The 72,089-nt window shown below is 37.5% G+C and overlaps 2 protein-coding genes and 1 pseudogene across 2 annotated transcripts; all 3 read left to right on the forward strand.

Moving 5' to 3' along the window:
• Positions 1-32,225: 32,225 nt before the first annotated feature.
• LOC145157689 (G-type lectin S-receptor-like serine/threonine-protein kinase LECRK3) lies at positions 32,226-34,853 on the forward strand. The gene has a single exon (XM_079076693.1). The coding sequence runs from the start codon at positions 32,329-32,331 to the stop codon at positions 34,717-34,719; it is 2,391 nt and encodes a 796-aa protein (XP_078932819.1). The 5' UTR covers positions 32,226-32,328; the 3' UTR covers positions 34,720-34,853.
• Positions 34,854-37,142: 2,289 nt separating this feature from the next.
• On the forward strand, positions 37,143-38,422 carry LOC145120041 (uncharacterized). Its single transcript, XM_079055829.1, has 3 exons — positions 37,143-37,539; positions 37,798-37,952; positions 38,051-38,422. Exons 1-3 carry the CDS (start codon positions 37,143-37,145, stop codon positions 38,420-38,422), a joined length of 924 nt encoding a protein of 307 aa, XP_078911955.1.
• Positions 38,423-45,810: 7,388 nt separating this feature from the next.
• On the forward strand, positions 45,811-48,652 carry LOC145120049 (G-type lectin S-receptor-like serine/threonine-protein kinase LECRK3; annotated as a pseudogene).
• The last annotated feature ends 23,437 nt before the right edge of the window (positions 48,653-72,089 follow it).

Raw genomic sequence — 72,089 nt, forward strand, 5'->3', positions numbered from 1 at the left:
CTTCTTCTACTATTAACGTAGGCGTTATTTAACATGATCAGAGCTTCTTGCTTCCTTTCAATGCCTTCGGCCATCAACATCATTCCCAAGACGAAGATTACATCCAACTGCCCCTGATCGGCTGCATTTTGAAGCAACTGTTTCCCTGCTATTTCTTTCCCTAACGTAAAATACTTCGCCTGACATACAAATAAGTAATCATACAATTTTAAAAATACAAATATAGAAAACTAATTGAATTCGCAATAATCCGATTGGTTAAAAAAAGATTATCATTCCATCGTTGAAGAGTACGTGTGGGTTGTTCAACATTCTGCATTTGCTTATGACTTCATACTGTCGAATACTTAAGGGATGAAACCTTACTCGATTTGTGTCTATGATTTTATATAATGCGTCTGATGTACAGAATCCCTAAATAGTTTGCAACTATAATTCACACAAATCAACAAAGTTAATCTATTAACCACTCAATTAAATATGTATATAAGTATAATATAAGTAATACACATCATACTGTAACCTCCCAAAATTCAAGACCAAAAATTTCGTTTTGATTAACTAAAAACCTCTAAATAAATTTTTCTCAATCATTTAATAACATTCTCAATAAGACATTTATCAGAGTTTTAAATCCCAAAGATCATTTAGTGCGGAAAACATGGTGTGATGCGCTGCAATCGCCCTGAGCTCCTTCCTTGGAAAAACATTAATACCTGAAACAAATAACTGAAAACCGTAAGCACGAAGCTTAGTGAGTTCCCCAGATACCACATACCATACATATCAACTGATCCATACATGTCATACGTAACCATGAGCCATACATAACAAACATATCCATCATCAAGTAAAGTGCTATGTGGCAAAGATAGTCTTGCTGTTATGCCACGGGCCGCACGTGGTCTTCCTTGTCAAGCCTGTGGCCACTCCCTGGGTCTTACAGACAAGTGCCAAGGGCCACCCCCTGGTCTTCCATGCAAGCATCACAAAGACAACTATACATACTACTCTACTAGGCTACTCAGCATACGGTGTGCCAGGAGCCACCTCCTGGTCTTTCAAACATAACAGCATACAGTGTGCCAGGAGCCACCTCCTGGTCTTTCATACATATTGCCTAGGGCTAACCCCCGGGTCTTCCTACCATACATAATAACATACTGTATGCCAAGAGCCTCCTCCTGGTCTTTCATGCATAATGCCTAGGGCAAACCCCCGGGTCTTCCTACCATACATAAACTAAATGGGCCGACATTGTGGCCGTAGACCCATACAATCAGTGAGGAGACTCACCTCACACTGCTGAAGATTCGTTGAACATTTCTGACTGCTAACTGACACTTCTGAACTGCTGACCCTTCGGCCTCCCGTACTATCAATACCCAAAACAACATTTAGACAATGATAATCCAAAAGTCAACCCTGGTCAAACTTGGTCAAAGTCAACCTCCAGTTGACTTGACTCGCCAAGTTGATCTACCAACTGGTCGAGTCCATACTCCTCCAACCCCATACAACCCCGAATCCACTCGTCGAGTCTAGAAATAACTCGACAGGTTCTCCTTCAACCATACAATCGGGACCAACTTCATCCGACTCGCCGAGTTCAACCTTGAACTAGTCGAGTTCATCATCCACATATGAATGTGTCTAGGCTGTGACTCGTTGAGTTGTATGGACAACTCGTCGAGTCCATCTTCATAACTAAGGAGATTGCCTTAGACTCGCCGAGTTATTCCTTGAACTCGTCGAGTACGATGAACTTCATGACCATTATGGACTCGGGCCGACTGAGTCCCTTTCCAAGCTCACTCATACCCTTAACAAAAGGGTTTTGGGGTAAGAAGTGGCCTGACTCCCCGAGTCCCACAACTGACTCGCCAAATCTCTCTATGTCCAACACTATTCAGACGATTTCAGACAAGCTTAAGGCATCCAAGGCCCAGATCTGGTCTCCTAGGGTCGGGATATCACACAAAGCTGCTACCTTTGCACCCTTGCATGGCCCTTTTTGCTCAAAAGGCGATAATAACCACTTAAACTTTGCATGGGGAGTTCTATTGGCATAAAGCTTCCACCTTTATGCCTTTACTACTCTAAATACTCCCAGATCTGAAAGGATCTATCTTGGGGACGTCCAAATCCCACCAATAAATCATTCTTGGTCCATAAGCTTCATAAATGGGGCTATAAAGAGATCTATCAAACTAGATGTCAAGGAAGGACCTTGATTACCAAAATGAGCAGCAAATGGAGTGAATCTTATGGATCTACTCCTTCCTCCTTGACCCTCCAACCTTCTTCTTGTTCTTCCAAGCTTCAAAATGCTTCAAGACTCACAAAATGGTTCACAAACTCAAGGGAGACTCTAGGGTTTCGTTCTGAACTTGAGAGAGTATCAAGGGGGCTGAAGAAGGATTGTAATGTTCTTTAAATAGGGCACCAATCCCGCATTTAGGGTTTCCCAAAACCTGGCCAACTCGTCGAGTCAGTCTTCTGACTCGTCGAGTAGGTCACTAAACCCGCGACCAAATCGCGCTCCTACTCGTCGAGTCACCCATCTACTCGACGAGTCACTTCCTCATTTGAGGTTTTCTTCTCTTTTCCGGCCTTCTAGATTTAGGGTGTTACACATACTTATACTAACTGGCACTTAAAAGCATCGATTGGTGAATTTCCTCTAACCGTAGTTACTATTTTTTCGATCAAGTACGATGGCAAAGCAGTAATTCTTGTTCCTTGTTGTCTTGTTTGCATTCTTTCTGATGAACAACTCGCTTTCATTATGTTGAACTGTGTCGAATGTATTCAAATTATATAACAACAACGAGTTTAGGGTTTATTGATCAACGTGCTGGAATTTTGACTGTTGGGGATGGAATGTAGATGATCAATCGCCAATAAACTGAATCGACAGCATGACTCTGACTACAAATTATGGCGCATAAATATGTAGACTGTGAATTGACATAATTGCCCTTTAAGTAACAAAGATTACTATGTAAATGGTTAGGGTATTTTTGAAAATACCTACGGGCATTTTTGTAAATAAATTAACAGTTTAAATTTAAAAAGATGAAGATAAATAAAATTATTGATTAAAGTTATAGAGACAAATTTAAATAAAATTAATGACGTAAGTAGGATTCGAACCTCTGACTTCGGGTGGAAAGTAAGACGTGTTTGCCAGCTAAACTAAATTAACTTCAGTTTCTTCTAATTGAATGGACACCATAACCCACTACCATGTTGACCAATTGCCCATATCCATATGTCATCCATGGACACCATAAGCCATTACCATGTGGACCAATCAACCATATGTCATCCATGGACACCATAAGCCATTACCATGTCGACCAATGGCCCATATGTCATCCATGCACACCATAAGCCACTACCATGTCGACCAATGGCCCATATGTCATCCATGGACACCATAAGCCACTACCATTTTGACGAATGGACCATATGTCATCCATATGTCAACCATGGACACCATAAGCCATTACCATGTGGACCAATCAACCATATGTCATCCATGGACACCATAAGCCAATACCATGTGGACCAATGGCCCATATGTCATCCATGCACACCATAAGCCACTACCATGTCGACCAATGTCCCATATGTCATCCATGGACACCATAAGCCACTACCATGTTGACCAATGGCACATAAGTCATCCATATGTCAACCATGGACACCATAAGCCATTACCATGTGGACCAATCAACCATATGTCATCCATGGACACCATAAGCCATTACTATGTGGACCAATGGCCTATATGTCATCCATGCACACCATAAGCCACTACCATGTCGACCAATGGCCCACATGTCATCCATGGACACCATAAGCCACTACCATGTTGACCAATGGCCCATATGTCATCCATATGTCAACCATGGACACCATAAGCCATTACCATGTAGACCAATCAACCATATGTCATCCATGGACACCATAAGCCATTACCATGTGGACCAATGGCCTATATGTCATCCATGCACACCATAAGCCACTACCATGTTGACCAATTACCCATATGTCAAACATGGACACCATAAGCCATTACCATGTGGACCAATCAACCATATGTCATCCATGGACACCATAAGCCATTACCATATGGACCAATCAACCATATGTCATCCATGGACACAATAAGCCACTACCATGTCGACCAATGGCCCATATGTCATCCATGGACACCATAAGCCACTACCATATATATTGACATGACCCGTACGTCTTTTGTATATAAATTTCGGTCTAAACAGAAAATCATAAAGATGTGTTGTTTATTAATGTTTAGTCCTCGTATATAATTTTAAGTTAAAATTATACTATGAACACATCGTTAGTCTATGTTCTTTCTTGACTTTATTTATATGTATATACCCTATTGATCAATCTGTAACTACTTTAAATAAATTTGAATTACTAAATATTTAGCGGTAATTAGCACAGTTCGAATTTGTTATTAGCGGAGGTTCAAAGTATTTCACAATTCGTTTCCCTCCAACCTACACATGTTTATGCTGCATATTAGGGTAATTAAGTTTACCGATTAGAAATAGGGTTTACATTTTCTGTAATCATCATCTCCGGCGGCTTATTGATCGAAATCTTTGTTCGTTATACGTTTGTGCACTGACTTTGGCGATATAGGTTGTCACTCATCTAAAATTTATATTTATTTAATTTAGTGTTGTCGTGATGATCGATTGTTTTTTGTTCTCTGATCATCTTCATGTATAATTCATTTTTATTGTTTGTGTCAGAAAGATGTCGACCTCGAAAGCAAAAGGAGCATCCGGTGTGAAGCCAACTAAATTCATTGCACCACAAGTTATGAAACGCAACAGGATTTTTGCTGCAAAATTCGTAAACAGACAGTTACAAGATGAAGAAATCGACTTCCTAACACCAACAACCACATCCAAACTGATTGAGAAGTAGTGGTCAGAGTTCACCTTCTTCTGGGTTTCTAGATCAGTTAGCACATGTTCGTATCAAATTTCTTGCAAGTATTAGTTCTACTTTGCGTTTTTTTTGCTCAATTGATTTATTTTCTCTATTGAAATTCTTTTTCATATGTTTTGCTTGCTGTTTTACAGGTTGTATTTTTTTGCTGCCCTATTTTGCATTTTTCATGTACGTCATGTTTCTATTGCTCGATTGGAATACATCTAATTACGCGGGTTCATTGAAGGTACTACTTTCATATGTACCTTGTGGAACAATGATATGCATACAACCTGTTTGTTTAAATGCCTAAGCGAGGGTACAGTGGCCATGACATCTTTATTAGTATTGTTATGATTTATCTGTATTAATATTGTTATGATTTATCTGTATTAATATTGTTATGATTTATCTGTATTAATGTATTACATCTTTCATGTCATGTTTGTGTTAGTGTGTGTAGAGAAAGGGAGTGATGGAATGAGTAAATTATTTAACTTTCTTTAGACATGAATGTTAATGAGATAATTATGAAGTTTATATAGTTATTTTTCTTAATGCAGGTGCTTGCTGCTTTTTTTAGTTTCAAATGTTGGTGGAGTCAACAATTTACAATACCATTGAAAGGGTCAATGGTATTGTATATTAGCATGTAGGGATATCATTCTTAATTGGTTTCATTGGAGATGTTTGGATATGTTTTTGCTCAGGTGGTTTCATCAAAATTTGTGGGTTTTGATTGGATCATATATTAAATTTGTTTGTTGTTCTATGCAGGTCATTGCTTTATCGGTTTGATGCTTTTTTGGTGAAGCCCGAAAAGTTAATGTCGTTTTGCTATATGTCCCCAACATGGAGTACGTTTGGTTGCTGTTAAATTTAGAAGTGTCAATTGATTTTTAGGTGGTTGCTATTAGTTTGATTCCGTTTACATTCCTGCTACATGCTAATTGTATTTTATTTGTATTTGGCTAATTTGTAAAGGTGATTCCAATGATTAACGATACAATGGAACTATGTTATATTTCGGAAAAAAATGATGAATTAGAAGAATTGAGAGAGTTTCCAAGTAAACAAAAAGAGGAAAACGAAGAACTTATGGAAATAATGAAAGCCAAAGATCAACAACACAACACAAAACGCAAGCAGCTTGAATGACAACTACAATCGGCAAAGAAAATTGTTAAGACTTTTAAAGAACTGCAAAAATAGTAGATAATAGAGTGTTGATTTGTTTATCGCAAATTATTAATTTTAGATTAACTGCTTTTCATTTTCTATGTAATACATATTTATTGTTTTATTTTATGATATAAATGTTATTTGATTTTTTTTATTTTTGTTTATATATATGATTACAAAATAATTAGGATTTAATTTGTAAATTAATTATCCATTCGTAGCTATCCAGCTTTGCAACGAAAATATTTCTACGTTACTTTCTATGGAATCTGCTATGGAATATAAACCATGAATTTTGTTAGGGATTCATTACAATGGGTTTAACTAGAGATTTATCACTACCGATTTTGCTAAGGATTCATCACAACGTATTTAGCTAGGGATTCATCACAACGGATTTAGCTAGGGATTCATCACCACGGATTTAGCTAGGGATTCATCACCACGGATTTAGCTAGGGATTCATCCCCATGGATTTTGCTAGGGATTCATCACCACGGATTTTGCTAGGGATTAACTACAACAGAATTTTTGACGGAAGAACTACCACGAAATTTGTGATGGAAACCTATTACGGAATACCATCTACCACGGATTTCATTCCGTTGTCACAATTGCGAAGGAATTATCGTTTCCGTTGCAAACCCCTCGCTACGGCGTTTTTAGGGACGAAAATAGGTCGTCACAAATTCCATCGCTATTCGTCTTTTGCAACGGAATTTCAGCTTTTCGCAACAGATTCCTTCCGTAGCAAAATCGCGTTTTTCTTGTAGTGAAAAGAGATGGCAGACATCACCACAATGACGATGGTGGAGTACAAAAGGCGGATACGTGATGACAACTGGTCGGGTCTTGTTCCACCAGAAATCCCAGCCGCAAAAAACTTTGGGATCAAGGGACATATCTTCTCGATGCTCAAAGATATTTCATTTCCCGGGAAGGACGATGAAGACGCCTTTAGGCACATTGATGAGGTGTTGTTGCAAACTACTTACATGTTCCAAATGTTTCAAAATATGCGGTCTTACTAATGAAATTTGAATATTTATGTGTGTTTTTATGAATGTTTTTTTTAAATATATATGCATATTTGAATATAATCTAAAAAGTTAAATATGCATATATGTACTATAACGTCTTAATTTTCAAAAAAAAAATTCAAAACATAGTAAACCATACCATTAAAGCATAAAGAGAATTATTCGGTTATTTGATAACATAAATCAGAGTCATAACAGCAGAAGTGATGTAATCATGATGTGCTTGTAACGCCCATAAATTATTGCTAGATGTTTAAGATATTTTAGTTATAATTATTAACTTTATTGAATGATTGAAATCCTCGAATAATATAATTATTCATTATATATATATATATATATATATATATATATATATATATATATATGCACGTTATGTGAACAAATATTATAAGTACATAATATTTCTAGAAAATCTTATTATAAAATTTATCATTGAAGAGATAAAATAAATTGTAAAATAAAAGATTATTTAGGATAAATAATCTTAACAAAAGTTATAGTAGTCGTGATGACGATCTCGTGGATATAAAGAACGCTCAAATCTGACTACGTATGAAGAAGTTATAATTTTTCGAAATTTTGCATTCAGCCCTACACAACAATGTGTGTCATAAAAATTGAAGTGGAGATTGGTCGCTTTTTAGCCACAACAATGTAAAGAATCGAAGTACTCGTAAATACGAATCCGTCGATATATATAATGTTGAGAACGGAGTTCATATGAAGATCTCATGGATCTTCATATGCTTTTTGCAAGAGTTTAACAATATAAGCCTTTATAAAATAAAAAGTAAAAATAAAATGAGAATTAATTGTTAAGACCTAAAGAAAAGTTGTAGTACTTGTCAATACGAACACCGTGATATAAAGAACGTCAAAATCAGATCTTGTATGAAAGATATATGAATTTTTGAAGATATGAGGTTTTACCCAAGTTCGGTGCCACGTGTCAGCACCAAGAATCGTTGCTTGCTGCCTACGCTTGATCACGATGTGGCAAGAAATGTACCACGATGTGGCAGCCTCCTGGACAACCTATAAATGGAAACTAAACCTTGCTCATTTCTCACACGAGTTGGCTCCAATTCCTCCATTCTCTCTAGGAGAACCTCCCCTATTCTGAGCCCGATTTCCCTAAGTTTCTAGCTACTTTAGCAAGATTATGAAGCATCAGAGAGCCTGAAGAAAAGAACTTCTCAGAGTCGAAGTTTTGCCTACAAACTTTTCGTACTTTTTTTCAGAAAACTCTATAAGTTAAGTTGCACTTACTATGCTTTAAGTGTAACTTATATTTATATTCATAGTCATTATTATGAATTTATAAATAAGATTTATTAGTCATTCCAAGTTATAATATTGATTGATCTAGTTACGAGAGTGATGTCTAGGCTAGATCTAGTGAGGTGTTTAAAGTGGATTTTCCTAATAGTATACTTTGTATACCAAACAGATCCTACCTTCGATATTATATTACTTGGTTATTCCTTATCAACTAGAACTTGAAGTATTCATTGGGATTATTGAGGAATCTGGGAATTAGTTATAAAAACACGTATAAATACGAACGAATACTAAGACGTAGTTATACGATTGATAATGCAGAAATCCACAAGAGATATTATTGTTAGATTATGTTTTTTTTTCAAATATATTTCTCGCAAATAAATAATAGTGGCAGAGCTCAATGACTTGGAAGAAGATATGCGTGTCACATTGTGCTTGGTAGAGAAACACTTTCCTTCATCTTTTTTTTGATATTATGGTTCACTCAGTCGTTCACCTTACTAAGGAAGTAAGAATATGTGGTCCAATATTCTTCCGATGGATGTATCCATTTGAAAGATACATGAAGCTAATAAAAGGTCATGTCCAGAACAAAAACAAACCGGAAGGATGCATTGCTGAAGAGAATGTTGCAGAGGAGACAATTGAGTTCTTAAGTGAATATGTAACGCCGTAATTTTTCAAACAAAAATTTTATTTTAAAATCGCATACTTTTCGTAACATATTGTATAGAAATCTCGTTTATTCAAATTACAAAACACAACTCCATTAATAAGCCAGGATCCTCAAAACATGACTCTTTCTCTGGTGTGTACAATCAAGCCGGTGCCTTCCCGCGATCCTCTGAGATACCTGAAACACATAACACATAACACGGTAAGCACGAAGCTTAGTGAGTTCCCCAAAATACCACATATAACATATATTAGCCACTCGAGGCTATAACTCTGTGGGCCCACTGGCCCTAACTCTGTGGACCCTCTGGTCCTAACTCTGTGGACCTTCCGGTCCTAACTCTGTAACCTCTGGAATACACACAACATAAATCACATAGAAATAATGCAGTGCAACACATCACATACATAGCATACAAGATACTCTGTCACATAACTCTACTTACCACTCAAGGTAAAGTATAGTGAGAAAACTTACCTGACCAGCAGCAAGTAAAGACCCCGCTCCCGAATCTCGAACTAGCCTCCATCTAACACAAGGGATGAATATCTCTAAGTGATACTCTAATCACAACTCTAATGACCGAAGGCTATTCTTCCTCTCTTTAACTCTTTGAAGTGGATAAAAGACCATTTTACCCCTCCATGGTCTCTACTACTTATGTTGATCAAAGCCCCAAAGTCAACAGAAGTCAAACTCGAGTCAATAGTCCATGTTTGACCCGACTCGCCGAGTGCACCCTTGCGACTCGTCGAGTCCACTTACTTTCCTCAGAAATCTCGTGACAGTCCAGCTCAGCTCGTCGAGTTGACCCCCAACTCGTCGAGCTATCGCCTGATTCGGTTCCTCGGGACAAACCCTAACCAACTCGTCGAGTCGGCTCATCGACTCGGCGAGTTCATTCAGACCAAATGTTCATTCAGATGATTTAAGGCAGATCCATCACCCCAAACACTAGATCTACCATCCTGAGGGTCGATTGTCACGTAAAGCTGCAAGCTTTACGTTTAAACATGGCATATAAGGCTCATAATGCCAATATAACTCTAACAAGGATGATTAACCATAATAACTCTTCTATGGTTAACTAAAGCTATAATCTTTGGACTCTCTGGACCTCACAAGGTCCAGATCTGAAGTCTAGGCCTCATGAGAGACCTTATGCATACAAAGTCCCAACAATGGTGGAAGAAACCCTAATATTCCATATCTACAAGATCTAAGCAAAATAACAAGAAAGGTGCAAGCTTTTACCTCTTACTCAAGCCCTTGCACGAAGTTACACCAGATCCACTGATTCTCTAGCTCCCTTGATGGGTGATCTCCTCTTCTCCTCAAGAGATGCACTAGTTTACTCCAAGTTTTAGCTTCTAAGACTCTCATGGCTCTCCATACACGTTTATGGTTTGCTCTCAAGGAAGGGTAGCCGCAAATGAGGCTATAAGTTCCTTTAAATAGGTCTCAAACCCTGGAAATTAGGGTTTCTCTACCCAGGACCTACTCGGCGAGTCCCTCCTCTGACTCGTCGAGTCCATTCATTAAATTCACGCGATCAACTCGACTCAACTCGGCGAGTTGGTCCCTCAACTCGTCAAGTCCCTCCTTAAATCTCAAGATTAACATACACGATAATATCCCTGAAAATCCGGATGTTACAGAATACCACAAAAACATACTGACTGTTGGTATTCCACAAGATAAGCATAACATAACTGATAATGACGGAGTAGCACTATCACCTGCATATCAGTATGAACTTTGTCTAGAACTCTTCAGCAAAGCACATTTCTTTGTACTGCAAGATACACCTAAAGAGTATCAGTATATCGAGTAAGTATATTAGTAATTGTATATTCATTATTTATATGATTAGTTGTCCATTTATTTATACAATCCAGATTAAGAGCTTAATTCATTAAAACATTATGAAGTTTGTCACTTAATATGGATACATGTAAAAGTATGTTCATTAATTAAACACTTAGACTAGAAAACTTTATAATACATTAAGCCTATATATAATATATGGATAGCTGTATATCATACATTAACATAATGATGTATATATATATATATATATATATATATATATATATATATATATATACATGCATAAAGTATGTTGGGGTCTTAATACATTAAGCCAGGACTCTGGCTGAACACATTTACTCATTTTGACCATATTAGATAAGAAAAGAAACATATTCTAACTTTACTGTTAATCAATGTATGCATAGGTGAGACAAGATACATTTAAAAAATTAACATCCCATAAAAAGACTAGCATTGCTGAAGAAAGAGCACATTGAAGCTTTCGGTCAATGGTTAAAATAGGAGATAAAATAATGATCCAAGTTTTTTTTTTGATAAATTTGCATATTTTCCTCTTCATTCATCAATTGCTTGAACAAAACAGCAACTGATCAATCTTCCCCCTGATGCTTGTCATTTTAATGATATTTAGGTAGCGCAAGAGATGGTAATCTATATACATAGTTTTCCAGAGGACTTAGGGTGGGTTTCTCATGGCCCACAACACGTCGTAATGAAATATGTTGTATATCACATCAATGGCTACCTATTTCGTACATAATCCCATGAAGGTATAGTTAACCAAAATAGTGGGGTTTGCATAGAGTCGACTGACACACTCATATCTAGAAAAGAAGAAGTATCCTATGAAAACACCTTTTATTCTGGTGCTCTACAAGATATATGGATTCTAGATTAAGCTCTTAATAGCTTGAGACCAAACACCCAACACTCAAATCTAACTCTTATGGCCGTATTAAGTCATAAAGTTCTTGACTTTAGGACTTTGCATGTCTTAATTGTCACACCCTCGAACCAGACGGCGGAAACGTCCGAGGGCTCGTGTGACTTAAATTGAAATATCATCACAATGATTATACATGAAACATAACATAAACATCACCATGCATTAACATATTACAACTGACATTGTTCACATCAAGTACATTGTTTTACATTACATATTCCAAAACATAAATTGTACGATGATTTACATTGCATAAAAGAAATTCCAAAATACTCTTGATGATTCTTCAGCTTAACGATTACCTGAGAATACAAGTTATTTTGAAAATGGTCAACATAGATAATGTTGGTGAGTTCATAAGCATGTTTGATTAAAAAATTTTGTATTGTTCGTATAACCCAAAAAATCTGATATTTACTGTAAATTCTCTGAAAAAGATGTAATGATCGATCGAGTATAAATGTATGTGTGATTTCCATTGTAAAATCATGTATAAATAAGCGATCCAAAATTTCCTTGTATTATATCTATTGTATGTAGAAGGTAATGAATAATAGTATTTCCCCAGAAAAAACCGATATTTTCTGATTCATAAAAGTGTTGTAGTCCTTGCATTATCGTATCAATTGTTTTGTATCAATATGATTGAAGAATTTTGATTCCTGTAATGTTATGATGGTAATGGATCTCTATGTGAGTCGTTATAACCATGCATGATAGTGACTAATTCGCCTGTCTTGGCATTTTTCCAAACGCCGGTTTTGATCAAGGTTTTGTCACCCTAGACTGGCCTAGTCTAACTGTAGCGAACATCTTAGGTGTGGGGGACTCACCCCCGTATAGATCTATACACAAACTCTCGCTCTCCCTCCAAGAGACTCTGATTATAACTACAGGCTATGGCCATACACTCAATGGTGTCAACCGCCAAGTCTCACTAGATCCCAATTATTACCACATGAATATGTATAACGTTATATGTATTTAGATTTACAAACACCAGATGATACATGAATGTGAAAGGATAAAGCCCAACAAACATGAGAAATGACAATTGTGGCCCATTAGACATGTAAGTTATTTCCAGGCTTGTTAGGTATGCAAATGGACACGTTAAAGCCCATTAAGCATATGATGAATATTTCAGGCCAAATTAGCATGTAAATGGGCCACTAAGGCCCAATAACATGTGAAGGCTAATTTAGGCCCATTAAGCATGTAATTGGATCGCTAAGGCCCAATAGACATGAAATGAATATATTGGGCCCAATAAACATGCAAATGGATCACGAAGGCCAAATAAGCATGTATAGTGAGTACTAGGCCCAATAGTCGTACTGTTGTTGTATTTCGTTTGTTTGTTATAGTATAGTTCTTTTAGTCGAAACATTTACCCATAATGTTATAAAAAATCCAATGCTTTATTGTAATGATATTTTTAGTTCATTACGTCACAATTCTATAATTTGAACTCATTTTCAATAAAACTTACACTTTAGGTCCCTAAGAACTAAATTAAACATTTAAAGACTTATTTCATATAAAATGACACTTTTGGTCTATTTTAATTAAAAATAACATTTTAGCCCACTAATTTATAAAAATTGATATTTTTGGCCCAATTATTTAATAATTGACGGATTTGGCCCAAAAATACATATATTGACATTTTCAGCCCATCTTTGCAGAAAATTACATTTTCAGCCCTTATGTGAATAAATTGACATTTTCGGCCCAATTTTTATAAAATTAACATTTTGGCCCAATTTTGAAATAAGTGTCATTTTCAGCCCTTAATTTCGTTTGTTTTCATTTTTGGCTCAAGTTTTGATTAAATAACATTTTAATCCCTAAAAATTTGTCATTTTTGCAATTTGGGCCCAAAAGCCGTAAGGCCCAAATTGAGGCCCATAATGCAAAATTTTACACTTTTGGCCCTTTGGAAAGTATGATTGTTATAAAAACTCATGTTTATACAAATGTGACCCTTTTGATCCTTATAAAACCGTAAATGTCACATTTGTCCCAATCTTTTGTTTATTTGTCAAAAATAATCCTTATACAAGATTTTTGATTTGTTTCTCACATCTTAGGCATGTATAACACTTTTATCTTTGTAGTATGATGACTAGAGTGTTTTAGTTTATGAATCTCACCTATTTTTGTTAAAGGTTTCAAGATCCATCAAGTTTTATCACACAATCACAACATAAACCAAGAAAATCAAACATAACATGCATAAATACATAGATCTACACATAAACACTTGTATTCTCCCCCAAAAAACATGTAAAAACCGAAAACAAGGGGGTAAGAACTCACCTTTGCTGTGATGTTTCGGTTTTGTGGAAGAAATGGAGAGATCTCGACCTTTAGCAAGCTTTCTTGAGTGGTTTTCAAACTTAGGAGGTTCTAGGAAGCAAAATCACGAGAATAGGTGTTGATAATGAGTGATTTAGCTAAATATGAAGTAAACCAACTTAAGTTTACAAGATATTACCACAAGAGTGTAACTTGAAGTGATTTTGGATGAAAAACCTTCTTGGAAAAGCTCACAATTTCGAAAATTTTGAGAGGAATGGGGAAGATGTTCTTAAGAGTATGTTTGAAAGAGTTTGAAAGTATGTGTGTGTTTGGGTATGCTCTCGGCCGAGAGTGTTATGAAGAGAGGGGGAGGAGAAAAATTTTGCATGGAGGGTAATAATCTTTATGGATGTATGTGATTTTATGGATATATGTTAAACAATTATGTGTTGTCAATAGCCTAATCCATCCTTCTTCCATTTCTTTTCTCTTTTTTTTTTGTATCTTGGGCCGAGAATGGGCCAAATGGAGTGAATAAAAAAAATGGTTTTGGGCTCAAATCCTTGGCTTTGATCGAGTTTCATAGGCCCACTAATATTTTTCGGCCCATTAGGCCTTTAGGATGGCCCACGGCCCAATAAAAGTCCATTAGGTGGTTTAAGTCCTGTTAGGGTAAAGGGAATCGTTTATGTCCCAACAAGGCCCATTAGAGGTAAACTAATCCATTTTAGGCCCACATGGCCAAAAATGTTAAGTTTTATGAATGTGGGTCCATTTAGAGCCCATATAAGGGTTCTAAGCTCAAGATAGTCAAATTGAGTGTTTATTGGTCCATTAGGCCTAATAAGAAAATCCTAGTGCATAATGAACTTGAACCGGGATTCTTAGTGTTTCCAACCCTTAGTTGACTATTTGATGTGTTTTGTATAGAGTTTTGATCTTTACTTGGTGTTCCTGAACTGAATTTGTTGTTATAGAATGAACATAGTGTATAATATCAAGTTAGAGTTACAAGTTTCATGATAATTGATGTTTACAAGAGCACAGAATTTCCTAGCTAAATTGCTAGTTGTGACATTCTTAATGGAGTCCAAAACCAAACCCTAGATCCTTAACATCCTTTAATGACTCCAAACCCTTTCCTAGGTGAAAAACATCCATCAAGATCCCATTTTTATGACTTCGAATCCTCAGAAATGACAATATATGACAATCACAAACTCTAGAGTATCTTTTACTCACAAGAACCAAAACCATGGGACCAAAAACATATAAAACTCTAAGCTAGTCTAGATCTAAACAAAGGAATCATAAAGGTTTAAGATTTATACCTTCTGAGGCGTGAAATTGGATGGAAGTTCTGGATCTTCAACCTCCAAGCTCACTAATGATTCTTTAGTCGATTTCTTCTTCACAAAACACACAATAACTCACTCAAAATGCTCAAGCTCTTCATAAAGTAGCTAGGGTTTCAAAATGATTGCTTTGGGGAGAGTGGAGGATGAACATGAAGAGGCCTCAAAGGACTTAAGGTGTTTAAAGAGGGTCTCAACCCTAAATTATAGGGTTTTAGAATTAGCATGAGTACGCCTTGTGTACTCCTTATGTACGCCCAACGTACTCAATGATGCCCCCATCATCTTTAATGAGTTGCGCCCAACATACGCTTAGTATACGTCCTATGTAAATTCAAAATCCCCATTTTCCACTTTAACTTCAAACAACCATAACTTTTTTGTTTCAACTCCATTTTTAGCATTCTTTATATGCACAGAAAGGTATTGAAGAGCCCCATTGTCATATCTCATTACTTTTGACTTAAAACATACCGAACTAAAATTCTTAATTCATGCAAGAAGCTTGATCTATAACTTTTCCCCTTTCTTCCCTTTGGGTCCAGTATACGAATCAAGGTCTTAGACCTCACAACCAATATTATCAACCTTTAGTAAGGCCCAAATTTACTTCCTCAAAGCAAAAAAGACTTTCCATGATCGAATTCTAGTCCACAACCCTGAATTTAGAGATGACCTGAAACAGGGTGTTACATTATAATATAAGAAAAATTCCTATGTTCAAGTGTGTTTGGGTTTGTCACACCCCAAAACCGGAACGACGGAAACGTTCGGGGGTGGAGGACGTCATGTTTAGTATCACAAGTCATGCATCATAGTAATCAAAGAAATAAACAACCATTTCATTAGAAGGAAAGTGTTTACAAAGTATGTGATTCATATAACATAGACTACAAAGTAAATAACAAAACAAGACATGAAGCTATACTTCTCCATCTTCTGAATCCCAGTGCGCGTACCTGTCTACTGGTCTCCTGAGAATACAAGTTATTTTGAAAGAGTAGATCAGCATTTAAGCTGGTGAGTTCATAAGATATTAGTGATGTAAGTAAGTTGTAAGTTTTTTTAAAAAAGTTCGCCTGTTCCTTCAGAAAATCCTATATTTCCTGCTTTGATGAAAGATAAGTAAAAATGACTCTACAATCCTTTCTATGAGTACTAAATGGATACGAGTTATATAAAACCCAGAGTAAACAAACAATCGGTTGTGTGTATCTGCCCTAAGCCCACAACCAAACAAGGAACAGGAAATGAGGTGGAAGGCACACATCCCATTGTTTGTTAGATCCTCGTTGTATATAACCCTTGCGTATTCGCTTGGTACTCACGAAGTTAACTGTAATAGTTCCTTTATATTTGATGAAAAGATTCTTTAAGAAAACCCTTATTTCTTTTAGTAAAAATGGTAACCACAGTGGTTCCTTCTATAATCACTTAGTTTATACTAGCTATATATAATCTAATATCGAACAGATAGTTAATTGTGTGAATCTGTCCTAAGTCCACAACCAAACAAGGAACAGGAAATGAGGCAGAAAGCACACATCCAACTACCTATCAGGTATTAATTATATATAACCCTGATGTATAAACTAAGGTATTATAGAATTAACCACCTAAGGTGCTTTAAGTTATACTGGTTTAATAAAATGGATTAAACCCTTTACTGGTAAGTTTCTAGTTTTGAATACCAAATGTTCTATTTGAAAAGTATGTTTTGTACTAGAAAATTGTGCATTGAATTAGTGTCCTATGCCCTGACCTATACCTGGTACCCCTTATGAATACTGAATGTATACAGAACATATATATAGCTAAGATCGAATAGATAGTAGGATGGGTGAATCTGCTCTAAGCCCACAACCAAACAAGGAACATGAAATGAAGCGGAAAAGCACACATCCTACTACCTGTCGGATCCGATTAATATATATATCTGATGTATACACTAAGGATTCATAAAGTTAGCATTATAGGCCCCTTCCACTGAATGTACTAGACTTGACTGTTCTGTTTGTCGTTTGAAAAGATGTAAGTTTTCCTTAGTTTATAACTATTTTAACTCGAAAATAGTTTGCATTAACTTTCAAGTGGAACTGTCACAATATGAAAGTAATGTGAAAATGTAAGTACACAGTTGTCTTTTAAATTGACATCCTGACGTACTGATTACCTTAAACCATGATTCTTTTATTAAGGTCATAATGTGATGGATAGTACCCATACTATACGCTCTCCCTGCAAGAGATTATGGGGACCAAACGCGACTTCCGCAAACAAATTGCTAGGCCGTGTAAATTCACATTAAAGTTATATGATCATATATACCCAATTTACTATCAACTTTTGTTTAGAACAATGAGTTAGTGATTATTGGTATAATTAGATCCTGTATTGTTCCCCTGTTATAGCATCTTAGTATGTTCTTGTTGTTATAGTATCTTAGTATGTTCTTTCTGTTATAGTATCTTAGTATGTTCCTTCTGTTATCGTGTATTGTATCTTCCTCCCTGTTTCTCGTTATAGTATGTTCTAGCATCTAGTATGAACTGAACCCCTAAACTATACCTACCATAGTTTACTAGTATGATTTCTTGAACTGTTATTGAAAAGACTCATTTATCTACTAAGTTATGATTGTACTTTAAAAATGGAGTTTTATAAACTATAAAGTAACATAATTTTAGAAAGAATTTTTCAAAAGTTTTGAACACCTATAAAAGACATAAGTAATCTTTTGAAAGATGTTTATAACAAACATTTACACAATTTTCATTGTGTTCAACTTGTATTCCCCCCTTAAAAGCATTTAAAACGGTTTAAAAGATTGATTACAGGGGTATGAACTCACCTTATGTGGGTGATTCAAACGAATATGCGTGTAAGGATAAGAAGTTCCACGAATGAATTCTCGAGACACAAACGAGTCCTAATGAAATATAATGGCATATAATTTCATGAATATAGTGTTTAAAGCAACTAACATGCTAGGGAACACCCTTAGGAGACTTGGACTAAGTGTTAGAATCACATGTGATTCATCAAAGGGATGCTTAAGGCCACCAAATGGTGTTTACGGCCATGGGTTTACGGCCATGGAGTTTACGGCTGTAAACTCATGGTAAAATGTGCATGAAGGGGTGATTGAATGATCGGGAAGCTTGTGGGACTATTGCTCATCAAGAGTGTGCAACAGAACAAACACTTTGGAAGGCTTTTGAGGTGTTTACGGCCAAGGAAGGAGTTTACGGCCGTAAACTCATGAACATTATGCACAAGATGGTGTGTTAAAGTCTTATATATCATCTATTAGGGGTTTAAGGTCTAATGCTTGGATATGAGAAGGGTTTGCGGCCAACATGTGACCAAAACATGGGTTTACGGCCAAGGGAGATTCCATGGCCGTAAAGTCTTGATGATCTAGCCAAAAGGTGATTTCCATGGATGAAATCAAAGGGTGATTCATCAGTAAGAAGGATAACAACAACTAGAGGGAAGAATCACTTACATTTTGGAAGATCGGGAATGAAAATCTCGATGATACTTGAGAGAGAAATCAAGTGTTCTTGAGGTGAAAGTGTAAGAATGAAAGAAAAGTGAAGGAAATGAGACTTAAGAGGGGAGTTTACGGCCAACCATGAGTTTACGGCCGTAAACTCAAGTGTTATGGCCGTGAACTCCTTTTGGTGGTGTTTAAGGCTTGAATGCTGTACAGTGACTCTAGCAGGTACTTCCTATTACTCATTCCTTGGATGTACTAGGCTTAGAACACTCAAACAGACTCTAAACAGTGCTAAAAGATAGCAGGAGCGAGTCTGACTTAGGGTTGATTGTACTGAATTTACAAGGCAAAAATTTTCGGGTTGTCACATCATCCCCCTGTTAAAGGGAATTTCGTCCCGAAATTAGCTTTCTTAAAGTACTACTGTTCCTCTGGCTGTCATGATGCTCACTCGTAGATCTGGGCAACTTGCCCTCTGTTCATGATAGGGTTCTTACTTGGTCCATCTATCTTTATCTCGTGTATACAAGTCGTATATAATTAAGATTAGTAAGACGTTCGGCTGTGCGGCTTTGCCCCAGGTCCACAACCAAACAAGGAACAGGAGATAGGGCGGAAGCACACATACTAAATCTGTGTAATCATAATCATATACCACCCTCACGTATACACTGAATAGTGATAGGTGGGTTGTATTTCTCCTAAGCCTCTGTGCTCGAACTTGATCTGCTGAACGAGTGTTATTTCGGAAGGTTCACTGAATATACGGAGGCAAGGCTTCGGAAGGCAAAGTACTCTTCGTACGAGTACTTCGGGGTTTAGAATAAGGACAAAAATGAGGTCTAGGTCGGACTGTCATTACGAATGACGAAGGTTTCGTGAATTTGACGGTTAAAGCGATATAAATTTATGAACTTAGTATGGTGAGGACCACGCCAACTCATGACGAATGATAGCAACAGACTCTTTACTGAACAAAGTTTGGCCGATTTGAAAGAAACGTCTGATATAAGATGATGTACTCCTAGTGTGTTCGACAATGTACTCTTTGTAAACGTTCTAGTGCTTACTGTTTTCCCCCTGATGTTAACACTTCTACGTATCATACCGCTATGAGCGAGTACATACTGTGAAAGTGCATTGATAACTAGTGTCCATACTTTATACTACAATCCTCCTTGGTACCACTATGGTCGCCTGTCATATACAAGTTATGAATAATTAAGATGAATAAGACAGTCGACTGAGTAACTCTGCCTCAAATCCACAACCAAACAAGGAACAGGAATTAAGACAGAATCACTAACTCTAAGTCTGCAAAATCTTAGCTATGCACAACCCTGATGTACATACTAAGCCATCGTAGCTTCTTTGAACGGATCTTTTAGTTCTCTTGAATATTGTGACTTGTTTCAATAAGTGAGTTATTATAATTACTTTTAAATGTTATCCCCAAGTTTTAATCTTATAAAATTATAAATTAATTTTTAAAGTAATCACTATTTCGAAAACGTACCGCTGCTCGCTGACGACTCCGGGGTTGATTCTCCTGCGGTGATCATCAGAATTCGTCCATCCGCTCCTGAGTTCTTTGTTATCGGGCAGTCCCTCTGGTAGTGTCTAGTCTCACCACAGCCATAGCAGGCTTGGTTTTCTTCAGCTCCGGGGACTTGGGAGATCGGCTGAGCCGGTGCCCTGCAGAAACGGACTGTGTGTCCCTTTCTGTGGCAGTTCAGACACTGCATTTCCCGACATACTCCGGTGTGGTGATAGTTTCACTTCCCACACTTCGGGAGGGTTCCAGCATATCGACTGGCAGGTGCTGCAGTAGTAGGTGTTGTGGCGGTGTACATAGTACTCGTTTGTTGCTCCTGTGGGGGTTCCTGTGTCGTTCGCTTCTTCTTCCTCTTGTTCCCCGACTTTCGTTTATAGTCCTCTCCCTTTGATGGCTCAGGGACGGGGACTTCTACATTATGGCGGACTCCATGGTCGATGAGCCGCTGAGCCAGGCGTTTGGCACTATCGAATGTGGCTGGGTTAGAAGACAGCACATCTCCTTGGATCGGGGCAGTTAGACCCCAGATGTATCTTTCTATCTTCTTCTCTCCAGGGTAACCATCCCGGGGCATAGTGATGCTAGGTCGCTGAACCTGTCAGTGTAGGCCACTATCTCTGATCCGACCATCGTGAGCTCCGATAGTTCTTGTTCCAGCTTTTGAACTTCGCCCATCGGGCAGTATTCTTCCAGCATTAACTCTTTTAGGTTTTCCCAACCTATTGAGTTAGCCACTAATAGGGTCAGTGAGTTAACATGGCTATTCGACCATGTCAGGGCTCTGTCGGAGAAGGTGCAGGCAGCAAACTTTACTTTGCTCCCTGCCGAGCACGAACAGATTGCGAAGACCGAATCTGTTTTCTTGAACCATCGCATCAGAGCAATGACTCCCCCATTTCCATTAAAGGATTTGGGTTTGCAGTTCATGAAGTCCTTGTACGAACACTCCCTTGGGTGTCCGTGAGAATCTCCGAGGTTGGCTAAGTGAGTACCGATACCAGATCCGAAGGTACCACTTTCACCGAAGTGAGCTAGAGCAGCTGTCACTACGGCTGATATTGCTGCTTGCAGAGCAGCAGGATCGTACTGTGGCGGGGGTAGTGGCGGTTGAGTTAGAGTTATCAGAGTAGTGTGTCTTGCTGATCAACGAGGAGGCATCTTTGCTAAAAGAATACAAAGATGAGATGGAATAAGTCTATAGCAGTGGATATAAGCCGAAAGCTGAAAGACAAGGTTATCCTAGTTCTGAGTGTATTTGGTCCTGACTTCCACAGGGTTCTGGAAACAATTCATAAGAGAGTCTATACCGAATAAACTTTATGAATTAGCAATGGCTATCCTCGAATGAATATCTGCGACCTGAATAACTGTTACCAGTTGCATATAAAGAAAATAATCCTAACACATAGTGTGAGCAGTGTTTCCACTAACTCTTTAATTTAACCAAGATTATTATTTATTAGTGTGAAACATAAGACGTTTTGGTTATTTCGGTTGATCCTTCTTTGAAAACTTCTCATGAACTTGCTCTTGTTCCTCCTTGACTCTTCTGTTGACTGCTATGAGGAAGTGGTGACATCTATCTAGGTTTGTCGTGTGAGAATGGAAGTGTCTAAAGAATCTATGAGATTTAAGTGAAACCTTATGGGGTGATCCTTACAGAGTCCTTCTATAATTGCACACTGTATACAAGTTGTATATAATTTAAGATTAAATAGACCTTCGAATAATTGATCCTACTCCAAAACCACAACCAAACAAGGAACAGGTAGTGAAGCGTAGATCACAAATTCTAAGTCTATGTAATCTCAATTATATAAAACCTTGGGAGTATACATTGTAATATTATAGACCTATCAGTAAGGGTCTTTTAAGTTATCACATAAGTTATTTATATAGTGCCTAAAGTACTCCTATAGTATTTTAATGTAATGAACTTGGTATGTTTTAAACTTGTTGTCGTGTTATAATATCATAAAATACTCCCATAGTATTCTAACTCTATGTACTGATCTAGAAATCTCTTGACTAGTGTTAGGTAAGTTTTAAGACTGTTGCAACACCACATCACTCCCAAACACATGTCGGTCACATCTCGAACGAATATAGTTGATCAGGCTATATTGATCCTAGCTGTGATTACATATCTGTCCAGGATTGACCGCAGTGTTCAACCTTTAAATACTTATGTTATGTTGTTCTTGTGATACTTGTTCTAGTATGTATATATGTATAAGCACGTATGTATACTTTTATTAGGTATTGTTATATAATTAAAATATATAATTATCCAGAGCACTTCGGCCCCATTGTATTTATAGTTGTATATCTTTTATCGGTTGATATACTTAGTTCACTATAAACAATGCTCTGATACCAATCTGTCACACCCCAAAACCGGAACGACGGAAACGTTCGGGGGTGGAGGACGTCATGTTTAGTATCACAAGTCATGCATCATAGTAATCAAAGAAATAAACAACCATTTCATTAGAAGGAAAGTGTTTACAAAGTATGTGATTCACATAACATAGACTACAAAGTAAATAACAAAACAAGACATGAATCTATACTTCTCCATCTTCTGAATCCCAGTGCGCGTACCTGTCTACTGGTCTCCTGAGAATACAAGTTATTTTGAAAGAGTAGATTAGCATTTAAGCTGGCGAGTTCATAAGATATTAGTGATGTAAGTAAGTTGTAAGTTCTTTTAGAAAAGTTCGCCTGTTCCTCCAGAAAATCCTATATTTCCTGCTTTGATGAAATATAAGTAAAAATGACTCTACAATCCTTTCTATGAGTACTAAATGGATACGAGTTATATAAAACCCAGAGTAAACAAACAATCGGTTGTGTGTATCTGCCCTAAGCCCACAACCAAACAAGGAACAGGAAATGAGGCGGAAGGCACACATCTCATTGTTTGTTAGATCCTCGTTGTATATAACCCTTGCGTATTCATTTGGTACTCACGGAGTTAAATGTAATAGTTCCTTTATATTTGATGAAAAGATTCTTTAGGAAAACCCTTATTTCTTTTAGTAAAAATGGTAACCACAGTGGTTCCTTCTATAATCACTTAGTTTATACTAGCTATATATAATCTAATATCGAACAGATAGTTAATTGTGTGAATCTGCCCTAAGTCCACAACCAAACAAGGAACAGGAAATGAGGCGGAAAGCACACATCCAACTACCTATCAGGTATTAATTATATATAACCCTGATGTATAAACTAAAGTATTATAGAATTAACCACCTAAGGTCCTTTAAGTTATACTGGTTTAATAAAATGGATTAAACCCTTTACTGGTAAGTTTCTAGTTTTGAATACCAAATGTTTTATTTGAAAAGTATGTTTTGTACTAGAAAAATGTGCATTGAATTAGTGTCCTATGACCTGACCTATACCTGGTACCCCTTATGAATACTAAATGTATATGGAACATATATATAGCTAAGATCGAATAGATAGTAGGCTGGGTGAATCTGCTCTAAGCCCACAACCAAACAAGGAACAGGAAATGAAGCGGAAAAGCACACATCCTACTACCTGTCGGATCCGATTAATATATATCCCTGATGTATACACTAAGGATTCATAAAGTTAGCATTATAGGCCCCTTCCACTGAATGTACTAGACTTGACTGTTCTGTTTGTCGTTTGAAAAGGTGTAAGTTTTCCCTAGTTTATAACTATTTTAACTCGAAAATAGTTTGCATTAACTTTCAAGTGGAACTGCCACAATATGAAAGTAATGAGAAAATGTAAGTACACAGTTGTCTTTTAAATTCACATCCCGACGTACTGATTACCTTAAAACATGTTTGTTTTATTAAGGTCATAATGTGATGGATAGTACCCATACTATACGCTCTCCCTGCAAGAGATTTTGGGGACCAAATGCGACTTCCGCAAACAAATTGCTAGGTCGTGTAAATTCACATTAAAGTTATATGATCATGTATACCCAATTTACTATCGCCTTTTGTTTAGAACAATGAGTTAGTGATTATTGGTATAATTAGATCCTGTATTGTTCCCCTGTTATAGCATCTTAGTATGTTCTTGTTGTTATAGTATCTTAGTATGTTCTTTCTGTTATAGTATCTTAGTATGTTCCTTCTGTTATCGTGTATTGTATCTTCCTCCCTGTTTCTCGTTATAGTATGTTCTAGCATCTAGTATGAACTGAACCCCTAAACTATACCTACCATAGTTTACTAGTATGATTTCTTGAACTGTTATTGAAAAGACTCATTTATCTACTAAGTTATGATTGTACTTTAAAAATGGAGTTTTGTAAACTATAAAGTAACATAATTTTAGAAAGAATTTTTCAAAAGTTTTGAACACCTATAAAAGACATAAGTAATCTTTTGAAAGATATTTATAACAAACATTTACACAATTTTCATTGTGTTCAACTTGTATTCCCCCCTTAAAAGCATTTAAAACGGTTTAAAAGATTGATTACAGGGGTATGAACTCACCTTATGTGGGTGATTCAAACGAATATGCGTGTAAGGATAAGAAGTTCCACGAATGAATTCTCGAGACACAAACGAGTCCTAATGAAATATAATGGCATATAATTTCATGAATATAGTGTTTAAAGCAACTAACATGCTAGGGAACACCCTTAGAGACTTGGACTAAGTGTTAGAATCACATGTGATTCATCAAAGGGATGCTTAAGGCCACCAAATGGTGTTTACGGCCATGGGTTTACGGCCATGGAGTTTACAGCCGTAAACTCATGGTAAAATGTGCATGAAGGGGTGATTGAATGATCGGGAAGCTTGTGGGACTATTGCTCATCAAAAGTGTGCAACAAAACAAACACTTTGGAAGGCTTTTGAGGTGTTTACGGCCAAGATAGATGAGTTTACGGCCAAGCAAGGAGTTTACGGCCGTAAACTCATGAACATTATGCACAAGATGGTGTTTGAAAGTCTTATCTATCATCTATTAGGGGTTTAAGGTCTAATGCTTGGATATGAGAAGGGTTTGCGGCCAATATGTGACCAAAACATGGGTTTACGACCAAGGGAGATTCCATGGCCGTAAAGTCTTGATGATCTAGCCAAAAGGTGATTTCCATGGATGAAATCAAAGGGTGATTCATCAGTAAGAAGGATAACAACAACTAGAGGGAATAATCACTTACATTTTGGAAGATCGGGAATGAAAATCTCGATGATACTTGAGAGAGAAATCAAGTGTTCTTGAGGTGAAAATGTAAGAATGAAAGAAAAGTGAAGGAAATGAGACTTAAGAGGGGAGTTTACGGCCAACCATGAGTTTACGGCCGTAAACTCAAGTGTTATGGCCGTGAACTCCTTTTGGTGGTGTTTAAGGCTTGAATGTTGTACAGTGACTCTAGCAGGTACTTCCTATTACTCATTCATTGGATGTACTAGGCTTAGAACACTCAAACAGACTCTAAACAGTGCTAAAAGATAGCAGGAGCGAGCCTGACTTAGGGTTGATTGTACTGACTTTACAAGGCAAAAATTTTCGGGTTGTCACAGGGTTCATTATAAAAGTAGGGTTAAAAAGATACTCTTGGCTACACCTTGGTAGAGCTAGGTACATTAGGGCACAAGGAAGATTCGTTCATACTTTACTCAGAAGCACGACCTATATTCTATGTGAGAGACCCAGAGGATGATAAAAAGTCAGTTGTGATCATGACACCTCCAAAAAGTTATAGAGATGAATATGAAAGAGATGATGAAGAATACAGTACAATAGTTTTACCACACAAAGAGAAACATATAATACCACTCGTAGATAAACTTGATATGGTTGCTGAATCTTGCAATGATTACTTTCGGTCGGACTGTAAGGGTAAAAAAATACATTTCGGAAAAAAGAAGTTGTGAAGTTACAACTGACAAAACATAATACAATTCTTTTATCTTTTATAATTATTGTAAATATTTTTGGTTATTTTTTTTCTTAATTTTAAATATATATACCTAGTATACCGGGGTCGATTGTTGTATACCCAATATTTTTTTTAATAATTGGTTTAATATGTTTTGGTGTTTGTTAAGATTTACATGTGTTAAAATATTAGCTTTGCAAATTCTTCCTAGCTAGTACGGTCCTTTCTTTTCCTTCCTATTATTTACAACATGAGTTGCAAGGCTGATATTTTACAACTTGTAGTGACAAATTATAATATTATATCAAATGTTTTTAAAACCGGTTCGAATCGGGAACCGGGGATGATAGCGGTTCAACAACAATCAGTTTTATGCTAGTTTTTAGACCGGATCGAAACAGACGGTTTCTTAAAAAATCAGGCTGGACCGGTGTGATAGATACGTTAAAAAAATGATTGGACCGGTTTATTGGACTTGGATAGTTTGAACCAGATTATTGGACTTGGATAGTTGGATTTCACTTAGCCCATTAAGGTACATATCAAATAAGAAACCCGTCATAAAATATGACATTTGGCTACCGTTTTCGATCGATGCACTACTTGTCCCGAGTTTTTTCATGTAACAAATTTATATATAAGATTTAATCACTTAAAATTAAACTTTATCACCTTATATCTTTACGTCTCACTTAATGCCCGACACAAGGTAAAGATACATATAATATAAAAAAAATCGTTATCAAAGATGACATTTGGCCACCGTTTTTGGCCGTTGCACGACTTGTGACTGGTTTTTTCATGTTACAAATTTCAATAAAAGATTTAATCACTTGAAATGAAACTTCAACACCTTATATCTCGCTTAATAACCGATACAAGGTAAATGTACATATAAAATAACAAAACTTGTTAGTAAAGAGGACATTTGGCCACCGTTTTCGATCGTCGCACGACTTGTCACTTTTTTATGTAAAACCGATGTTAATGTGTGAAGTTTGATTTGCAATGGTGACTCATTTTCAGTAAAATGTCATGGAAACAATCAAATCGAATCACTTTATGATCTTTAATGATGAGAAATATGAAAACCGAGACCGCCCAGTTTTCAAAAACCGACGCTATATTCCAGTTTTGTACTAGTGTACCTTCGATGAAGGGCTCAGATCACCTGTTTGTTGCTGGAAAATCGAGGGTTTTAAGATCAAAGAGTTCTCTAAGAGGTGGTGGCGATGTTGACCGGTAGTAGGGGTGTTAATCGAGTCAACCCGATCGGGTTTTGGGTTATTCGGGTTTTTCAAAAAGAAAATTTGACCCTAAACCCGACCCTATTAAGGTAAGGGTTAGTCATGGTTCGGGTTAAAAGGGTTGGGTTTGTCAGGATAGTCCGGTACAATGTTGTCTAAGGATTTTAAATATAAGATAGTTTAATATTGTGCCATTTTAGTCTATTAGATACTTATGTAGGCGTTGAAAATGTATAATGGAAGGAAAAATCTATTTTATGTAATATATGAAGCCACTTTACATAAAGTTCAATCATTTTAAAATCAGTTTCATCTTATGCAAAACAAAGACACATATACTCGAACGCTGATCAAATTTCAAAACCTAAAAAAATGTTATTAAATATATGTTCCTGTATCAAGTTTCAGAAACTAAAAAAAATCATTTTATTCAATAAGTATATATTCCTGCAATTTAGCTAATACCAGCGGGCAGACCACAAGGGTTAAAAAGTAACTTACTTGAGGACTATATATGCATGAAATACAGCTATAAGAGTCACGATAAACACATATCATGCAGATAACAAATAACTTGCTTGATTACTTGAGTTCATGAGGTACAAACTGAGTTCATGAGGTACAACCTGCAAGGATAGTAGTACAACATAAATGTGAAAATGTTTAATTTAAAGCTGATGGGCTAGAGGAGGTTAATCGGGTCAACCCGAACCTAAATAAACGAAATATATTCAACCCGAAACCCGACCCTATTAAGGTATGGGTTAATCGGGTTGACACAAATAATCCGATTTCAACATTCAGACCCTAATAAACCCGGCCCTATTAGTCTTATTCGGGTTTGGGTCGGCTCACGTTAGTCGGGTTCGGGTTTTTTTGACACCTCTAACTGGTAGTGGTGGTTAGACCGGCACCGGTGGCGGAGTAAATAACTTCCGAAGGTGGTGGCGACATTCATAAATATCGGCGATGATAATGGTGTTCATATATTCCGTCGAGAGAGAGAGAGAGAGAGAGAGAGAGAGAGAGAGAGAGAGGTCGTATTTTATTTATTTTAATTTTCTTAATTTTTGTATCTAAAAGAAAATGAAAAAACAAAATTAAAAGGGCAAATCCATCATTTTAAGAATTATCAAAAAGTTTGGACAAAAAACGCAACAAAATAGATGAGTGGTGCTAGTCCAAAACGTTTTGAACTAAAGTGACAATTTTCCATTAAACACCATCAATTTAGTAAGGAACCATCGTAATTAGTATGGAATCTTCTACCCCACAAAACACTTATTGCATTATTTGTGGACTCCACAAGTCCTTCTTATGTTGACCTTGAATCAATGATCTTATTATTTACTAAACCTTAATTTCCTCACTGTTGTCTATCATTCACCCATTTAATTCATATGGCGCTAGTCCTACTGCATCTCGTGTTTCTAACTATATTCCTACATTTCATAGTTGCACAACAGAATACCGGTTCTGTAACTGTTGGTGCATCACTCACCGCCACAGCCAACATCAAACCATGGCTTTCATCATCCGGTGAGTTTGCCTTTGGGTTCCAACAAGTTCAAGGAATCAATAATTTCTTGTTATCCATATGGTATAACAAGATACCTAACAGGACCATCATCAGGTATCCAGAAGAAGGTTGGATGGTGCCTACAGGATCCAAAGTTGAGCTACTTCTTGGTAGTGGACTAGTACTCCTCAGGGCACACATGTATGGAGATCTGGCTCTATATCCAGTGTTGCATCAGGTTTTATGAATGATACAGGCAACTTCGTGATTTTTGGTAGCAATTCTCATAAGTTATGGAGTAGTTTTGATTATCGAGCAGACACGTTGTTGACTACTCAGGTTATGGATTCAGGCGAAGGGATAAATTCAACAATCAGCAAAACAAACTTCTCTGGTGGACGATTCAATCGCCCGAATTTTTAAGGCGTTCGACGTCAAACACAGAAGTCCGTGCAAAACAACTAGTTGTAAACAGAGGGGGTCGAGCTTGTACAACAATGCATGTTTCAAAGAAGTAAGTTATGATATATTTAAATGTTTATTTAAAGTATAATTAATCTAGTTTTTAATATTAAATAGGATATCACTCGAATCGAAGCATTTCGTAAGGCTAATTCCAATCGCCAAGGGGTATTTTATAGTCCTGCAGTCGAGCAACAATACGTACGCGGTTAATTTGTATTTTCATATAAGTATTTATATCGCCAAGGGTATTTAGTAATCTAATTTTTATGATGTTTATCATTTTTTAAAAATACATAATGCTTTACTCCAGGAGATCAATCAACAAAACCCAAGCTTCTTCTGCAGCAAGCGGTCTAACACGAAGTGATATAAGAAAATGTTTTGAAACAATATTGGGTGTTCGATGCGGACATATCAGAGGCATTGGGCGTAAACCTCCTATCGTTGTGTCTATGTACGATCAGGAACAACCGATGACACAAGAACCACCACAATCACAGGTAATTGTTAGCTTAAGTTGAAAATTATAATGCTATAATGGTAAAACAAAAAAAATAGGATGTTATAATGATATGTTGGTTATAGTTTGATATGTTGATATTTTGTAGTTTGGTAATTTTTGGAAAGTAGAATGCTGTAATGATATGTTGGTTATATGTTGATATTTTGTAGTTTGGTAATTTTTGGAAAGTAGAATGCTATAGTGATATGTTGGTTATGGTTTGATATGTTAATATTTTGTAGTTAGGTAATTTTTAGAAAGTAGAATGCTATAATGATATGTTGGTTATGGTTTGATATGTTGATATTTTGTAGTTTGGTAATTTTTGGAAAGTAGAATGCTATAATGATATGTTGGTTATGGTTTGATACATTGATGTTTTGTAGTTTGATAATTTTTGGAAAGTAGAATGCTATAAAGATATGTTGGTTATGGTTTGATATGTTGATGTTTTGTAGTTTGATAATTTTTGGAAAGTAGAATGCTATAAAGGTATGTTGGTTATGGTTTGATATGTTGATATTTTATAGTTTGGTAATTTTTGGAAAGTAAAATGCTATAATGATATGTTGGTTATGGTTTGATATGTTGATATTTTGTAGTTTGGTAATTTTTGGAAAGTAGAATGCTATAATGTTATGTTGGTTATAGTTAGATATGTTGATATTTTTTTATTTTGATAATTTTTGGAAAGTATAATACTATTATGATATGTTGGTAATATATTTTGTTTTTTTTATAGTTGGAAATGCTGCAAACGATACTAAAGGACCTGACATGTTCTGCGGCATGGGAAGAGTGATTTCTCTCATTGCCACCACCAAATAATAATGAAGGAAATGATGAGAGTGATGATGACGAGTATGAATTGTAGGGTTTATGAAATGCTTTGTTTGGAAGAATACTTTAGGTTGTATGGATTAATATTTTGGATGGGTTAATATTTTGTAAATGTTATTGTTTTTGGTTGTGTATGGGTTAATATTTGTATAAAATTCTACCAGATTTTATAAATGATATAATGTTTTTATAATTTTAATATTAAATAAACAAAAAAAAACGAAAATAGTTTTTGCGGTGACGTCTTTAGCAGCGTCAGAACAGTATTAGCGGCGTCGATGTTTTAATAGCGACGGGGAAGTATTAGCGGCGGCAAACCAATAACGGCGACGTCTTCGCATTAGCGGCGACCAACAGACCATTAGCGACGAAGTTTTAGCGGCGACGACCCCTATCTTTCGCGGCGACAGACATCGCCGCTAATGCCTGACTTTCTTGTAGTGACCCCTAACCGGTAGTGGTGGTTAGGCCGGCGCTGGTGGCGGAGTTAGTAACTTCCGACGGTCGTGGCGACATTTATAAATTTCGGCGATGATAATGTATCCATATATTCCGTCTAGTGATGAAAACCAAATATGAAGAGCGTGGGAGAGAGGGTGGGGTTAGGTCGTATTTTATTTATTTATATATTTTTAGTTTTTGTATCTAAAAAAATGAAAAAACTAAACTAAAAAGGTAAATCGGTCATTTTAAGAATTATCAAAAAGTTTAGAAGCAAAATCTCAGCAAAATAAATGAATGGTGGTAGTCTAAAACTTTTTGGACGAAAGTGACAATTTTCAATTAAACTCCTTTGATAAAATTTTCAATTTTGTCTTACTTTATTTTTTTTCAAACATTAAAAATGCTTCAGGATCCTCTTATGAAATTACAAAAAGTTTGTACCATTCTAAATGTAACATCACATACCACATATTTTACGTCTTCCATATTGCTTTCCATTAGGCTATTTTTGCATTCATTGCTACCTCATCGATCATACACATTGGATTCCTATTGAATGATGACCACAAAAAAAATGGTCCAACAATTGTTAGTAAGGAATCGTCGTAATTAGTATGGAATCTTCTACCCCATAAAACACTTATTGCATTATTTGTGGACTCCAAAAGTCTTTCTTCTGTTGACCTTGAATCAATGATCTTATTATTTAGTAAACCCTAATTTCCTCACTGTTGTCTATCATTCACCCATTTCATATGGCGCTAGTCCTACTGCGTCTCGTCTTTCTAACTATATTCCTACGTTTCATAGCTGCACAACAGAATACCGGTTCTGTATCTGTTGGTGCATCACTCACCGCCACACCCAACGTCAAACCATGGCTTTCATCATCCGGTGAGTTTGCCTTTGGGTTCCAACAAGTTCAAGGAACCGATAATTTCTTGTTATCCATATGGTATAACAAGATACCTGACAGTACCATCGTCTGGTATCCAGAAGAAGGTCGGATGGTGCCTACAGGATCCAAAGTTGAGCTACTTCGTGAAAGTGGACTCCTACTGAGTGATCCTCAGGGCACACAGATATGGAGATCTGGGTCTATTTCCGGTGTTGCATCAGGTTTTATGAATGATACAGGTAACTTCGTGATGTTTGGTAGCAATTCTCGCAAGTTATGGGGTAGTTTTGATTATCCAGCAGACACGCTGTTGCCTACTAAGTTTATGGAGTCAGGCGAAGGGATAAATTCAACAATCAGCAAAACAAACTTCTCTGGTGGACGATTCCAGTTACGTTTCCAAGAAGATGGAAATCTTGTTCTTAACAGTCGAGATATACTTTCAGGTAATGCTTATGATGCTTACTATACCAGCGACACTCATGATGCCACCAATTCAACAAACTCCGGTGAACAAGTGATCTTCGATGCAACGGGATACATGTATATATTGAGAAGAAATGGCCAACGATTTGATCTTACTCCAAGAGGCTCACTTCCTTCTGGAGATTATTATCACAGAGCTACTCTAGACTCTGATGGGGTTTTTCGTCAATATTACTTCCCCAAGAATCCCATCTCCAATACAAATTGGGAAGTTATATGGTTCGTGCCAGATAACATATGTGTGGATTCAAATGATCGTTCAAGCACTGGAGCTTGTGGGTTTAACAACGTTTGCAGTTTTGATGGTAACCGGCCAAACTGTGAATGCCCACAGGGTTTCTCATTGCTTGATCCAAATAATCCAAGTGGTGATTGCAAGCCTGATTTCACTCCAACATGTGATGAAGTTGACTCCAATAATGGGCGAGGCATGTTTGATTTCATCGAGCTCCATAATATTGATTGGCCATTTTCAGACTATGTGCACATGAACCCAAGTAATGAAAAGACCTGTAAAAGTTCCTGCATGCAAGACTGTTTCTGTGCTGTTGCAATATATAGGGACACTCAATGTTGGAAGAAGAAGCTTCCGCTTTCTAACGGGAGGAAGGTTGCTTCAGCTAATGTGAGGGCGTTCGTGAAATACCGGATTGGTGATCATCCTCTTCAAAACTCTACTCGGCTTCCCGGAGAAAATAAAGATCGAAAAAATCTGATAGTTGTAGGATCCGTTCTCTTAGGTACTTCTGTATTTGCTATCTTTGTATTGATTGGTGTGATTTTTGTCGGTTTCTTTGTAATATACAAGAAGAAGCCAAGAAATTCGTATCCAATTAGGAAAGCTGTTGAAAGCAATCTACCTCGTTTTACATATCAAGAATTAGTTGAAGCTACTGATGGGTTCAAGGATGAATTGGGAAAGGGGGCTTTTGGGATAGTCTATAAAGGTGTGATAGGGAAAAAGACTGTCGCTGTGAAGAAGTTGAATACAGTGGTTCATAATGGTGAAAAGGAATTCAAAACCGAGGTTGACACCATTGCAAAAACTCATCATAAAAATTTGGTGCAGCTTCTTGGTTATTGTGATGAAGGTGATCAGCGCCTATTGGTTTATGAGTACATGAGCAATGGCACTTTAGCAACGTTTCTTTTCGGGGACACAAGACCGACATGGAGACAGAGGAGTCATATTGCTGTTGGGATTGCTAAGGGACTCGCATACCTTCATGAAGAGTGTAGCACCCAGATCATTCACTGTGACATAAAGCCTCAGAATATACTTCTTGATGACTACTTCAATGCCAAAATTTCTGACTTTGGATTGGCAAAGCTTTTGATGATGAATCAAAGTCAAACAAACACTGGAATTAGAGGAACGAAAGGATATGTTGCTCCTGAATGGTTTAGGCACATACCTGTCACAGTAAAGGTTGATGTGTATAGCTTTGGTGTGTTGCTGCTAGAGATCATTTCATGCCGAAAGAGCTTGGTTTACGAGAGTGGTGAGAAAGGGGTGGCGGTTTTAAGTGATCTTGCATGGGATTGCTATCAAGAAGGTCGACTGGATACATTTGTTGAGAACGATCTGGAAGCATTGGATGACTACAAGAAAGTTGCAACTTTTGTCATGGTTGGCCTGTGGTGTGTACAAGAGAACTCATCCTTGAGGCCAACCATGAGGAAGGTCATCCAGATGCTTGAAGGAGGAATTGAGGTGGCAGAACCTCCATGTCCATGCTCTCTCTCTGTTACCAGTTATTGAACTCTAGTTAAACTCCTATATATGTCCTCCTGTTAAATTCTATATGTAGTTTCTTATATGCCTAGTTTCTATCTTAGCAAAATCTTTCGTAATCTGTATACAAATGAAGATTGTAAAATACCGTTTGATTATAACATTTTTAGAAACTAGCTAGGGTGGTTGATCATGTCAAATATAAAAATGTGTTATTTTTCTTCTCGATTTTATGATTTTCACCTACTAAGTTTTGTTGTGTAGTTTTCATGTTTTGTTGGCCGTGTTCTCCGTTGCTCCCATTTTAGGGATTGAGATTAAATTAAGCACTTTATTTTCCACAAATTTAATTTGAAAAAATAGATCCCTCACATCATAGGTCCACACTCACAAAATATATAAATTGAAGTATTTCGAAGACATAAAAAACGATATGAGGAAATTAAAGTATTTCATAGACATAGGAAACTAGGGTGATGAGGAGATTAATGTTAGCGGAGAACCAGAAGACTGAATGTTAATCGGTGTCATACTCAGCCCATGTACATACTTGGCCTCTCACCAAGATCATGCATCATCTCCTACTATCTTGCACACTACACGAAACCCAAATTCTGGAGGAAATTCACACATTAGCGGGAACAATCGGAACCCAAACCGCGGGAATCACCGCCGCCAGCCGGACCAGCAACATTGCACCCCACAGCAGTTCAGGTGGGTCCTTATTCCACCGCCGCAAGGATACCAACAACATCACTCCCATCGCTCCCTTTCCTTCTTAAAGATCGCAGCAACAAGCCTGGTACCAGCCACCTAGTTAGTTGTATAAAATTATTTTTGTTTTCATTTTGTACATAGAACAAAATAATAAACTTATTTTCAGTAATTTGTTGTATAGAATTATTTTTTAGCCGTTGTAAGGTCTGCATTTGTTTGGATGGGATTTGTTGAATAAGCAAATTAATAGAAGAATGAAAGGGCTTATGGAACAAGGGTTTTTCTCTTTTTTTGGTCTTCATCAAACATGTTACATTTTAACCTTGCCTGCTTTTTTGTGATAATGGTAGAGGGTAGGAAATAGAGTGTGGTTTTATGAATCTGTAATCTGTCATGGAGGGCTGCACATAATGCACATTATGTCCCCTTTCATCGATGAGAACCACAATGTCCAGCCTAATCAAACTCTATTTCCTCCATCAACTTGCTTCAGATTACAACAACCGACTCATATCCTTCCTCAATGTGCTTTAGACTACAACAATCGAATCCATCTCTAACATCGATACCTAATTTCAATTTTCAATAATCAACTCCATATCATTCCTCAATTTTCGAACATACAAACCCCATCAATCGATCACCAAACATCGAGCATATCAGGCCCTCCATATTCGAGTTTTTAAATAGAAATTAATTTTTTATGATTATCTGTAGGAGCACGACTAGTACTTGATGCGGATTTTCTTTTATTGTGTTAGTTTGTTTAATTTTAAAGGGTATTTTTGAGGGCAAATGTCATGTTAGCCCATTAAACTTGTCATTTTTTGTTTAAAAGGTCACTCAATTGTTTTTTTTTTTGGTACATAATGGTAATAAAGTCACGTATGACTGTTTTAAAATGTCATCATCTTACCGGTTACCGGTATAAGAGATATACTTGGTGCCACGACACAAAATGACGGTGCCATGTCATTAAATGTAATGGCCACGTGTGTTACCTTTCGATTGTAATCTTTTAAATAAGCTGGTTTTCGATATTTCCTTCTCCACTTCCGTTGAACTCCTTGCTACTCCCGAAAAACCCTTGTTTCCACTTTCCACCAAAATCCTTGTCGATGGTTGAGTTCATCTCAATCAAACTTCATTTCCAAGGTGTGTTCATCAACAAACTTTTTTGCTACTCAGATGGTATTCATCGTGTATTTAACAATATCGATTTTGCTGCTATGACTCACAAGGAGTTTATCGGTTTTCTTGAACGATTCACACAAGAGAAGTGTCAGAAAGTTTACTATTATCAGCCGGATTTAGAAATTCCAGAAGGTTTAACATTGATTTTTAATGATCTTGAATATCAAGAGTTTATAGACGTTGCGTATAGGTGTGGAGTACAATTGTCTGTGTACATGGACCATTTTGGTACTCATCTGCAGGCATTTTGTGATGTAGTAAGTAAAGAAAAAGACAATGAAGACAATTGTTTTGTCATGTCAAACATGTCAATGGAAATGGACAATGGTATTAACCTAACTCTAACTGAGTTCATGAGTCCACATAAGAGCAACATGGAAGGAGTAACGTATGATGGAATCAGTCAAGAAAATGCAAATGAGGATGCAACAAAAGTTGAAAGCCCATAGGATGATGAAGATGACAATGTCCCAGATGTGAAAGGTCAACCAAGGTTCAATGAAGACATACCTTGGAAGAAGCAGTTGCTAATTCTAGGTATGAGGTTTACCAATCCTAAACAATTGAAATTCATGCTTTGTAATTATGTTGTAGCCAATGGGTTTCAATTGTATTATGAAAAAAATGATAGTGAAAGATTATTGGTTAAGTGTTGTGCTGGTGAATGCACATTTAGGCTATGGGCTTCATGGATGCATGATGAGCAGTCATTCCAAATCAAGTCCCTTATTAATGAGCATAATTGTGCCAAGAATTTTAAGTTGGGGTCAATAGTTGATTACAGATGGATTGGTAGTCATTTCACAAGGGAAGTTCTTGAAAATCAGAAACTCAATGTGAGAATGCTAAAAGAAGAAGCAAAAAATAAATTTCGCATTGAGGTTAGTATGAGACAATGTAGAAGAGCAAGACAACATGCATTTTCTCTAGTTGAAGGTACCATAATAGAAAATTATGCAAAGTTATGGTCCTATGGTGAGGAGATTAGAATGTCTAATCCAGGGTCAACAGTTAAGATGTCTGTAAACTTTATGCCAGATGGGAAAACCTACTTTAGCAGGATATATATATATATATATATATATATATATATATATATATATGTGTGTGTGTGTGTGTGTGTTTATGCATTGAAGCAGGGTTGGGGAAGTGGATGTAGAAAGCTTATAAACTTGGATGGTTGTTTTTTAAAAGGAATGTGTAGTGGTCAGCTATTATGTGTTGTTGGGGGGGATGGAAACAATCATATATACCCAATAGCTTGGGCTGTGGTAGCTGTGGAAAATAAGGACAACTGGAAATGGCTTCTAGAAAATTTAAAGAAGACCTTCATCTTGAATCCGGGTTTGGTAAGACATTGATGTCAGATCAACATAAGGTAAGGTTGTGTGAATTAAGCATTACTAAATATGATCATGTTCTAATTGTCCATATGATGTTAATACAGGGGTTAATTGAGGCAGTGAAGGAGTTATTCCCAGACATAGAACATAAGCAATGTGTCAGGCATGTTTTGTCCAACTTCAAGAAGAAATATCCTGGTGCTCATTATAAGAAGCTATTTTTGAAGGCTAGTAAGGCATCAACTGAGCCACTTTCCAATGCTGCAATGAAAGAGGTTCAATTGTTGAGCCATGTTGCATATGTGCATCTTATGGGAAGGAATCCAAAGTCATGGTCCAGAGCATTCTTTCAGGAAGGAAGGGGAAGTGATGCTGTTGAGAATGGCTTATTTGAGAGCTTCACTAATGTGCTCTTAGATGCAAGGAAGAAGCCCATCATCACTATGTTGGAGGACATAAGACTTTATATGATGTAGAGGATGTATAGTTTGAGATTAAAAGGTATTGGATGGGGTCGATTTGATGTATGTCCAAACATAAGACTTGCTATAAATGAATTGAAGATCCACCAAAGGTTTGTTCAATTTGTGACACTATTATATATTAATGATGTTTTTCCATACTAACTGTGTGTATGTTTTAGGTATTGGCAAGTGGTGCCTAGTGGCTTGAATACATTTGAGACAAGAAACTTAGGAGAGTCAAATGGTGTTGATTTAGAAAAAAAAACATGTACATGTAGGGTATGGCAGCTGAATGGATATGGTTGTGTTCATTCAATGGCAGCCATATGTTATGTAAACAAGAATGTGGAGGCCTTTGTGGATCCTTTGTATCGTGCGGCTATATACATGAACACATATAAGTACTCCATAGAAAGCATGAATGGGAGTGTAATGTGGCCTCCAACAAACTACATACCACCATTGCCACCACTTAAAAGGAAAATGTCAGGGAGACCCACTATGAAGAGGAATAGGGACATTACAGAGGTCAGTGGATTACACAGAGTGTCAAAGGCAGGAAAAAGGATTGCATGTGGTGTTTGTAAGAAGGTAGGGCACAACAAGTCAACATGTGATGCAGTTGAAAGACCCCAAAAATTAAAGCTAAAAAGAAAGGTGGGTGAAGATGCAAGTGGAAGTGGTGTGAAGAAGAGGAAGATAAAAGATGATGTAGGAAATGGTGCTACCAAGGGCAAGGGACATGATGATAGAGCAAGTGGTGTTAAAAAGGAGAAGGCAAAGGATGAAGGTGGAAGTGATGTTACCAAGGGCAAGGGAGAGGATGAAGGTGCAAGTGTTGTTAAAGAGGGGAAGGGTGAACAAAAGCTTACAATGAAATTAAGGAAAAAATCAGAGAGGATACTAAAGAAAAAGTTGGCAAAAAAGGTGCAAGGAAAAAAATGGAGAAGGTGATACTTCAACCACACCAATGGAGTTGGATTACATGTGTTTGTTTTCATGTTGTCATGGTTATGTTAAGATGTGAATGTGTATGTGATGCGACCTTGGATTGACCCTTCACTCGTATCGCTCTGTTGGAACATGGGTAAAATCTGCAAGATCACAAGAAAGAGAGGCCGTCAGCCGTTTCCCGGGAGGAGGCTCCCGGAAAGACGCTCCGACGGTCAAGTTAGAGGATATTTTAGGGTTTCTAGTGTGTAAAGTTGGAGAAGACGGCTTACCTTGTGAGTTCTAGAGCGTACCCTTTTATACCTAGCGATAATGCCCTATCCGTACGCGACAGGATCGCTTTAAGGAGACAGGGCCAGAGGCGGTGATTGGTGGGTCATGCGCCTCTATCCGTTAGAGCGCCCTTATTGGCTCTGACGGTAATGGTCTGATCCTGCCTCTTGTCCCCTGACCGTGCCTTTTGTCTTGACGCTGGGAGCGTACCTGGCGGGCGCGAGCTTTTTGTCGAGACATTGAGAGCGCCTCTGGCGGGCGCGAGCCTTTTGTTGGGACGCCTTGCTCTTAGGGGCGCCGGCGGGCGTTGAGCCCGCTGAGCTTGGTTGGGCTGGCGCACCAGGTTTCTTGGCCAGGCGCGGTTCTGTCGGGCTAGCATAGCCACGTCATCAATATGCTTCAAAAACAAGTTCAAGAAATTAAACCATGTACTTTGAATGTTGACAATTACAACGTCTCAAAATAGCCTTGTACTTTTAAATAGGATTGTACTTTGTTATTATGTTCTTTACCATGTTTCATTTTTTACTTTTTCTAATGTCAATTGTGCACCTAAGAATTCAACTAAATTAGCATTGTACTTTCGCATTTTAACATGAACTATCTTTTAAAATGAACATAAAACATTCAACACATTTCATCCACCATAGCTGCAAAAAGTCAACATCTTATTTGAAATGCATTAAAATTGTTTTGACAAACATCGAAAAAATAGGACACAAAATATAATATGAAAATTTTTCATTAACATTACAAACCTTTTTTTGGGTACACTAATTGATTCGTGAACAATAATCAGGGTAATCGGCTAATCGATACCCCCGAAAGCACCATTACATGGCTAACCATACGAAATCAATAAAATCCCCAAATTAAGTCATCATAAACATGTAAACTAACCAACATTACATATACGAAACCCACTAACACCATTACCACCGAAATCAAGACAAACACATCTAACGTTAGTATCTAATAAGACATCCACAAAATGATTTCGGTGGACCATGAACCCACACTACTTCGAGGATCGATAAACCAAGCTCAAAACAACAACCACTCCAAGAATCAAAATCCACAAACTGAAATTGAACCTCTTTTGCGTCACTGCTAGGGGTGGCAATTTATGACACGACACGACAAAAATACACAAAACGAAACGAAATTAGGACGAAACTGAAGTTTGAATTCATGTCCGTGTCATGTTCATGTTACCTGTAAAAAACACTTGCATGGACCAAAATATCTCATAAAATTACATTTTTATGAACAAGGGACCTCAATGGCGCTAAGATCTAACATCCATGACTTCTAGAGTAGATCAAAAGCTCGACTTTAGCCCAAAAGACTCAAAAAATACATAAATAACAACCTAAGTTGGATCTAGCATAAAGAATCATCAAGATGGGAGCTTTTTACCTCGAATGACATGCCAAGATGAAGATGACCCTGGATCTACAAGCCCAAGCTACTCCCAAGCAACCACTAAGTGTTCTTCTTTTTCTTCTTCACTAAAAACACCACCAAATCTCACTTTCAAGCTCAAAACTCACCAAAAGCACTTAGGGTTTCGTTTTTACGGTAGAGAGTGATGGAGGTTGATCAATAGAATGTCCAAAGTGGTATAAGTTGCTTAAATATGATGCAACCCTAAAAATTAAGGTTTGCTCCTGCACCACGTACGTCATGCGTACTCCATGTACGCCCCACGTACGTGGGTGAATCTCGTGTCCAGAAAAGAGCTAGTACGCTAAGTGTACTCATAGAGTACGCCCCGCGTAATAGCTAGGGACCAAAAGATAAAGATTTTGCATTAAAGGGCTAAAACGAAAACATACCAAATTACGAATGTTATATATATATATATATATATATATATATATATATATATATATATATATATATATATATATATATATATAGATATATATATATATATATAATGTTATTGATGATGTTATTTTGGAACCATTAGATAGTTTATGGATGATATATTTGATGTTTATTTTGGATTTATTAGATAGTTTATGTAATGTGGTATGTATTGATTTTTGTATTTCTATCAAATTTGTATTTTATAATATATAAAGTAATATCATATATAAATCATTTTGAAAAAAGTATTAGCAGTGACACATTTAATGACGCCATGCACCAATTGCGACGACGCCTGCCTCCAAGGTGCCTTGTCAAAAAAACTTCGACCGTGGCCGAAATATCAATAGAGATGATGCTAGTAGCAACGTCTAAGGATTTTAGCGATGACACTTATTAGAGACGAAATTAAGTGCGACGACAATTGAGTCTTAGGTACGAGGTAATAGCGACAACTTTAGTCATCAGTTGCGACGTTTTTTGTCGTCGCCAAAGGTAAGTTTTTTTGTTGTGAATGTTAAATATGAATATTATCAAACCTCGATTGTGACCGATGTGACACACAACCAATTACTAGTACAATAAGCTTACAGAAAAGATTACTAGTATCCAAATATAATGTAATCCACCATGTAAATCCACAAAGACTTTTCCAATTGAATCAAGAATATAAGGGGACTTCGAACTCACCACCACAATCTATGAAACGTACCAATTTCTTTGAAAAAAATAAGTTTTAATTTGAATAAAATAGTCGTTTTCATAAAGCAGCCTCATAAAAACCATTTGTTTTGAAAGTTACACCCAAAAATGAGAGTGTGTTCATAAGTGCAGAATCATAAAATACGAAAGTTGTCAATGTATGTACAAGTCACATCTTCTCCTTCTCATGATCACCTTAAACATTTAATCCACAACTATAAATCAAAGCTTAGTGATTAGCCCAACACACTATACACCACAATATACATGTAATCATACAAACATTGTCTTTCAGTCCACAGCTGGTTCGCCCCTATTGTCTTTAGCATAAAGTTGGTCTGCACCTAACTTTTAGCATAGCGTTGGCCCGCATGAGTATCTTGGCCTACCGCGCAAAACAGAACCGCCATCAACTCACTATGGAATATGTCGACAAATATAACAAATAGACACACAAGCAATCCGACAACACACTGACTAAACTATAACGACCTGAAAATCCATTCGTCAATGAGGTTAGTTTTCCGTTACATAGATAATTCTTCTTAAATTTATTTATGTTCTAATCAAGTTATAAAATGAAATAGACAAAAATAAAATAAGGATTTATGTGCCACTTAAGTGAATTATAAAGTTTTAATTAAACCATAAAGAGAAAAATACAATTAAGTTAGTGAAGGAATTTATGTGATAGTTAATTTAAACTAAAGTGGTTAAGATTAGGGGTGTGCATAAAACCGTACAAACCGCATAAACCGCCCGCACTACATCACACCGCACCGCATAATGCGGTTTTCAACATTCGCGGTGCAGTTCGCGGTCTGTAATTTTCGTAAACCGCACTATGCGGTGCGGTGCGGTGCGGTTTACGGTTTTTTGATACAAAACCGCGGTTCAAACCGCACCACACCACATATATATATATATATATATATATATATATATATATATATATATATATATATATATATATATATATATATATATATATATATATATATATATATATATATATATATATATATGAATTATAAAGTTTTAATTAAACCATAAAGAGAAAAATACAATTAAGTTAGTGAAGGAATTTATGTGATAGTTAATTTAAACTAAAGTGGTTAAGATCAGGGGTGTGCATAAAACCGTACAAACCGCATAAACCGCCCGCACTACACCACACCGCACCGCATAATGCGGTTTTCAACATTCGCGGTGCGGTTCGCGGTCTGTAATTTTCGTAAACCGCACTATGCGGTGCGGTTTGCGGTTTTTTGATACAAAACCGCGGTTCAAACCGCACCACACCATATATATATATATATATATATATATATATATATATATATATATATATATATAATTTGTGATCCAAAATTTCAAAAATCTATCAAATCGTATAACAATTATATAAATTATAAATATGTTTGTGAAACTCCTAAATCAAAACATATAAACACTTGTAGTAATATCTACAATTTAGATATATATACATGGAGAAGCTTAGTCCGGAGATATTTATCCATATTTTGCCAAAAAGACAACTATCCAAAATGGAAAAATATGTTTTCATCGATCCTAAATAATTTTACAATTACAAATAATTTCTATTTTGATATCTTAAGAAATCTTCTAATGTATCTAAAAGTTAAATATGCAATATTAAAAGATGATTATCAAACCACATCAAAACCGCCCGCACTGCATCAAACCGTACCGCACCGCATAACGCGGTTAAAAACATCCGCGGTGCGGTTTGCGGTTTCCACACAATTCAAAACCGCACATGCGGTGCGGTTTGCGGTTTTGACTAAAAATTGCACCAAACCGCACCGCGCACACCCCTAGTTAAGATGTCATAAAGGGAACTACGATGTAAGTCTTAAATGTACTCTAATAAATGAAGATTCATTTTGTCATATGTCAATCTCTCATAAGTTCTGACACTTGTCATTTTATGGTATTTTTAAAATAAATAATATCAATGTGTCAATTTGTATGTTTTTTTTTTAATTTTTAAAATTACAAAGTCACATAATACATATAGTTATATAAGTAAAGTATTAAATATAATAAATATGATCATAAATTGCAATAAATATGGTTTTCCTTTCTTATTTTAAAATTTAATTTTAAAAAATACTTAATGTTTACATTTTGATATTAATTTTCTTTTATTTAACACATGTAATACACATATGACACATAATTAATTAAAATGAAACACATATGAAATTATAGGAGTTAAGGGGGAGGGAGATAATGGAACTAAGAGTATAACACATATAAAAAGAAATGTTGTTGGAGTGATAATGGAGCAATGAGTGTAACACAGAGACCAATGTTGTAACTTTGTGTTATAAACGTTGATGGGATAGAAGTTTGGTTTGTTTTCCGTTTCTCGCATATTTACGTAATGTATACGACTCTGTAATCATCGTATATATGTATCATTAGGGTTAGGAAGGAATAGTATCCTTGTGTGACAGTGTGAGTGCGGATGTAACCGGGAGAGAAATTAGAGAACGGCGAGAGATAGACTAGATGAAGATTTCGTGAATCGACATCAATGAAACCGCATCGATTGGAAAAGATGTTAGCAGGATTCGCGCCTTGCTGGTTTAGGGTTGCATAATAGCAAGATATCACACAAGTCGGTGGTTCAAACCCTTGCCACTCCATTAGCCACAACCGTGGACTCAGTCATTGAGCGCCCGTCCAATTCGCCCCTTGGAGGCTGGGGTTGGGGTTAGGTGGGCCCGATTAGAGTTGTCGGTATCAACCTTTTTTCAAGATGTAAAAATTCACTTTTGTAGATTATGTAATTTCGAAAAGATACTTTTATAAAATACTTTATTATCTTATACTAGTAATAAATATATAAAATATGATCATTTTATACATATAGAACATCTCTATTTTTTTATGTTTTTGTGGTTATCCTTTTTTCCCTTTTCCTTTTTTCAAACATTATGAAATCAAAACGCTTTTTCAGTTTGTTGATTGTATGTCTCCTGCCGTGTATTTTTTTTTTAGATTTTTTGTTGTTCCGTTGTTGACATGACACCAAAGAAAAATCAAAGGAAATGGTCAACAATTGTCATTACGAGGAAAGGATCCACATGAGACTTGTTTGCATTATTTGTAGACTCCAAAAGTCTTTCTGTTGACCTTAAAGCAACGATCTTATTATTCCCTAGATTATAACCCGTGGAAACCACAGTCGGTATATTTAAAATTTTTATATAGATAAAAAAATAATAAATGTAAAAAAAAAACCAAGATATTGTGGATTGTAAGTTATTATGAATGAATTTGTTAAGCAAAATAAATATAATAATTTTATTAGGATATGATTTTGTATTTTAAAAATTTGAATTGAATTTGATTTGTTACAAAAAAAGGAAATAATAAAAATCATAGAAAAATGACACGTATGAAACAGACATTCTAAAAAATTAAGACGTGTCATTTTTAAGTTTCATGTAGATTAAATATCATTTCTTCATTGTTGTCCATCATTTTTCTGTTGACCTTTAAGCAATGATTTATTATTTAATAAATCCTAATTTCCTCATTGTTGCCTATCATTCCACCAGTTACATATGGCTCTAATCCTACTGCGTCTTGTCGTTCTAACTATTTTCCTACGTTTCATAGCTGCACGGCAGAAAACGGGTGTTGTATCTGTTGGTTCATCACTCACCGCCACAGCCGATGTCAAACCATGGCTTTCATCTTTCGGTGAATTTGCCTATTGGTTCCATCAAGTTCAAGGGAGCGATAATTTCTTATTATCCATATGGTATGACAAGATACCTGACAAGACGATCATTTGGTATCCAAAAGAAGGTCAAATGATGCCTAGAGGATCCAAAGTTGAGCTACTTCGTGAAAGTGGACTCGTACTCACTGATCCTCATGGTACACAGGTATGGAGATCTGGGTCCATTTCCGCTGTTGCATCAGGTTGTATGAATGATACAGGTAAGTTCGTAATTTTTGGTAGCAATTCTCGCAAGATATGGGATAGTTTTGATTATCCGGCAGACACACTGTTGCCTAGTTAGGTTATAGAGAGAGGTGGAGGGATGAATTCAACAATCAGTGCAACAAACTTCTCTGGTGGACGATTCCAGTTACGTCTGCTTCAAGATGGAAATCTTCTTCTTAATACTCGAAATATACTTTCAGGTAATCCTTTAGTTGATTACTATCGTAGTGGTACTAGCGCTCACTCCAACTCAACAAATTCTAGCGAACGAGTGATCTTTGATGCAATGGGATACATGTATATTTTGAGAAGAAATGGCGAAAGGTTGTATCTTACTCAAAGAGGCTCAGTTCCTTCTGGAGATTATTATCACAGAGCTACTCTCGATTCTGATGGGGTCTTTAGACAATACTACTACCCTAAGAATTCCACTGGCAATGCAAGCTGGGAAGTTGTATTGTATATACCAGATAACATATGTGAGGACATCCGTGGGAATATAGATAGTGGAGCTTGTGGGCAGGGGCGGCCCAATCAATTTTGGGGCTCTAAGCAAACCAAAATTTTGAGACCCTTTGACCTTTACTATACTCCTCAATTGTATTGACATACAAGTTCACTCTTTATGTTTTCTTCATGGATAATTTTAATATGGTATAAAGGAGATTTCTTGTGATAATAACCTAAATCAACAAGAATTTGATGAAAATTTCTATATGATTCTTATAACACCTGATATAACAAAATTACATAACAAAATTGTTACCAAAACCTATCATTCACTGTCAAGAATTTACGTATTTTGGACTAGATAGCTCAATCACATAGCTATATTCTATTCGAAAAAGTAATTGAAAGTGATATGACTAACGAATCAAATCACCCTTACATTGGGCCCCCTTAGAATTGGGGGCCCTAAGCCCTAGCTTAGAAAACTTATACATAGAGCCGGCTTTGCTTGTGGGTTTAACAATGTTTGCAACCTCCAAGATGGGCGGCCAAACTGTAAATGTCCACAGGGGTTCTCAATTGTTAATCCAGATGATCCAAATGGTGATTGTAAGCCAGATTTTACTCCAAGCTGTTATCATGAAGGTAAGTCTAATAATGGAGGAGATGTGCTTGGTTTCATCGAGCTGAATAATACTGATTGGGTATTTTCAGACCATGGAAACTTGGATCCAAGTAGTGAACAGACCTGCAAAAGTATCTGCTTGGAAGATTGTTTTTGTGCTGTTGCAATATACAGGGACGCCAAATGCTGGAAGAAGAGACTTCCACTCTCTAACGAGATTATGAGTGCTACAGATAACATGAAGGCGTTCGTGAAATACTGGATAGCTGATGGGCCTTTTCAAAACCCTCATCGGCCCCCTAGAGAAAGAAAAGATAAAATAAGTTTGATACTTGTGGTATCGGTCCTTTTAGGTATGTCTGTGTTTGTAATCTTTGTATTGATTGGTGTGATTTGTGTGGGTTTTCTTGTAATCTACAAAAAGAAGCCCAGAAACACATATCCAATTCGTAAAGCAGTTGAATCTAATCTGCCTCACTTTACATATCAAGAACTAGTTGAAGCTACCTATGGGTTCAAGGATGAATTGGGAAAGGGGGCTTTCGGGATAGTCTATAAAGGTGTGATAGGGAAAAAGATGGTGGCGCTGAAGAAGTTGAATACAGTGGTTCATGATGGTGAAAAGGAATTCAAAACCGAGGTTGAGAGCATTGCAAAAACTCATCATAAAAATTTAGTGCAGCTTCTTGGGTATTGCGATGATGGTGATCAGCGGTTATTGGTTTATGAGTACATGAGCAATGACACTTTGGCGATGTTTCTTTTCGGGGACACAAGACCTACATGGAGACAGAGGAGTTATATTGTTGTTGGGATTGCTAAGGGACTTGTATACCTTCATGAAGAATGTAGCACCCAAATCATTCACTGTGACATAAAGCCTCAGAATATACTTCTTGATGACTACTTCAATGCTAAGATTTTGGACTTTGGATTGGCAAAACTTTTGATGATGAATCAAAGTTATACCAACACTGAAATAAGAGGAACAAAAGGATATGTTGCTCCTGAATGGTTTAGGAACACACCTATCACAGTAAAGGTTGATGTCTATAGCTTTGGTGTGTTGCTGCTAGAGATAGTTTCATGCCGAAAGAGCTTGGCTTTTGAGACTGATGACAAAGGGGTGATGGTTTTAACTAATCTTGCATGGGATTGCTATCAAGAAGGTCGACTGGATGCATTTGTTGAGAATGATTTGGAGGCGTTAAATAACCACAAAAAACTTGCAACATTTGTGATGGTTGGTCTTTGGTGTGTACAAGAAAACTCGTCATTGAGGCCTACCATGAGGAAGGTCATCCAGATGCTTGACGGAGTAATTGACGTGGCCAAACCTCCATGTCCATGCTCTTTCTTACCAGTTATTGATCTCTAGTTACTCTGTTATATATGTCCAGGTAAATCCTATATGTACGTTGATGTTGATGAATATGTTTATTTCTTAATACGATTCAATCATAAACTTGGAATTATATAAAGTAGACTACCTAATTTGGTATGTTTGGTTGTAGGTTGAAGTAATCAAAAAATGTTGTTGTTGGAGTCATATCTAGTAAAGTTGAAGGATAGCTGTGAAGATTAAATAAAATTCAAGGGCACAAATGAATAGGCTGAAACTATGGATGATGTTGTTGCTGGTTGTACTATTGCAGTTACTGATTGTACTCTTTCCTAGATACTAATATACTAGTAATACAAATCTACTCTAATTCTACTTTAATAAATAAATGTTTTTTTTGCCGTTTGTCACACTCTCATGCAAATGTTATTTTGTGGTTATTTTGAATTAATTTTTATTCTACATATCATTTTATGGTTTTTCTATTTTATTAATTTCACATAGTATTTAAATGCAATAATAAATGCATATTAATTTCTTTAATGCACTTTTTTTTTATTTCAAAATTACTATATTACAGCTTTATTAATTTCTTTTATTTATTTATCTAAATTATTTGTTTAAATTTAGAAAAAAAACACTTTAATTTTTATAATTCAATATTTTTCTTATTTTTCTTATAAATTCAAACTTCTCAAATGTTTAGAATTTTATATTTAATTTTTTCTTTTAAATAAACCCATGTAATACATGGGTCTCGTACCTAATGTGTTGTAGATATTAGTTTGGGTAATTGAGTCCGGCATCGGGTACTTCATAGAATTGGTGAAATAAGTATTATCTATAAAAGTTGGTCCTATGTACTTAATAGGATTGGTGAAATAAGTATGTACTCTATATAAGTTGGTCCTATGAGAGTAAAAAGCAGATAAAATAACTTTCTTGTTTCTTTTTATATATTTTTTTCCATCTTAGTAGATTAGGTTCTTTTTGTATGTTTTGATTGTTGACGGATGTGTAGGAAAATATAGTGAGATTTCTATATGTTAGTATTAGTTGTGTTTAATAAATGTCTAGTTTTGTTTTTAATAGTTGATTATGTCAAATATATGAATGTGTTATTTATCAAAAGCAGCGGCAAATCTAGGATTCAAACTTACTGGGGTCCAATTAGTCCAATTTGTTGGGATGATAAATAAAATAGTCGAAAAGATTTGGTTATATATCAGGTTATCAATAATATCATATAAAATAATTATAATTTTAACTTTTAATACCAACTATCTAACATAAGTTAAAAAAATACCATCTAAGACAAATATAATTTTAATAGCAAAAATAAAACACAATTTAAAAAAATATCAATTAAAATAAATATAATTCAAAAGTCATGGTCCATATAATTTGCCTATCAATATTTTTTTTTAATATTTTTTTCCATGAGCCGTGACTCAAATTATTGTATCCATATATGAATTACTTAGTGACTCAAATTATTGTATCATATAAAATAATATCATACAAAATAATTATAATTTTAACTTTTAATACCAACTATCTAACATAAGTTAAAAAAACACCATCTAAGACAAATATAATTTTAATAGCAAAAATAAAACACAATTTAAAAAAATATCAATTAAAATAAATATAATTCAAAAGTCATGGTCCATATAATTTGCCTATCAATATTTTTTTTAATATTTTTTTCCATGAGCCGTGACTCAAATTATTGTATCCATATATGAATTACTTAGTGACTCAAATTATTGTATCCATATATGAATTACTTAGTTAAGATGATTGGAATTAGATATATTAAATTGTTTTATAGAAAATCAGGATGAATTTACTTTGGGAAAATCAAACTCACCATTAATTAAAATGTGAGACAATTTATTCATAAGGCTGGTCGGTCACACTAACTTTTTTAGATAAAAACAAAGAAACAATGTTAGACGAAGGTGGAGACGGCAACGGAAGCAACGACAGTTGTATAACGCCCAAAAACGGATGAAGGGGGCGGTGTTTGTGCGTTGCCTATACTCAACACTCTTCAGAAATTAATAAGTGGTAACAGGTGTCGATTCTATGTGTTTAGTTAGATGAGCTTTTTCCATGTGTAGATTAATGTTATATTACATTATATATATACATATATATATATATATATATATATATATATATATTAAATCCAAAGGATGTTAGGAATAGTACTTTTTGAGGTTTTAGGTTTTTGCCACAAATCTTTAGTGAATTTGACACTTTTCACCCTTAAAGCAAAAAATTTTATATTTTTGTGTTTTAATTAAGTTTTTGTGCCTTTAGATTTTTGCCACAAATCTTTAGCAACTTTGACACTTTTCGTCCTTACGGTAAAAACTTTTACATTTTGGTGTTTTTGCCACAAATTTTTAGTGACTTTGACACTTTTCGTCCCTGCAGTCAAAACTTCTACATTTTGACATAAAAAACATAAAAACCTCATTTAGACTTTTGCCACCATATTTTCCCAACTTTGACAATTTTCACACTATTGCCACAACATTTTTGGATTTTTTCCACCAGTGTCCCTTCTTTTGGTTGTTGTACACTTTTGACATCTAATTTTAGGGGTTGTCGACTTTTCCCATATTTCTGACGATTTACACTTTCAACACATATCTTTTAAAGTTTGTTGATTTTTCCCATATTACCCCAATAGCGGCGTAGCCGCGGGTTTTTTACTAGTTTCTATTATAAAAAAAAGGTTCCATGGACACTCTTTCAATCAATGTAGATTCGCACGTGTACCCTGGACGTTATCAGACAGTGTCTTCCTCCTTGAAGTCGAGGACTCAAGTCCTCTCTCGGACATAAATTGATTAAGGAGCAATTAAGGCATAAATTAGATTTACCCTTTAAAAAAATATGAATGGGTTATTTTTCTTCTCGATTTTAGGATTTTCACCTAATAAGTTTTGTTGTGTTATTTCCATGACATTAAATTAAACACTTCATTTTCCACAATTTAATTTGAAAAATTAGATCCCGCACATCATAGACATCATAGTTCCACACTAACAAAATATTTGAGGAAGTTAAAGTTTTTTCGAAGACATAAAAAACAATATCAGGACATTACAGTATTTCATAAAGATTAAAGTATTCAAATTAGATTCCTCACATCATAGTTCCACACTCAAAAAATATATGAGGAAGTTAAAAGTATTTCGAAGTCATAAAATACTATGTGACGAAATTAAAGTATTTCATTGACATTAAATTATTTCAACATCCATAAGTTTTGTTGAATCTGGGGAGATGCGACCTTCTTTACTTCTGTATGGATTCTGTTTCGTCATTGTCAGCTCCAAATTAGGTTGGAGGGAGTGGTGCCACAAAAGTTGCACTCCCTTCACTGTCACGCAGGCAACACGTCAACGACTACCACAAAAGTATGGTTTCATGTCACACCCAAGGAGTGGTGCCACACTCTTTTTTAAATAAATAAATTTTTTTGTTTTAATTAAAAACAAAAGATTTCATTAATTAAAAATAAAACCATTACGTTACTTAAAAAAACATGACATTAAAAAAAATCCTAGGGAAAATAGGGAAGCATATCCCCGTAGTGGTAGAAAGGAGGCGAATAAACCGGTTGATCAAGTGAAGGTCTTGGAGTTGTGGTTTTTCTAGTGGGTGTTCTTTTGTTGGTGGGATTTTTGAAGGATAACATTTTTGTGGGTTTTAAAATAAAGAAGATGGTAAAAGAATAAAGTGTTTGTGAGTGATTTTGGTTAATATGATTAGGTATTTATAGTGGTAGTAAAAGAAGTTAATTTTTTGAATTTTCACCGTTTGGAAACGGTAACCACAAGCGACCAATCAAAACAAAGGAAGAAATGCTCCCTCTTAAGGTTGTAGTGTGGCCTCAACCGCACCTGGACCACACCCATGGGGCGGTGTTTGTGCTTAACACAGAAGCTTTGATTGTTTGAAGTTGGAATGAAATTGGGTGAAACCCCGTTCTCACAGGGTGAGAAGTAATTCTCATGACGTGAGAGTCCTCGTGAGGTGAGAGTATAATCTCACGATGTGAGAATTGTGCACCCCAAAGCCCACAAAATATTTAGGGTTTTCAAGGTATTTAAAGGTAAGGATTCATGTTTTAGGGTATCTTCTTAGCCTCCATCATATCTAGAACCTCTTGGGAGAAACCCTAGCCTCTAGTTTCAAGATTTGAGCCTCCCTCTCCTCTCTCATCCATTTTTGGAGTTTTTAGTGGTTTGAAGCAACTGTTTCATGCAAGATTGATCCTTGAAGCTTGGTAATTGAAGATCTCAACTTTCATCTACCTTCTAGACCTTTGTAAGTTATAAAGTTCCAAGCTTTATTACATTTCATCTTTGGATCTAAGTGTATTTGGTCTTTTGGTCCATTTTCATGAGTTTTGAGTGACATTTGGGAATAAAGTTTGCAACTTTATTACTCTCCAAGGTCCCAAGAACATTGTATGTTTCAGATCTGGACTCCAACACCTTTTGATCAGTTTAGAATGTTTTTGTGGACCTCTTGGACTAGGAAAGTTATAATCTTTTGCCTTCCCTTGTATCTATGCAAGTTATCTTGGTCCTTTAGGTCATTTTGGTGTATTAAAGTTTAGATCTTGAATGATTGTGGCATTATAATGGATAAAGTTGGAAACTTTATCCATCTATACATCATGTTGATTCAGATCCGAAGGTTGGAGACTTGGGCTTAATGTATTTAGCTGAGAAAGATGCATTCTTGGTTCCTCTGGGACTTTTAGACGAGATCTTGGTTGTTCGGTTCATCCTAATGGATAAAGATGGAAACTTTATCCATTATAAAGCTATTTAGGAACTATATCTGAGGTTATGGGCCTTGGTTTGAAGAAATTAAGCACTTAATGAAGATTTTTGTAACGCTTGGTTTAGGTATTGGTCAGTTTTCAACATTTTTAGAGTTTTAGGCTGCGACTTGACGAGTTGGGGAGCTCCAACTCGTCGGGTAGAAATCATATTGGACGTGGGATGAAGGAACTACTCGACGAGTTGGAAGGCACCAACTCGACGAGTAGGAGCTGAAAAGGGAAACCCTAATTTTCAGGGTTTGTACCCTATTTAAAGGCCTTAAGCCTCACTTATAGGCTCCTTTATCACCTGCTTTATCCAGAGAAACCCTAAATCATGTCTCATCTCCCATTTGGAGTTTATGTGAGCTTGGAAAGTCATTATTGGTGCTCTTTTGTAAGGAACTTGAAGCTTGAAGAGGTTGGATTAGGTGGAAGGCAGTAGATCCGGGATTTCCTCCAGTGTGGCAACCATTTTAAGGTATAAAGTCGAAACCTTGACCTTCCATTGCTTAGATCTCTTTTTATGAAAGTTTATGGCCATTATTATCCTAGTTTGGTACCATTCTTGGTTTGGAGCATGATAAGAAGATATGGCTTTAGATCTGGGCATCTTAGGGCCTTTGGGGACTTAAAGTTGCCAACTTTATCAAGTCTTGCACCTTCTTCATGCTCTAAGTCCCTTGACAAGCCTTGATTAAGTTTTTTTAGCCTTTAATGCCTTGCATGGATGTACATTTAACAACCTTACATGGTATCTCAACCCTAGGGGGTTGGATCTGAAGTTTGGGACCTTGGATCCCACTAGAAAGGACTGAACACAAAAAGGACTGAAGGAACTCCTGGAGTCCCTTAGTCGACTCGACGAGTTGGGTAGGGTTTACCCGTTTTTGAGATTATGGATAAGTGCAACGAAGGATTAGTGTTTTGGTCAGCATGAGTTTGCGGTCTTTTGGACATTAAGGAACTCGAGGAGTTACATAGGTAAGTCGGCGAGTTAACTAGTTACTCATGTGACTCGACGAGTTGCTGGATGCACTCGACGAGTTGAGGTCAACATTGACTGTTGACCTTGAGTGGTGACTTTGATTTTGACCAGAAGTTGACTAGGGTTGACCATTCAGTATTCCAGGCCTTTTTGGTATTGGGCCTTTTCGGGTTAGGCCCATTGACGGATTATGGACATTATAATGTTGGGCTTTGTTTTGGGGCTGGGGCTTCAGTTTTTGATCATGATGAGTCAGGGGTAGAATGGTCATTCTACCCCATGAAATGGATTAAGGATTATAGTATGGAACCCAATTGCTAATTGGGAATATCGATTGGTATTGATAGCTTGGGAAGTCGGCAGGGAAGCAGCAAAGGATGTCATTCGGGAAACTTCTACATTCGAGGTGTGACATCCCCATTTTCACGGCCAGAAAAGACCGATTTTGTTTATGCTTGTTTGAAAATCAGAGTAACATTTTAAATAAAAGTGTTGCGGAATTTTTCCCAAAACAAAATATGATAAAGATTTATCAAAAGCATTTCCAAAGAAATGTATTTCATTAAAAGACTCGGGATGTCATGTTCGATACAGATCAAAAGCATAAGCAGTACAATATAAGCCTTACTACATTATTTCATATCTACAGGCCTATATCCGTAATCCCTCATCCAAAACATCACATCTATGCTCGAGCGCCACTACCTGTAATACATGAAACTGAGTGGGTCAGGCTTGGGAGCCTGGTGAGCACATAGGGTTTTCAACCCACAATAAATAAGTTATTTAATTTCATCAACTAACAATAACCCGATTACCCGTTCCCGTTATCCTCACTTTACGTCCCTAAACACCTATCATAAGGGACATAGCGTAAGGATCATCATCGGGATGGACACTACTGCTAAGGGGATACCTCAGCAATAAATGTCCTCAAGGAAACCATGTGGGGGATGGAGTACACCGGTGAACACATCGTTCACAAACACCTACAGGTTGCGAGCCTGCTAGCGTTCCACTGGACTGTCTAGAAGAGTCTGTGGTCGTCATCTATACTCCGCTAGATGACTGGATCACCAACAACATCGAGGCCTCTCATCAATTTATCACACATCGTCTTATTACATCTGCCCATGTTTTACCCCAATATTTTTGTAGATATAAAATACATATACAGTTTAAATCATTTAAAACGTGTATAAAAATCATTCATCCAACATAGACAGCAAGTATTTAGATAATATGTACACATAGCACGTAGTTTATATTCAATACTTCATATCTATGTGTAAGATGAAAGGGGACTATGCACTCACCTGAAAAGGTGGTGATTCTGAATTCAGACAGCGCTTCGTTATTTCTTAAAACAATTTCCTTCGACAAAACCTAGTATCATTACCACTAGGGTTTAGTCTAACGTTAACCGCGATTAATTAATAGTCTAGCTATTATTATTATTATTATTATTATTATTATTATTATATAAGCGTTAAACAACACTCTATATAACTAATAATAATAGCCCAAATAATTATTTTAAGGTCCTAATAATGTTACTATAATTAATTAGAGGCTATATTAAAAATTGCGTAGGCGTAGCTCACTTACAGCGGGTTTTCTTAAAAACCGGGCTTTGCTCGGAGCAGCGTTTCCGAACCGAAAGACCCTTTTTCTCGGGACTCCGGGAGCCTCGGGGCTTCCTTCGGGTGCTAGGGGGTTTATCTAGGCTTAGGGGGGGGGGGTTAGGAACCTTAGAGAGAGAAACTAGTGAGAGAAAGAGGTGGATTTGGAGTGAGGAAGTCGTCTGCCCTCGCAGCCTATTTATAGGCGCGAGCCTTCGGTGGTACGTTGGGCGTACAACACTATGCGGGGCGTAGTTCGGATAAAGTCACATGTGGCGAGACCTCGGTGGGGCGACGTGGAGCTTCCGAGACCAAGCGATTCCGAACGCGGGGCATACCCTTTTACGCGGCGCGTATGTGAGGCCAGGTGTCTCCATCCGAAGCGAGGCCGTGGGCCGCAAGCGATGGCTGTGATTGAGCCATGTCATCAAGTTCGCATCAGTCTCGTAATTTTCCTTCCCGACTTCTAAAATTCATAAAGTTCGCATACGAGCTCCGTTTTCAACGTTCTTTATATCCACGCGTAGGCGGGAACGTACTCTACAACTTTTATTTATACTCCGTCGGCTAATTTTGAATCTATTTTAAAAGTTATATTTTTAACAGGCCGAGACACGATTGGTCCGTTAAAAATTCATAGCTTCTTCATCCGACGTCCGTTTTTGTCTGTCTTTTTATCGTTACGCTACTATTAACGAAATATTCGATTCTCGTTTAGGTTGTGTCGGCTAAAAACCGCTCGATCTAATATTCGAACTTCGGGTTGTACACTGCTAAGCCGAAACTTCGAAAAATCATAACTTCCTCATACGAAGTCAGATTTGGGCGTTCTTTTTATGGACGCTCTCTGTTTAACGTATTCTACGACTTTCGATTAGATTGCGAAGGCTAAAAGTCGCTCTATCATAAATTCACTATTTACGCTTCCCGGTATCGTGTCGGTTCCGTCGCGAAATTTCGACGGGTCATAACTTCTTCATTATAACTCGGATTTCGGCGTTCTTTATATCCCCATAATCCTTGTTTCGACCACTACAACTTTATGTAAAGATATCGGGTTTATCTCACACTTTAATTTTGACGTTTATTTTTATTCTTTATTTATTATAAGTTTATAAATAAGTAATAAGCACATAAATATACATAATTCACATAGTATTCAAATATTTCATCTTTATTACTTCAAAAAAGAGTTACAATAGTTGACCTAGACTATTACATTATCTAAAATGCTTAGCCCATAGACTGTTTTCTCTAGCCTCAAGCCAACAAGACGGCGTACGACACTTCTGTCCGTACAAAGCTTGATATCGTGCCATCTTGATGCTCAAGTGGAAACTATTGTTGTAGGAAAATTCTACTAGAGGTAATTGCCCGTCCCAATTCCCTTGGAACTCTAGGGTACATGCTCTCAACATATCTTCCAGTGTTTGAATCGTTCTTTCGCTCTGACCATCAGTCTGTGGATGGTAAGCCGTACTCAAACACAATTTCGTACCCAATTCCTCTTGTAGGCTTCTCCAAAATCTTGACGTGAAACGACTATCACGATCTGATACAATCGTTAGAGGAACACCGTGAAGTCTTACAATTTCCTTCACGTAAGCATTTGCGAGCTTATCCATAGACCACCTCTCGTTGGCTGCTATGAAGTGTGCACTCTTAGTGAAACGATCCACGACTACCCAAATCATGTCGTGACTGTTCTTTGTCCTAGGCAGTTTAGTCACAAAATCCATGATGATGTCTTCCCATTTACCCATGGGTACATGTAAAGGTTCTAAACTCCCATACGGTTTCCGATGTTGTGCCTTAACCCTTGTACATGTCACACACTCGGCCACATACTTCGCAACATCGAGTTTCATCGTCGGCCACCAGTAGTAGGGTTTTAGGTCCCTATACATTTTTGTGCTGCCAGGATTAATCGAGTACATGGTCTTGTTCGCTTCTTCCATCAGAAGATCTCTTATTCCTCCCGTCTTAGGTTCCCAAATCCGATCTTGGAATACCTTCAGTCCTTGACGGTTTGTACCGAACACCAACGTTTTTCCCAAACGTTCTTCTTTTCGGTCATTCTTCTCTGAAGCTTCTTCTTGAGCTTTCCTGATGCTCTCCACAATCGTTGAGACGACTTCAATTCTCAACGCTCTTGGCCTTTTCCTTTCAAGATTGACTTTTCGACTGAGAGCATTAGCGACAACGTTTGTTTTACCGGGGTGGTAAAGTATCTCACAGTCGTAGTCCTTGAGTAATTCCAGCCAGCGTCGTTGCCTCATATTCAATTCCTTCTGATTAAAGAGATACTGGAGACTCTTATGATCAGTGAAAAGTTTGCACTTCGTGCCATAGAGGTAATGCCTCCATATCTTTAAGGCAAATACTACCGCTGCCAACTCTAGATCATGAGTGGGGTAGTTCTTTTCGTGCTCCTTCAATTGTCGAGATGTGTATGCTATCACCTTTTCTCTTTGGGTCAGAGCACAACCCAACCCGACTCCTGACGCATCGCTATACACCGCGAAGTCTTCAACTCCATCGGGTAGAGAAAGAATCGGTGCTTCGCATAACTTCTTCTTTAGCTTCTCGAATGCCTCTTCGTGTTTCTCACTCCACGTATATGTGGATCCTTTGTGGGTCAACGCTATCAATGGAGCAGCTATTGAAGAAAAGCCTTGGATAAATCGTCGGTAATATCCGGCTAATCCTAGAAAGCTTCGAATCTCCGTGGGACTCTTTGGACGTTCCCACTTCATTACAACTTCGATTTTTGCTGGGTCAACCATTATTCCCTCCTGGTTAACCACATGACCCAAGAATTGGACTTCTCGGATCCAAAAATCACACTTGGAGAACTTTGCATATAGCTTCTCCTTCTTCAGTACTTCTAATACTTCCCGTAGATGCTTGCCATGCTCCTCCTGACTTTTCGAGTAGATGAGAATGTCGTCGATGAACACTATCACGGATTTATCGAGGAATGGTTTACAAACCCTATTCATCAAATCCATGAACGCTGCTGGAGCATTGGTTAGTCCGAATGACATAACCAAGAACTTGTAGTGTCCATATCTCGTTCTAAATGCAGTCTTATCAATATCCTGATTTCTCACCTTCAGCTGATGATATCCTGACCTAAGATCGATCTTTGAGAAAGAGCTTGAACCTTGCAGCTGATCGAATAGGTCATTAATCCTCAACAATGGGTACTTGTTCTTTACCATTGGCTTGTTCAGCTCTCGGTAGTCTATACACATTCTCATGCTTCCGTCCTTCTTCTTTACGAATAGCACCGGAGCTCCCCAGGGTGATGAACTAGGTCGAATGAAACCGTTGTCCAACAACTTTTGAAGTTGCGTCATGAGCTCCTTCATCTCCGTCGGTGCTAGTCGGTACGGTGCTTTTGCTATTGGTGTCGTCCCTGGTAACAAGTCTATTCGGAACTCTACTTGTCTATCAGGTAGTAATCCGGGAAGATCTTCGGGAAAGACTTCCGGATAATCACATAAGACCGATATGTTCTGCACCTCCTTCTTTTCCTTCTTAGCATCGATCACAAATGCCAAATATGATGCACATCCTTTAGACAAACATTTTCTGGCTTTCATCAGAGAGATGATTCCATAATTTACTCTGCATTTGTCCCCGTACACCATAAATGAATCTTTTCCGGGTGGGTTCACCCTTACTATCTTCTTCCTGCAAAGAATCTCAACATCATTGGCGCTAAGCCAATCCATTCCCAAAACGATGTCGAAACCGCTTAACTCTATGGGTAATAGTTCCTCGTGGAATTCGTTTCCATTTAGATCGATGGCGATGTTCCTAATACGATTACTAACAGGTACAAACTTGCCACTGGCAACTTCTACATTTAGGGCATTATCAAGTTTTTCTACAGGCAATGCTAGTTTCCCACCAAACTTATGTGACACAAAGGAGTAGTTTGCTCCGGAATCAAATAGTATATTGGCAGGCAAACCATTTACAAGAAAGGTACCTGAAGCGATGTCTGCTGCCTCCTTCGCAGCCTCGAGCGTCATCTGGAAGGCTCTAGCCTTCGACTTCGGTTGAATGTTTGGTCTTCCTGCCTCCTTCTTCTTCGGGCAGTCTCTCGAAATGTGCCCTTCCTCGTTGCACTCATAACAGACCTTCTTAGTGAACGTGCACTCGTTGGCATAGTGTCCGGGCTTTCCACATTTGAAACAGGTAACTCCTCCGTCATATTTCCCCTGGTGCTTCTTCTTGCACTTGTCGCACCATTTGGCTTCACCTCCTCCAGACTTCTGCGTACCGGACCTAGAGAACTTGCTTTTCTTGCTGAATTTCGACGACCCATCAAATTTCCTTTTCTCTCCCACCTCCGCTCTCTCCAGACCCTTCTCTCGTATCTGGGTCTCCACATTCTTAGCAGCCCAGATGGCGGCTTTCAGAGTGGTAGTTTGCTTGACCATTGGATCGAAGTCCGCTGGTAATCCGAGGGCAAACTTGGTAACCTCGGAGAGTTCTGTTGGGACGAGGTGAGGAACAAGCTTCATTTTCTCTGTAAAGCTCGCAGCATATTCAGTAACGCTCATTCTTCCCTTCTTCAGATTCTGGAACTCATTGTTGATCTCCAGAAGATCCTGCTCAGAGCAGTATTGCATCTTTAACTACACCAGAAAATCCGCCAACGAGATCTTGCTCGCTTCTCCTTTGGGCATTGAATCAGCTAGTAGCTTCCACCAGCTTAGTACTCCATATTTCAACAGAGGAACCGCGAGAGCGGTCTTCTTCCTGTTGCTACACTCGCAACTCTCAAACATCATCTCCATCTCGGAGATCCAGTTCATGACTTCCACCGGCGTCGGGCTTCCAGATAGACACGGTGGTTTGGATGCTATGAAATCATTGTATTTGCATCCACGTCCGTCATTTCCTCCATCCTGGTGGTTTCTCCTAACTATCGGTGGTTTGGCTTGACCAACAGTCCCACTGTAGTTTCTTCCTTCTGACTGCCCATCATTCAACTCGGGTTGTTCAATTGGTACCGTAATTTCTTCTCGGTTCTGTTGAAGTAAACGCCTTGTTTCCTCCATTTGGCGATCCAACATCATCAGGATCATCGCTTGCACTCCGGCCATCGTCATTGGCTCAGGTGCCCCTTCTACAACAACAGGTATTTGCTGTATCACTGGAGGTTGAGGGGGTTGGTTCCTATTTCCATTTGTGTTTACGTTTCCGCTACGGGTCCTTGCCATCTTGATCTATACACCGAATAAGGTGAATTTAGATCTTTGTTTAGGATTGACGTTTAAATCATCCTTATTACTCCGACACGTTTACATGTTAGTTCTAATATCGTAGTCGTACTTTTAGAATCCTAAACACCTAAGGTTTCCAGATCCGGTCGGCAACAAACCATAGATCCGAACACATAACAGCATATCAGGCACAAAACATTTAGCACATAAAAGCATTTTAGGCATAATTCCTAAAATAAGCTAGTGCTCACATCATCGCTTAGCATTCTAAGTTTAAGTCTAGAAATCCTACAAATTCCTAGTTCGCTTAAACTAATGCTCTGATACCAACTGTGACATCCCCATTTTCGCGGCCAGAAAAGACCGATTTTCTTTATGCTTTTTTGAAAATCAGAGTAACATTTTAAATAAAAGTGTTGCGGAATTTGTCCCAAAACAAAATATGATAAAGATTTATCAAAAGCATTTCCAAAGAAATGTATTTCATTAAAAGACTCGGGATGTCATGTTCGATACAGATCAAAAGCATAAACAGTACAATATAAGCCTTACTACATTATTTCATATCTACAGGCCTATATCCGTAATCCCTCATCCAAAACATCACATCTATGCTCAAGTGCCACTACCTGTAATACATGAAACTGAGTGGGTCAGGCTTGGGAGCCTGGTGAGCACATAGGGTTTTCAACCCACAATAAATAAGTTATTTAATTTCATCAACAAACAATAACCCGATTATCCGTTCCCGTTATCCTAACTTTACGTCCCTAAACACCTATCATAAGGGACCTAGCCTAAGGATCTGTAGCACCTGGTTCCTGGTATGTATTTCATTCAAGTATTTTTCACAATTTGGACTAAGACTCGGCGAGTTGATGGCCCAACTCATCGAGTAGTAGCGACTTGGACCCGGGGGTTAAGTGGCGGACTCGTCGAGTCGGCAGCATGACTCGACGAGTAGACACTAGTTGGACAAAACCTTAATCCAAGGGTTTGCACCCTATTTAAACGTCTTATTCAGCCTCCCTCGTCCCTTATTCTCTCAGAACCCCCCTCTCATCAAATCCTAATCGTTCTTGGTGAAGATCTAAGGCCTTTTTGGTGATTCTTAGTGGTTTGTGGTGGCAAGAAGGAAGGAGAATCTTAAGGAACCAAGAGGTTGGCCAGAGGAGTCAAACTTGTACATCATCTACAGTTCTTGGAAGGTATAAAGTCGACACCTTGCTCCTTCTTGTATTAGATCCCTTTTGGGGAGATTTAGGGCTTTTATTAGCCATTCTCGGTGACCAACCATGATTGCAAGCATGGTGGGGCTTAAGGTTTCACATCCAGACTCATGAAAGGGTTAGAAGGCAGAAAGGGACTGCCTTTGCACCCATGGAAAGCCCCATGCAACTCAAGAGCTTCCTTTAGGGTCTTTTTAGCTCATAATCCCATGCATGCACGTAAATTTCGTAACTTTACATGCTAGATCGATCTTAGGAGCCTAGATCTATTATTTGGACAAGTGTTGTACATCAGAAATCGGGAAATGAGACTTGGACAACCTCGACTTAGTGAGTTGGTCTTGGGACTCGGCGAGTCCGAGGCTTGACTCCCCTTTTCCTGTTAGGGTTCAAAGGAACCCATTGAGTGTTAGAATGGTCTTAGAAGGGTCCGGGGGAGCGACCCAACGCATTGGACTTAGCCATAGACCTGGAGTTCATAGGACTCGACGAGTGCATGAGCAGACTAGGCGAGTCCAAGGCAATCTTCTAACTTTTGAAGATGAACTCGACGAGTTGTTCATACAACTCAGCGAGTCAAGGACAGGACTTGTTTGTAGGACAAGGATGAAATCAAAGAGTTGTTAATACAACTCAGCGAGTCGGTTGGAGGTTCATTCGAGGTTGTTTTAGAAGGAGAACTCGCCGAGTCATTGCTAAACTCGACGAGTAGAAGCGTGAAGAAGGACAGATGAAGGGTAGGGACTCGACGAGTTGGAGGCCCAACTCGGCGAGTCAGGTCAACTGGAAGTTGACTTTGACTTTGACTTGGTCAGGGGTAAAATAGTCATTTTACCCTAAGAACAGTTATCAGTGTCTGACTAAGTGTTTTATGGGAATTATAGTCGGAGGATCACCGAAGCAGCAGTCAGACACCTGTCGATCAGCTTTTCAGCAGTCAGCCTTACGAGGTGAGTTACCTTCCAGTAGGGGTGGGTCTAAGGGACCAATGCCGGCCCACCAGTAGGTGATTATGGTTGAGATGGTTATTTTTTTGATAACTGTCTGGTTGCTATATCTGTGCTGAGTATGTTTTAAGTAGTGGTAGGGCACACTAGCCCTGCTTACCGGTTGAAAGATACCGAGGACGATTACCGGTTGAAAGATACCGAAGGGGTGGATAAAACCCATTTATGTATAGTAGTAAGATTATGATATGTCATTATGTGACTCAGTATGCTTATGTATGTTATTATGAAACCAATATGTTTATGACCTGTAATATGTGATAGGGATAGAGGGTGAAATAGTCCCCAGATACCGGTTGAAAGATACCGAAGGGGAGGTTAGTTCCCAGATATCGGTTGAAAGATACTGAAGGGGAGGATAGTTCCCGGTTACCGGTTGAAAGATACCGAAGGGGAGGGTAGCTCCCGGTTACTGGTTGAAAGATACCGAAAGGGAGGGTAGCTCCCGGATACCGGTTGAAAGATACCGATGATTATGTGCTATGGGTATGATGGGGGAAATCACTAAGCTTCGTGCTTACAGTTTCAGTTTTGGTTTCAGGTACCTCTTCGTCTAAGGGGAAGGAGTCGGCGGTGTAGCAGCGCATCACACACACACATGTTTTCTGCATGGAGCTTCCTGGGAATGTACTCTGATTTACTTTACTTTTGACAAAAATGGTTTTATGGGGACATGTTTTGGATTATTGATACATTGGTTGTGACATGAGATATCATTATGAATGTTTTTATACCGATGGTTTTATGTTATAATTTATTTTAAAACGAAATTTTTGGCCTTGAATTTTGGAATGTTACAAGTTGGTATCAGAGCCCTGGTTTGAGGGATTCGGACACACCCTCGGGGGTGTCTGGACTCAAACCATGGGGTTAAAGGATTTTTTTTTAAAAACAATGGTTTTCTAAATCTAAGAAAAAAAGAGTTTGAGAAAGAACAAGGTGTGTGATGCGTGCGACCGACCGAGCTCAAGTAAGTTTTCCCTAAGATACCCATACTTGCTATGTTATGTTATATGATATATGATTCTGAGAACTGCATGCTAGATTAGGACTAAGGATCTAGGAAGATGCCTTTTATGCCTGATATATGTTTTCGAGAACTGCATGCTAGATTAGGGCTGAGGATCTAGGAAGGATGCCTTATATGCCTGTTGTATGAGCTGCATGCTAGGACTACCTAGTCAGCAGTAGGATGGCCTGGTTAGGTAATGCTTGAGATGGTTACTCGATGCCCGAATGCTGCTTGCTTTGTGCTATAGGGTGATGGGTTTTGAGCATTCTAACACTTCCTAAGTGTACATGCAACCCTAATAACCTTGGATCTATGTTTGTCTAATTATCATGCAAAGTTGAATTCCAAGGTTATATTCCTATCTAGCATTTATGGGGAACAAATTTTAACTTGCATGAAAGATAGAATAACTTACCTTGTTGTTGCTTATGATCCTTGAAACCTTGTGAGCCTAGCACCCCAAGTGTGATGCCTCAAATGCTTCACACAACACCAAATGCTTTTGGAGTAAACTTTTGAGAGAATATTACACTTGCAAAATCGGCTCTAGCCCTCTTGATTCTTGTGTGCAACCGATTTTGGTGGAGCATGGGTTCTTTATATAGTGTTGACACATCTAGGGTTACACCATGTAAACCCTAATGTGTCATGACTCTTCATTTCCATGACCCATGGGTTTGTAACTCCCATGGAGCATCCTATGGGTTTAACCCAACTTGATAATCCATGGAGCCTCTTAGCCCACTATACAAGTTATGCATAATTTACATAATCAACCCATATATTTAATTAGTTATCTTTTGATCACTTAATTAATTCTAAATTAATTCTTGATCAAATTAATTAAATAATATTATTAATATATTAGAACTTATAATATATTAATAATCCACAAGTGTTATTTCTCTCATTTAGTCTATCCAATTACATGGTGCCATGCAACCCAAATGGACCATGCCGGGTCGGGTCAAGTACATACCAGAAATAGTTATGGACTTAGACACCTTATCCAACAGTCTCCCACTTGGATAAGTCTAATAACTATAACTGCAACACTTCAGGAACCGATCGGCAATCATAGCTCTTTCAAGGTCTCTCAGAACTGAGAAGATGATGATACGCCATTTAAGATAAGTGATCATATAATCCTCTGTTCTAGATATCAGCCGGACAAATACATGGAACAATGTCTTACTTATTGTCCAGCAGTTTGTTTCCCGATTTCCGATTTATTTGACAAAGAACTTAATTGAACACATCAACTTAGTTCTGACCGGGCCCGGTACATAGGTCAAAACAAAATCATCGAGGGGCCCAGATATCAGCTTCTAATCTAAGAAGGAACAGATAAACTTCGACTCATATGTTTGTTCTACTACTCATTGAATTATACACAAGAGCACGTTTTATAACATCGAGTTACCAATGTGTTTTCGTACAATCAATGCATAACCAACTCATAAGTAACAAATCATATATCTAGGTTTGAAGACTTATATGATATTACCGTCTCACGATCACTCGAGATAAATTCCATGAAGTGATTCCAGTGAGCGTGGGTTGAGTCCAATGCTCAGAACTTATGAGCACTCATGAGTGTTGTAGCCATGTCCAACAACTTAGACCTCTGCAACCAATCATGACAGTCTTGATTCATACCTACTTCCGACATATGACCGACTGTGGAGGTTCGAATAATATGATATACCAAACATAATTATTCTGGAAGTCAAAACATGCAAAAGAAATATAGTAAATGATCGACAAGAGATAGCAACACTTTACTCATAAATAAAACACCTTTTATTCATCATCTAATGTCAATTACACTTTACAAATTTCAAGTTTATCTGACTACTAAATCTAATATCATCCTTCAGCCCTATGCTCCGAGCATGCTGGAGATGCTTAACCTGAGTCAGTCCCTTCGTGAGGGGATCTGATGGATTCTCATCCGATGATACCCTCTTTGCCACGAGGAGTCCTTCTTTTATTCGATGTCTGATGAAATGGTATTTTCTGTCGATGTGTCTGGATCTCTCGTGATCCCTTGGTTCCTTGGCTAAGGCAACTGCACTTTCACTATCACAGAAAATTTCCATTGGCTCTTTAATAGCTGGTACAACTCCAAGGTCTCCAATGAAGTTCTTCAGCCATATCGCCTCCTTTGCTGCCTCGCTAGCTGCTATATACTCTGATTCGCAAGTTGAATCAGCCACTGTCTCTTGCTTGGAACTCTTCCAAGGAATTGCTCCTCCGTTTAAGGTAAAGACCCAGCCTGACTGAGAGCGGAAATTATCCCTATCAGTCTGAAAGCTAGCATCACTATACCCTACAACTCTCAAGTCTTCACTCCCACCGAGGGTAAGGACCCAGTCCTTAGTCCTCCGTAGGTACTTGAGGATATTCTTTACCGCAGTCCAGTGTGCCCTGCCAGGGTTCCCCTGATACCTGCTAACCATGCTCAAAGCAAAGGCTACATCAGGTCGAGTACACGTCATATCATACATGATCGATCCTACAGCCGAAGCATAAGGTATTCGACTTATTTCTGCTATCTCAGCCTCAGTACTAGGGCTTTGTGTCTTACTCAATCTGGCGTTACTCTGGATGGGTAACTCTCCTTTCTTGGAGTCCTGCATGCCGAATCTCTTCAGCACCTTATCCAAGTAGGTACTCTGACTAAGTCCAATTAGTCTTTTACTCCGGTCTCTCAAGATCCTTATCCCTAGAATATAGGCAGCTTCTCCTAGGTCCTTCATAGAGAAACACTTCCCAAGCCAGGACTTAACTTCCTGTAGAGTTGGGATGTCATTTCCTATGAGTAGTATGTCATCCACATACAATACCAAAAAACTAACTATACTCCCACTAGCCTTGACATATACACAAGATTCATCTTCACTCCTAGAAAAGCCAAATTCTTTTACTTTCTCATCAAAGCAAAGATTCCATCTGCGAGGTGCTTGCTTTAACCCATAAATGGATTTCTCAAGCTTACACACTCTATTAGGGTACTCTGTATTGATAAAACCCTCTGGCTGACTCATGTAAACATCCTCAGCCAACTTTCCATTAAGGAAAGCGGTTTTGACATCCATTTGCCATATTTCATAGTCATGAAATGCAGCTATGGCTAACAGAACCCTAATAGACTTAATCTTGGCCACTGGAGAAAAGGTCTCATCATAATCAACTCCTGGAGTTTGTGAGAAACCCTTTGCAACCATTCGTGCCTTATAAGTGTGTACATTACCATCCATGTCGGTCTTCTTCTTGAAGATCCATTTGCACCCTACAGTCTTACGACCTGGTACATTCTCAACCAAGTTCCAAACTTGATTGTCATACATGGACTGTATCTCGCTGTCCATTGCCTCTTTCCACTTGGCTGACTCAGGGCCTGCCATGGCTTCCGCGTAACTGTTAGGTTCATCCAGACTTATCAGTGTCTCATCACAGATAAGTGTATCACCTTCCGCAGTAATATGGAATCCATAGTAATGCTCAGGTGCATTCCTAACCCTTGTGGAACGCCTTAGAGGTACAGACTTGTCAATTGGCTCAACAGGAGTTTCCTCCTCAAGTTGAGTGCTAGGGTTTGAAGTTCCTGCACCACTTGACTCTTGAATTTCTTCAAGGTCAACTTGCCTCCCACTGTCTCCTTGGCTTATGAACTCTCTCTCTCGAAAGAAAGCCCACCTAGCTACAAAGACCACATTCTCACTAGGTCTGTAGAAGAGGTAACCAAAGGATTTCTGTGGGTAGGCGATGAAAATACACCTCTCACTTCGAGGTTCGAGCTTATCATGAGTCTCGCGTCTCACGAAAGCCTCGCAACCCCAAATCTTAATGTGGTCAAGTTTGGGTACTTTACTAGTCCACATCTCATGAGGAGTTTTGGCAACTTTCTTTGTGGGAACTAGATTAAGGATATGGGCGGCAGTCTCTACGGCATACCCCCAAAATGAGATTGGTAGCGAAGCTCGACTCATCATGGAACGAACCATATCCAACAAGGTTCGATTACGCCTCTCAGCTACACCATTCAACTGCGGTGTCCTGGGGGGTGTTAATTGTGAGACAATCCCACATTCCCTAAGATAGTCGAGGAACTCTGAACTAAGATACTCACCACCTCGATCGGATCGAAGCATCTTAATGTTCCTGCCCAATTGATTCTCGACTTCCTATTTAAACTCTTTAAACCTCTCAAAAGTCTCTGACTTATGCTTGATTAAGTAGACATATCCATATCTACTGTAATCATCAGTAAAAGTCAAATAATAACGATTAGCATCCCTTGTGGCATGTTTGAAGGGTCCACACACATCCGTGTGTATAAGATCCAACAAACCTTCACCCCTCTCACAAGAACCTGTGAAGGGTGACTTTGTCATTTTTCCAAGTAAGCATGATTCGCAACTATCATCTGACTTTAGGTAAAATGACTCCAAGACTCCATCCTTTTGGAGTTGGCTTATGCGTTTCTTGCTTATATGTCCAAGACGAAAATGCCATAATGATGCTTTATCCAAGTTATTATTATTAACAGAATCAATACACAATACATTATTTCCTAAGTTATCAACCACAGATACAGTTTCATACACGCCATCACAAGGTAATGCTTTAAAATAAAGAACATTATTAAAGAAAGCATTAATCGAACCAACTTCATTATCAAATGAAAAGGTGAAACCTTGTTTATACAATGCATGAAAGGAAATAATGTTTCTTGCCATTTCTGGCGAATAAAAACACTTATTCAAATCTAAACTAAACCCACTAATTAGCGATAAAGTATAAACTCCAATCTTGGTGACAGGTAAAGCTTTCCTATTCCCCATGATTAAGTTTATTCTTCCATGCTCCACATTCTCACTTCTTCTTAGTCCCTGCAAATCAGAACATATATGAATACCACAACTGGTATCAAGGACCCAAGAGTTAGAATGGGGTGAGTTATTAGATAAGATAGTGTAAATACCTGCATGGTTGGGTTTAACTTTCCCATCCTTCACATCTTACTGGTACTTTGGGCAGTTCCGCTTCCAATGTGATTTTTCATGGCAATAGAAGCATTCAGCCTCTTTTGGGTCAGAAGAAGGAGTGACGAAACCTTTCTTGGTTCCACTTGAAGAAGAGCCATCAAGGGTCCTAGCCTTGGTACCCTTCGAAGAGCCCTTCCTCTTCTTCCCTCGACTTTTCCCGATTGCCAAAACCGGGGCGGAGTTTGGAGTAGGAGTGTTAACAACTGACTTACCCTTAAGACCTGTTTCTGCGGTCTTGAGGAGTCCCTAAAGTTTGCTGAGTGTGACCTCTTCCTTATTCATGTGATATGTCATGCGGAATTGATCATAGCACGATGGTAAGGAGTGCAAAATGATATCTATTGCAAGCTCCTCAGGGAAGTTCACATTAAGCTTCAGCAACCGATCCACATACCTTTGCATTTTCTGCATGTGGCTCGTGACGGATTCCCCGTCCTTCATCATGGTTGTTATGATAGAGCATATGATTTCATACCTCTCTTGTCGTGCACTTTGATGGTATCTTTCCATCAGATCTTGGTGCATTTCAAAAGGGTAGAAGTCCTCATAGGACTTTTGGAGTTCCGCTGTCATGGTGGCCAACATGATGCATGCAACTTTTGTAGCATCCCTTTCATGTGCCCGGAAGTCAGCGATCTCTTGGGGAGTTGCAGTGGTCTCATCAATCTCCTTAAGCTCCTTGTCAAGGACATATTCTTTGTCCTCGTAGCGGGTAATCATCCTGATGTTTCTGATCCATTCATCGAAGTTGGATCCTTCAAAAGTGACTTTCCCACACAAGTTCATAACGGTAAAGGAGCCATTAGGATTAGAGCCAGAAGCAGCATTGTTTGAAGACATCTGAAAGAAGAGAACAAGATGAGTTTAGATATTAAGAGAGTCCTTAATAAAACACCCAAATATAATATTAAGGCTAGGATCCAATCACAATATATTATAACTTAGAAGAGGTATGCCGTAATCCAAGCTATAACATATTTGAAAGGTAGGTGAATGACGATTCACCAATTTCCACCATGAAAAACGAAATATAAATATTAGGTTTTTAATTGGTTCTTAGAAATTCCTAGATTCTTTTGAGATTCAATGAACTTTTCAAAGGCATGTTTCAATCTCGAGTGTGCCCTCCAAGTTTTGTGACTGGAATACCGAGGATGACAAAACGAGGTGTGAAGTAACCATGCAAATCACTTGGTACCCTCAAGGTTTATCACTCAATCGATGTGCCGGTAAACCACACACGCTCCACCGATGCTATGGTAAACTTCAAGTCACCCTTTACCTACCTTGTTAAGTCCAAGTTAGTGTGCCGGTTAACCACACACGCTCCACCAACGACTTAAACAAAGTGTAAAGTGTAATTCAGGGATTAGCACCTTATTCACATTTTCCTAAAGTAACTAAGATTGGGAATTTAATAAAAGCATTTAGTTACTTTATAATATTCATCATACTTTTAATGAGAATTTATAAGTCCTTGTCTTACCCGTTCGGCTAACGACCCTCCACCAATCAAGGAAGCGGTGGGTGAGAGTGGACACCCATTAAGTTGCCATTTTATAGGCAACAACCTTATACCCCCCTTATAGACCGGCTTCGTAAATGAGGCGTACTAGCGGTAAGACGACTTGACGTTATACATATATATATTAGTAACTTATAATATTATAAAGTATAAGGGTTGAATTTTAACTTTTAAAATTCTAAGGGTTGGAACTAAAGTTTTAATCAAGACTTTACATGTTCCAAAACTTGAGGGCAAGTTTTGTAAACTTCCAAAAATTTTCATTTCTTATAACTTATGAATTAATTGAGTAATAAAAATGAAGACTCTTCATTTTTATAACTCTTGTGTTCTTTTAATGGCTTTAATAAAAGTGAGACTTTTGGTTTTCCATAACTTGATGACAAGTTATGGACTCCATTAAAACACATTATGATCATGAATTAAACTACCATGAAGGTTACAAACAATTCCTATGATCATCTAATCTTCATAAGTTCAAGAACATGAATATGAACACTTTCAAGAATCAAAAATTACACTTAAAAAAAAACTTGTAATTTTAATAATTGCCATTGTAAATGGATTAGCATAAACATTACACCATCTAAAACAAGCTTTAAAACATCAAAACAGTTTAGGGTAATGTTTCTAGTCCATTTCCAGCAACAAAAGTGCAAACTTTCATACGAGCAGAAAACAGAAAAACGATTTTTTTTCAAGCTGTTTGCACACACAAAAAAAAAACAACAAACAAACCTAGTCTCTGATACCACTGATGGATTTTGAGCATTCTAACACTTCCTAAGTGTACATGCAACCCTAATAACCTTGGATCTATGTTTGTCTAATTATCATGCAAAGTTGAATTCCAAGGTTATATTCCTATCTAGCATTAATTTTAATAATTGCCATTGTAAATGGATTAGCATAAACATTACACCATCTAAAACAAGCTT

The sequence above is a fragment of the Lactuca virosa genome, chromosome 1 (assembly GCF_052849685.1).
Source record: "Lactuca virosa cultivar CGN04683 chromosome 1, Lactuca_virosa_CGN04683_v6, whole genome shotgun sequence".
Lineage (NCBI taxonomy): Eukaryota > Viridiplantae > Streptophyta > Magnoliopsida > Asterales > Asteraceae > Lactuca > Lactuca virosa.

Bases quoted from the DNA above. Each gene is read 5' to 3' on its own strand.
- LOC145157689 (XM_079076693.1), top strand. From the start codon at position 32,329: ATGGCGCTAGTCCTACTGCGTCTCGTCTTTCTAACTATATTCCTACGT.
- LOC145120041 (XM_079055829.1), top strand. From the start codon at position 37,143: ATGAGGTTTACCAATCCTAAACAATTGAAATTCATGCTTTGTAATTAT. The intron at 37,540-37,797 runs GTACCATAATAG...GTTTTTTAAAAG, and splicing joins TGCATTTTCTCTAGTTGAAG to GAATGTGTAGTGGTCAGCTA. The intron at 37,953-38,050 runs GTAAGACATTGA...ATGTTAATACAG, and splicing joins TCATCTTGAATCCGGGTTTG to GGGTTAATTGAGGCAGTGAA.